The sequence below is a fragment of the Malaya genurostris genome, chromosome 3 (genome assembly GCF_030247185.1).
Source record: "Malaya genurostris strain Urasoe2022 chromosome 3, Malgen_1.1, whole genome shotgun sequence".
Lineage (NCBI taxonomy): Eukaryota > Metazoa > Arthropoda > Insecta > Diptera > Culicidae > Malaya > Malaya genurostris.
Window position 1 is genome coordinate 36,480,394 of NC_080572.1, and position 72,089 is coordinate 36,552,482.

The 72,089-nt window shown below is 39.0% G+C and overlaps 3 protein-coding genes across 8 annotated transcripts; 1 reads left to right on the forward strand and 2 right to left on the reverse strand.

Annotated features, from left to right (window-relative positions):
• Positions 1-11,924: 11,924 nt before the first annotated feature.
• On the reverse strand, positions 11,925-15,458 carry LOC131435666 (uncharacterized). Of its 2 annotated transcripts, none has more exons than XM_058603790.1 (3): positions 15,225-15,458; positions 13,840-15,164; positions 11,925-13,784 (listed from the first exon to the last, which is right to left on the reverse strand). In XM_058603790.1, exons 2-3 carry the CDS (start codon positions 15,160-15,162, stop codon positions 13,326-13,328), a joined length of 1,782 nt encoding a protein of 593 aa, XP_058459773.1. In that variant the 5' UTR covers positions 15,163-15,164; positions 15,225-15,458; the 3' UTR covers positions 11,925-13,325. The 2 variants fall into 2 exon arrangements, with proteins under 2 accessions (XP_058459773.1, XP_058459772.1); XM_058603789.1 differs by having other exon boundaries at positions 13,840-15,167.
• Positions 15,459-16,397: 939 nt separating this feature from the next.
• On the forward strand, positions 16,398-16,978 carry LOC131435927 (DNA-directed RNA polymerases I, II, and III subunit RPABC5). 5 transcript variants are annotated; one of them, XM_058604225.1, is made up of 3 exons: positions 16,398-16,543; positions 16,605-16,708; positions 16,764-16,978. In XM_058604225.1, exons 2-3 carry the CDS (start codon positions 16,614-16,616, stop codon positions 16,870-16,872), a joined length of 204 nt encoding a protein of 67 aa, XP_058460208.1. In that variant the 5' UTR covers positions 16,398-16,543; positions 16,605-16,613; the 3' UTR covers positions 16,873-16,978. The 5 variants fall into 5 exon arrangements, with proteins under 5 accessions (XP_058460208.1, XP_058460210.1, XP_058460211.1 ...); XM_058604227.1 differs by having other exon boundaries at positions 16,413-16,528; XM_058604228.1 differs by having other exon boundaries at positions 16,417-16,532; positions 16,601-16,708.
• A 3,411-nt stretch (positions 16,979-20,389) lies between these two features.
• LOC131435267 (uncharacterized) lies at positions 20,390-44,481 on the reverse strand. Its single transcript, XM_058602958.1, has 4 exons — positions 44,118-44,481; positions 43,875-44,052; positions 20,577-22,576; positions 20,390-20,508 (listed from the first exon to the last, which is right to left on the reverse strand). The coding sequence occupies exons 1-3, from the start codon at positions 44,244-44,246 to the stop codon at positions 20,583-20,585; spliced, it is 2,301 nt and encodes a 766-aa protein (XP_058458941.1). The 5' UTR covers positions 44,247-44,481; the 3' UTR covers positions 20,390-20,508; positions 20,577-20,582.
• Positions 44,482-72,089: the final 27,608 nt, after the last annotated feature.

Below are 72,089 nucleotides of genomic sequence, written 5' to 3' on the forward strand. Positions count from 1 at the left end.
TTCTTTTTTCTTTTTTTTATTCGACTCATTTGATATTCGTCAATCCCGCATGTACGTACAAAAAACGAATCTTGAGACGAGGTAGATGAGATTGAAATATGTGTATGTTTGGTAGTGAGAAAGCAATGTTATTGGCAATAACATGTTCCATGATTAGTATATATGAAGGGTAATAACTTAGAAGACATAGCCAGCCGTCTGGGAGGAAATCTGCTCGCCGCGTACAAGTGGGTAGGAGCAAGGTCTGGAAATCTCTGCCATTTCGTGGCATCATCGGCAACGTTTAACTTTGATGATACCCAATGCCATTCGTGTGCCTCCGATAACTCTAGCATCTGGCTTACTCGTACTGCAACAAACTGACTATATTTCCTGTGATCAGAGTTTAACCAACTGAGAACATCTCGTGCACCTGTCCAGAAAAGTCGTTGCATTGGTTTCAACTTGTTAGACTGTCACAAGCGTTGCTAAACGAGCTCCTATTACTGCCGCCTGAAGTTCCAGTCGGGGTATCGATATGAACGCTATAAAAGTTTGTTTAGAAACTGACAATCATAAATAAACATGAACTCGTCTGATGAAAAATTTTTCGTTTCTCCAACCGTTCACAATCACTTTTTCGGAAAAAAAACAGTTATTGGAATACATCCAATAAATCTGCAAAGACGTAAAAATGGCGAGTTTCATCATCTTTATTATGATCCACCTTAATTCTGTTGCGATTACTTTTATCTAGTTGATTCCACAAGGGCGGACGTGAAAAAACTTCATTTATTAATAGCTCTGCATCTATTTCCATTATTTTCGGTTTGTAATAAAGTGAAACCAACAAAAAATCAAGCAGGAAAGATGATCGAAGATAACAATCTCGCTCTACCTGTTTTTAAACGCTTTCAGCTCAGCTCCGCTCAGCACTCACTCTGACAACCCCACTTTGTTATATCGTAAACATGTTTCTCGCTTCTCACATGCTTATGTCAAATACCAGCTCAGCTCAGCTTCCAGCTTCCACTCTGACATCAGCCTTCTTCTGGTATGCGACCGCTGCCATGCCGTTTTCAGATGCATCGACAAACACATGAAATTGAATCGAATTTTGATCACCAATGCTTGTTCTCATCCGATAACACCTCGGCACTCAAACTTTTTCCACTTCCGAAAGAACTTGTAACCAGACTCGCCATTTTGTCGTGAATACGACTTACTTCACTATGGGGTGCCTTTTCAAAATTAGTCATAAGGAAGAATAGGCAGAACGTAATCGTGAATTTCTCGACTTGTATTAACGGCAGCAACATAATTCTTTCACCATTTCATCAAAAATATGATCAGGAATTTAGGATAATATAAAAGGGGAACCGTGGTCGAAAATCGATCATTTCTTCTTGTGTGTTGGATGGAAGCAGACGTCGTGAGAAAGATTTATCATTTGCTTTCCGGTCATCAAAGGAGTGATATCATCAACCAACAACGACGGAGAGTGCACCTTCTCAGTGTTTAAAACCTCAAACGCTCAGGTAGCAACTTTCATTCGCTTTCCGGTCTTCAAGCCGAGAGGACGCATTCAACCAGAAGTGACGGAGAGTGCATCTTCTGCGTGGTTAAAACCTCACACGCTCAGGTCGCAACTCTCATTCGCTTTCCGGTCGTCGAGGGAGTGATGTCATCAACCAGCAGCGACGGAGAGTACAACTCTCTTTCGCATTCTGAAACTGGATTCTGGAACTATATTCCGGAACTGATTTCAGTTTCGTAATGATACTTCTAGAATTGCAACTGAACTCTTAGTCTGCTCTTACCCACTTAAACGCGACAGGCAGATTTCCCCCCAAACGGCTGGTTATGTCTGCCAGACATTTTTGCCGGAATTCTGCCAGAATTTCGGCAAAAGTCTGGCAACAATGCAACAACCGTTTCTGGTAGAGAATTTCGCCTAGCGGTTATTAACGGTTCTGTTTCTGTTGGATTTTTGCCATACAAGATTGGCAGAACCGGTTTGAATCGGTTTTACATTTTTAGCGTCTTGGTTTTATTTTTTTCAATAAAAAGTACATATGAAAGGCAATAAGTTATTGCTTTTAATATATACTAATTATGGAATATGTTAACATTACTTTCTCACTACCAAACATACATATTTTAATCTCATTTACCTCGTCTCAAGATTTGTTTTTTGTATGTACATGCGGGATTGTCGAATATCAAATGAAGTCAAATAAAAAAAAGAAAAAGAAGGAAGAGAGAAATAAAGAAGACACATACGGCGAGATAATGACGCAATTTCGCCTGGACAATTTTGACAGCAGCCGGAATGCAGCCAGCCTTCTGATGGTTGCCAGAATTCTTAACAAGCGGGTAGTTCTAAATTTAGTTCTTGAACTCAGGTCCAGTTCCTTATTCCAAAATTCTTCTTTTCGGCTCTTTTTAGAATCATAATAATACTCCCAAAGAATTATGCGACGTTTTACTGCACTCAATGCAACCCATTTTGGTAGTCGTGGCGAGAAATCGTCTTCAAGTTTCAGAGCTGCGTGCTGAACTGGATTCTGGAAAAAGATTCCGAAATTGATTTAAGTTTCGTGCCGGGATGCGAAATGCGATGCCGGCGCCTTTTCAAAATTTACTCTGAGGTAGAATGGGCAGAACCTTACCACAAATATCTTTTGTGTACTTAACCCAACAACATTTTTTGATGTGGAACACATTTTTAGGTGTGCAAATCAGAAACTCAAGAAAAAGTACACGTAGAAATGTGGTCAGGTTTTAAACACTTACAGCTCAGTCTGTTTTGTATCAATTATTAATATTACTTCATCATTTGATAGGAAATATTTCTACGTATTGATTTGAATGTTCATAGCCATGAATTTTGAATTGTATATCATTGAAATGTTGATTAATAGCTAGCAGTGTCCTATTTTGTCTGCAAAAAATCTCCAGCATACCGGATTTCCCTGCCATATTCGACGGTTTGAAGGAGTAAGCGATGTATCAAAGAGAGAGCATCGCTCTGATTGGTCAATCGATGCAAAAGCGAAGCTGTTGGAAGCACGCGAATCTATAAATAGAAGCGAAATTAAAGCTAACGTTTCAGTCCTATTCCTAGCATGCTAGAGGTAGGTTGTTGCTAGACAGCAAGACAAAAACGTGCCATAAAACGATTTGAAGCTTCAAGGGCAGATGCCAGTTGTTAGCGTAAAACCATGTCGCTCGCTGTGCAAATTACATTTCTCTTCATGCTCTCTCGTAAATGTGTAAAATGACTCTCGATGTGGCCGGGTGGCCAAGAAAGCTTTGATATTTTCGATTACAAGTTTGACTACATCACATAAAATCCAATAAATCTACCGCTTGTTTGGCAGCCTTGATGAGCCGATATTATTTCTCTCTCATGTTTCGTTACGTTACCAGGCAGAAATGGTGCCGCCATAGAAACGTTTTTACTATTACAAAAATAACATGCACTTAATTATAATCGCGACAACGTATATGTTTTTATGCACTAATCGCATCTAAACTAAATTATCTAGACATTGTCAGGATAGATTTTTTATCCTTGCTCTTGAAGGCGAGATATTCAATGAACAAGTTGAAAGTTGCCGTTTTCAGGTATGCAACTCTTCCTTCAGAAAAAAGACTTTCCCGACCGCTAAAGTCAAACAATCATTCTGAAATTTTCACAGCATAATCTAAGACATTGTCTGTTGGGTTTTTTGATATTCGCCACCTTTTCTGAGAAAAGCAGATTTGAAGCGTGAAAATAGCCCTTTAAAACACCCTAAAACACACTGGCCTCAGCCCTTAATTGGTATGCTCTGATCTTGTGTCATGCAAGCTCGGAATTCCATGTTATGTCGTTTCCCCATGAGAAATTGACAACAACCTCTGGATAAATTTTGAGTGCTTAAGATTAATTTCTAATATATATTAGATGAACTCGATTGATAATGAGAAATAGTTTATCGCTTCAACCGAAATCGCAGAATGGTAGAGAACTTAACACTAAAAAACTGCTTGCATAAAAAACTTGAACACAAGCTTGGCGAAGAGAAGTTTAACTATCGAAATCGCAAGTATGTACAAAGATATAATTGCATATATTTGGAATAATGGTGTAATTTCGTCGGTCATAAAAAAAATGCAAATCAAGACAAATTATGTTCGGTGTTGGTTCGGATTGATTGAACTTTTTGATTGTAGATCATTAGAAATTTTGGTTGCCTTGTTCCACATCAACGGCTCGAACAACCCCACGGGGCCTTGTAGTTTTTTACAAGTTATCGGAAATATGAACAGGAATTCGTGATTAAATAATTTTCAACAGCGTGAAAACACCCTAAAAATAATTGAAAAACAAAGTTTTCTAACCCTTTTGCAGCAAATGAGGAAAATTCATCACGCTTGCTTGCCTTTTTCGCATCCGGACGACGGTTTTGAGGTAGTCAGGCACATATCAGAATCTCTTGAACAAATAGAAAATGTAATCTTTGAATAAAAACTTTTCATTTCTCTTATTGCTACAGACGGAACTGGATGTCGAGGTGAGGTTCTCCCACCAACATCAGTAAGAACAAACCAAGTATAAAGCATGAAACGCTCAGGTCGTCCTCTCATTTGGACTTCGGTCGTCATGAGGAGCAGTCGGCAATGAAAGTAGACTTTTTGCGTGGTGTAAAGCCTCAAACGCTCAGGTCACAGAGCCAGTTTTCAGGATAATTTGATTAGCTTTGTGCAATTTTCGCAGTGCCAAATTCGCAACAGTTTTTAATATCTTAGAGAATTACACAATTTGGCCCTTCTGAATACCAGAAATTTATCTCGTACGGCAATTAGATCACTTTTTTCACTGAAATATTCAAATTCGAAACGAAATAATTGACCCTGTAACTCATCAACCAAAGCCTAGGACTCAATGAATTGTGATAAAATCGAATACAAAATCTTTGCCTCGTCTTTAAGGTGACCATGGAAGCGAGCCACAAATGGCAACCAAGAAACAACCTACCCTCCCACTCCACCTTCCGCTATTTTGCCCGGCTCTTGATGTAAACAAACCATGAAACACATTTTTTCTACGAGTAGCGGTTTATATGTTGCGTAGAATTGCTATTGCAATTTGGTGACATAATCACTCATCGTATTGATATATGTTTACGATAAACTATCAACTCTGAAGAATGATTTGTGCAAAACTTTTTCGGACCTTCATTAGAAGGTTTCTTCTTGGAATGTTATTATTTTCCACTCACTTCAAGATTTCAACGGCTGTTTATAGCTCTGTGACATAAGTAAGCTTTATGAAACACTTTTGAGTTGTTCTTCACCGGTAAACTTGTCCTCTGATCTAAATATTTTATTATAAAACCTTTGAATAACTCACAGTTCTGGTTTTGGAAATTTCCCAAAAATCCACGAAAAAAGTTTACCGGCCTGCTTTAGTATTGGTAATACCACCCTTTTATATTGGCAGTGATGTCATACATAATTAGAGAAAAAAAACCTTGCAATGCACTAAAAATGGCATTATTTTCAATTATTCGCACATTGATATAGTTAAAATTACGGATCAAAACTACTTTCGTACGTCACCATCTAAAATTTCGATATATTTAAAAAAAACTATAACATTTCCCTTATTTCCATTTCAAACATTGCTTCCCCTCCAAGTTATCCGCAACCCTGTTGTTTTATTTTCCGTCGCTATGGAATGCAAAAAATAAACAAACAGTTCAAGTATTGCAATCTTTTCAAAATGCCTCGTCCATCTAGGAAGAGGAAAGCAGCGCTCATTCGCGAAAATTAATAGAAACATAGATGGAATACGTTGGTAGGGTATGTTTTGGGTAGTGAGTATGTGCGGGACTCATCAGTTCAAACAGTGAAAGAACTGTTCTCAGGGTGAGGTTGCTTTCCTGTCCGAAAACGATGATGTTGTCGACAAAATGGAAAATGTAGAATTTGTTCGTTTGTATTTTTTGAATATGGGAGCTTCATATTCAAAAATTAAAATTAATATAAAAAGTCATTGCAACAGAGTTTGTTCTGATTTCGTGTTACTACACTTAACCCATCAATGCAACAGCTTCCTTTTTACTTTGTAATATAAGAAAAATGCCAAGAACCAACCAGGGTAAACAGTACACTATCTTCTTTGGCACAATCATTATATTCTTTGGGTCGCATGATTGCAATTTGTTAACTCCAGAATGAGCATGAAGATGAGATAAGTCAACTCTGTTCTGCTAGGTGATTTGAATAGTTTCAATGTTTACATTTTGTTCGTGCACCTGTATTCCTTTCAGCACACAAATCTTATTATTTCATTCCTCTCTACTCACAAATACTATTACTATATGAAAAAGTATTGTTTCACTACTTTTACATTTATTTTCCTTGGCTTCTGTCCACGGTCACCTTAAGAAGCAATAGCGCATAACAATAGTTCGGAAAGTATTAAATACTGCTGTTTTAGCAACGCAAAATGCTCCAAATTTCATGTTACTCTTGAAGTTAATCTATCGAACAAAGATAACAGTTCTCACTCTAACTAACGGTTTCCGTATATGACATGACTAATGTATTTGAGATGAATGGGGGTACCGTTACCTAATTTCTCGCCCTTATATTCTGAATAACGTCGTATTGGTTTTTCGATCGAATATGGTTCGGTCGAATCCTAGCTACCTTTGATTTTGCTAGTGTTATTATGAATACGAATGAAATAACCGCCCTTATTCTGAATAACGTCGTATCGTTTTTTCTCTCGTATTTCATTTGTATTCCCCATAACGCTAGCAAAATCAAAGGTAGCTATGATTCGATCGAACCACATTCGATCGAAAAATCAATACGTCGTTATTCAGAATAAGGGCGAACGATACGTCGTTATTCAGAATAAGGGCGTCTATCTCTTCTATTGGTCGATTGATTGGTAGCCTTTATTACCGTTCTTGCATACACTTAATCTTACATTTCACTTACCCAACAGGTAACAAACGACACATCCTCACAATATAAACTGGAGGAACATCGTTTGGCAGCTATCAGTGGTTTGCTCATTGGTTCATTCAATCACCCCTATTCTGTACGTCGATCGATTCGAAATATTCCGATCGAATGTGCAATTTCCATTCTGAATTCCGTTCGAGTTGAGCATGAACTCGAATATTATTCGTTCAAGTTGTTAAATTTTCGAACATTACTCGATCGACTTGCCAAAGATAAACTCAAGATTACAATGTCCCATACGATTCAATGAAAAATGTTAAGTCAGTAATCGTGAACCAGTTAGTTCAGTAATAATGTAATTTTATTGACCCTCCGTTAATAAGCGTCGACTAGTTCCGACAAAGTGCCATGGAAACGATTCAAGGGAGGAATCAAACATATGTTTACTTTCAGCACATAATGATTTCGTGCCACCACTGTCTTTAATGCTTCATGGTATGAGGCAATCACAAACTAAATAAATTCTAGGCAATGGTTCTAAGTAGTTTTTATTACAAGAATCACTGGATTGTTCAATATTATTCATACTGTAATTTGATATTTTTTCAAACATAAACAATCATTGTCATAGCTACGACGCATCCAGCGATCATACGCTTGTTGTTTTACTTCAAAATACTGAAACTGACAGTGAACCGAGCTCATCGAGTGGTCCTATTCAAATGATACATAAGAAATCGCAGACCACCTCATCTTGAGTTTATCTTTGGACTTGCGTACGTATTGAACAATCCAATCAGCGTGGTCACCACGAGATAGCGTTATGGTGATTGTTTTGACATATCCCATGTATTTAGAAAAAAAATTTGACGATTTTTTCAATTTACTTGAGTTTGAAAGAATGCAGATGGCAAAACTTTACAAATATGGGTAAGAAAAACGATTATTCACGTGTTGTCATCAAACATATGATTTCAAATTGTCCTATACTCTTGACAATCTAGGATGAAATTTGAAATTTTCAGTTCACATACAGATATGATTTAGATGATAAAACATGAGTAAATAGACTAGTCATAAAACTTTTGATCATAATTTATCAATTAATCTCAAAATTCAACCCAAAAAGCAAAGAATATCCCAGATATGAAAACAGTACCCAACCTCACTTCTTCGAATTTGGTATTTCATGTTACGATTTCTCCATAAATATCAATCAAACATACCACGGAAAGTTACTGAATCATTAATGATCGAATTTTTTACCAAATTTTCACACGTTTTTGTATGTTAGTATTCGATTCATAAGAAAAAATAATAAAAACCCTGCATTTTGTTCGAATCTTCAAGCAAAATCTGAAAATTGTCACCATCGCTTAGTTCAAAGCTCGCCACTCGGACAGCGCTGCGATCGCAAAAGAGTTGTTTGGATTCTTCAATTACTTATGTTCGGTTTAGAATCGTTTAATTTGTTTATACAAGTGTGACGGTTTCGTTTACTAAGAAATGAATATAGTGGTTTTCAGCAGAGATGCCAGGTCATTTTTTCAAAAATCTGTGATCAAACCCAAAAACTGTCTGTGAAAATCTGTGACCGTTTTCCGTACTTCAACAGCAGTTCAAAATCAAATTGGTGAGCAAAAAAAAAAAAAAGGGGTGGTCTCACCACCCATTTTCCGTACCATTTCAGCTGATCGAATTCAATTTAGTGAGCAAAAAAAAAAAGGTCTCACTACCAACACGCTCTGTACCTTTTTCCTCAACCGCTCTGTACTTTTTGGTGCAAACTGTATTCGATTTCCAAAATTTGTGATTTATTCAAGAAACTGTGATCATTTTCAGAAATCTGTGAAAATCTGTGTCAGTTTTAAAATCTGTGCAGAAAATTCAAAATCTGTGAAACACAGATTAATCTTTAATCTGTGAACCTGACATCCCTGGTTTTCAGCTGGACATAGAATGCGACGGAATCGTCGCAGAATTGAAGAATCCAACCAACTCTTTTGCGATCGCTGCGCTGCCCGAGTGGCCAGCTTTGAACTAAGCGATGGTGATAATTTTCAGATTTTGCTTGAAGATTCGAACAAAATGCAGGGTTTTTATTTATTTTTCCTCTGAATCGAATACTAACATACAAAAGCGTGTGAAAATTTGGTAAAAAAATCTATCATTAATGATTCAGTAACTTTCCGTGGTATGTTTGATTGATATTTATGGAGAAATCGTAACATGAAATACCAAATTCGAAGAAATGAGGTTGGGTACTGTTTTCATATCTGGGATATTCTTTGTTTTTTGGGTTGGATTTTGAGATTAATTGATAAATTATGATCAAAAGTTTTATGACTAGTCTATTTACTAATGTTCTATCATCTAAATCAAATCTGTATGTGAACTGAAAATTTCAAATTTCATCCGAGATTGTCAAGAGTATAGGACAATTTGAAATCATATGTTTGATGACAAGACGTGAATAATCGTTTTTCTTACCCATATTTGTAAGGTTTTGCCATCTGCATTCTTTCAAACTCAAGTAAATTGAAAAATTCGTCAAAAAAATTTCTAAATACATGGAATATGTCAAAACAATCACCATAACGCTATCTCGTGGTGACCACGCTGATTGGATTGTTCAATTGAAGAATCCAACCAACTCTTTTGCGATCGCTGCGCTGCCCGAGTGGCCAGCTTTGAACTAAGCGATGGTGATAATTTTCAGATTTTGCTTGAAGATTCGAACAAAATGCAGGGTTTTTATTTATTTTTCCTCTGAATCGAATACTAACATACAAAAGCGTGTGAAAATTTGGTAAAAAAATCTATCATTAATGATTCAGTAACTTTCCGTGGTATGTTTGATTGATATTTATGGAGAAATCGTAACATGAAATACCAAATTCGAAGAAATGAGGTTGGGTACTGTTTTCATATCTGGGATATTCTTTGTTTTTTGGGTTGGATTTTGAGATTAATTGATAAATTATGATCAAAAGTTTTATGACTAGTCTATTTACTAATGTTCTATCATCTAAATCAAATCTGTATGTGAACTGAAAATTTCAAATTTCATCCGAGATTGTCAAGAGTATAGGACAATTTGAAATCATATGTTTGATGACAAGACGTGAATAATCGTTTTTCTTACCCATATTTGTAAGGTTTTGCCATCTGCATTCTTTCAAACTCAAGTAAATTGAAAAATTCGTCAAAAAAATTTCTAAATACATGGAATATGTCAAAACAATCACCATAACGCTATCTCGTGGTGACCACGCTGATTGGATTGTTCAATAGCGAAATAATGAGCGTCAGAACCATGGATGCCAGGTTTGCAGATTGGTATGTAAGTTTGCAATTTCGTTCGTTAGCAGAGTTTGCAATCAAGCAGACTTTTTGTAGATTTTCCAAGTTTTCATAAACATACGTCCAATTTATTGACTTTTGCTATTACTGTACGGTATTTGTTTGGTTTTTCTCGTCATAATTTTAAATTTTGAGCTCGAATAGGAGCATTTTTAGTACGCGGACGTACCTGGCATCTCTGCCAGAATATTGAACTGTTGTTTTAACTTCTTCGCTGTCTGTTGTATTGAAATTAACTAGCATTAGAGCCACAAGAAAAATTAATCGACTGGTGAATTGATGTTAATTGCAGTTTCAACTGGTAATAATCCTTAGCGACCAGTATTATTTCATTGTTCATTGAAAGCATCAACAAATATATCACCCTCATTCTTGTTTACGTCCGTATCCGCAATACGACGAACGGGTACTTTCGAACGAATACGAATAAGCCATTCTTGTTTTCACTCGAATGAATTCGAACGCGACTCGTTTGCCACAAAATATTCAAATATCAGTAAACTTTTTAAAATAAATGCTAAGCCTTGATGTAATCAGTCCAATTCATGTGATTAACCATATACGAAACGCTAGAATATATGCCATTTTAGTTTCAAACGAAACGTGTATTCGAACATCATTCGTACGAACGAAATATCCCATTCCCATTTACGGACGAATAGACGAAATGCCGTGGTTTCGATTCGTCAGTTTAATGTTGCGAATCAATCGTTCGAACACATTGAAAAAAGTTTAACCGATCTCTAACAAAATTATTTTCGAATCTAAAGGTGATTTGTAATCAAATCATAAATTTGTGTTATGCATAAATCATTTAGAAAGCATAGCAGTATAGTAAAATGCTGTTTTTTCTGGGGAGCCTTTGAATATATGCGAGGTTCAAAGTTTTTACGCATCAATTTTGCATCTATTAAGTACTTTATGGAAAATACGCCATGGGTAAACATGCTTTATTTTATATTAAATGCATGATTTTACCAATGAAATAAATATGTAGGCTATCGAAAACATGACAAAATTGCAAGAAAAATGCAACATATTTTTCGCAGATACTACTGATCGGACTGCTATTTCAAATGCTTTTTTTTTACTTTGCACGAAGTTTAATTTGAAAATTTCATTTACCGACTTGAATAAAATTGATCCTGAGTACGATATTTATTTATTATGTAGCATTCGTCACTTCCTTGATGCTTGCAATCTTCCTTAAAAAAAACTACCTGCGCTACCGATCCTTCTTTTGCACAGGAATCGCGTACGTATACGTTCGAGTGAAAACAAGAATGGCTTGTTCGCATTCGTTCGAAAGCATGCGTTCGTCGTATGGTCGATACGGACGTAAGCAAACATTATGATACAAAATCAGTGAAAAAACAAGTCAAATAACAAATGATATCAAAGATTTTTATTTACAACTCAAATCTGTACCAGAACTGATAGTTTAAAGTTGGATGGGCGTTGTTTTTATGCATGTACGATGTTTAAAAGTGTGATTGATTCGAACGTAAACGGGAATACGAATTTGCTATACTTTCGAACGTATCGCATACGGCCGTAAACAAGCATGAGGGTGATATATCTATCAAAGACGACCAACTTTTTGGAGTGGACGATTTAAAATTTTTTGTGATAGTTTATTTTTATTGTTAAAATCGACAATGTTTCGAATAAAGCACGAATAATAAATAACATACGCTTAAAAATCCGTGCCTGTTCCAGTCGATGGCAGATCACATACGCATTATCAAAATGAATTCATTATGATTGAAGTTTACTTAATAATTATTCTGCTAATAGAAATTTGTCATTGTAACGGTCTATTTGATGCTTTTTTTCAGGATCGTGGTCTCGAAGGGGTTCAATCGATGCGAATGACAGTTTCGCTATCTTTGCGGCATTTTGTCGCTATCTTATTGCATCGCAATCTTTTCTAACCGACAGTGAAAATTACAATAATATAAATAATATAGAACGTGTAAGTAGTGTTGACAGCTTTGATGGTTTGTGTTCGAAATTTCAAGTGTTCTCGAACGAGAGTCGATCGAATCATACAAGTCGAACGGAATAAAGAATGCAAAATTCGAACACGAACGAAAGTGTAGATTCGTTCGTATCACAAATCCATCGGATTGCAGAATCGGGGTGAATATTATTTTATTCTATTCTACAATATTCTATCATTCCACAGTATTTCATGGCACACAAACTACCAATAAACGTCAAAGATGGACTCGATTTACCATTCATTTGTTGTCATCGAGTGAATCGCAATTGAGATACGTTCACTCCACTTAATTTCCACTTCACACTGGTAATAGGGGCCGGTAGTATAAAAATAAAACAAAAGAAAAGCTCAGTTAAGCTCTACCGGCCTCTCCAACCTCGGATGTTGGAGCGTAATGCAATCAATATCTTATTCAAGCCGTTCCATATCTTATTCATTTAATTCAACTATGAAGCTAAAAGCTGTAACGCATATCTTTATCAAATTGTCACGCTAATTGATTGCATGCGATGATGTTTGCATGACCGTCAAGCCCACCAACCAATGGGAGGGAATATTTGTTTACGTGAATATATTTTATATATTTCGTCTTCTACTACATAATACCTATTTAATTAAAAAATCACATAACGTTACAATGATATAAATCTAGCATTCAAAACATAATGAATAATCACTTCGGTACAAACATGTCAAAAGGACATATCGTAAGATATGCCCTTTCAATAGTTACAAACACATTGCACATTACTCAGGTTTTGAGCATGTTGTACACAAAATCTTATCGATTATTGTGTACATGAAAGTTATAATGCAATGAGCATTAAATTTTGTAACATTTGCAAGGGCCTATCGCACGATATTCCCTACTCAGATGTTTGTACCGATTTACTCTAAAATTGAAAATATGACGGTAAGGCACCTGTCCTGATCGACCACACAATATCCGTTATCAAACAATGTTCGTTTGTTATTTGTTTGAAAATGTCAAAGATCACCATTTGCAAATTCAGTCCACTATTTCCCGAGATGGAGCTGACGCCCGCAGGAATCCTTGCTGTGAGGTATTAGCTGAGTCAGTAGACTGAGAAGTAATATTTAAATCGGCTCCGTTCTGTCCCATCAGTTCTTGTTGTTGAAGTCGTGCCATGAGTAACTGTTGACGCTGTTTTTCGTTTACCATTTTAAAATAAACTTTGACTGCTATGAAGGTGACGATGAAAACACCACAAACAATTCCTACTACTGCCCACGGCGAAAATGTTGACTGCTCGTAGTGTATTCCAGCCACATGAGTTCGCTCGAGAACGACACTTTCAGAATTTTTACCAGCAAGTATTACCTTATTATTGTCACTAGCGGAAATTATGCGTGGCTGGTCACGCGTTATTACTGCTGGTAGTTGAAAACCAAAGCTATGCGTCTCAACAACACCACCTAATTGCGGTACATATTGGAGTATTACGTCCTAAAAACCAAAGAGGTAAACGAGCGATCTTCAAGAAAAAGAATCATACAATTACCTGAGATCTCACGTGACACATTCGAATTAATTTTAGCATTCCAACGCCTCCTATTTCTACAAATCTTTTGTAAGTTAGACCATAGTTTACTTCTATCGAAGTCGTGTTAGGTATTGCATAGACCCACCGATTGGGATCAGCCAGTTGAATCCAAATCTGATGTCTTAATTGAAGACGACTAACACGGCAGTCAGAATCAGAGTTCGTCCTATTGAAAAATGTTACAACGATGCAATCCTCCGCCGATGACAGATTCCTCATTAAATGGTGCGTGTTGCACAACGCAAAATCGTTTAGATGATTACAACTTTTATACTCGACGTAGTTCATTACCATTCCTAAATGGTGGTCGTTGTTATACACCAAAACGTCATTTTCAAGAGGGAACATCTTCAGAATACCATCTTGCATTGTTGGAACACTAGTTCCTTTCAATGTAGTGTATTGAATTGTTTCACAAAGAGGTAGTAAAATGTGGACTTTCATTTTACATTGGTCAACCTGTGCAACAACTCTTGACAACGTGTAAATTTTAATTACTTCCCGAAGATTCAACGCTACAGGAAAAGTGAAACCAACCGGAAGAATCTTGTGCAGTTTTTCAAGCTCTTTTAGTAAACGACTAGGACTTACAATGTTATCGTCAAGAGACATTGTACTGGATGATTGAAGAAGTTTCATAAATAATTCTTTCTTTCGAATAATCTTGTTCAATAGAATATCCATAACCAGTAACTGACCTTCACGAGTATAATCGATTGAATCAGGTTTCTTAGGATCCAGTTTGAACATGTTACCACTTAACATTGCAATCGCTTCGTTTGTAGTATTGAAGAAATGATTAACCGTAGAAGTCTGTGTTTCAATTTGCTCATCAATTTTCTTGAAGTTTCCGTCGATTTCATCTCTGTCATCATCATCCATTAGTCCAAACCAACTTCGCAAAATTCCCCTCTTCCTACGGGAGTTACTTTCACAAAAACTTTGCAGGAGGTTCTTAAAATCATTGAGTTCGCGCGTCAGATCAACAATGTTACCGATACTTTCACAGCTACCAGGAAACTTACTTTTAAGGTCTCTGCAAGCCTGTATAAGTTTATCCACACTAGAGTTAGCCACGATAATTTCCTCTACAAACTCCTTCAGCTCGTAGTCTGCCTGAAGCGTCCATGTACTGATTTGTATTTTAACCGGCTTTAACTTTTCAAAATAGATTCCATCGCTGTAGATTGGAATATTACTGACCGGCAGCTCTCCTATGGCGTCTACCAGGAAAATTTTCGTTCCCACCAGAACTAAAATCAGTACTTGAAGACGCGACATTACTTCTATAACGAATGGAATTTTTTATTACGTAATTTCACTTATTTGAACATATTGCTTACCCAGAACCTACGAAATCTGTAACACAATAAAAATGATATGACAATCCTTGTTTGGTCATATAAAATTTGTTTTGAAAATCATTGGTACAGCTTCACTTTGTTCATCATTGGCTACCTCTCGTCGGACTTTGAAACATTGAAAAAAAAGAAATTCAATGAAATATAAATTAAACTAATTCTAATTTGTTCAACTAAAATAAGCAAATTTGTAAGTTGGTCTTTTTTTATTTGCTGTCACTACCCGCATAGCGTTTTGGCTTCCTAGGCAGCCATGGCCACCAGACGGCTACCAAAATTGATTCAGTGACGGTTGTCAAATCCAATTTGACAAAACAAAGTCGCCTGCATCTAAGTTAGCCGAGCGTTTTCATCTTCTCACCTTCGCTGAAAATTTCAAAGATTTCAATGTGGAAAAGTACGGCCCCCCGCATACGCATTGCTGCCAGATGGCTGACTAAACGCTGCCAGCTGGAAAAATATGGCTGGCAGACATTCTGGTGACCGACTGCCTCACCACTGCCAGATATACAACTCAAACGATACAACCGTATCCACCAGGATTTTTCCACATTGAAATCGTTGACATTTTCAGCGAAGGTGAGAAGATGAAAACGCTCGGCTAACTTAGATACAGGCGACTTTGTTTTGTCAAATTGGATTTGACAACCGTCACTGAATCAATTTTGGTAGCCGTCTGGTGGCCATGGCTGCCTAGGAAGCAAAAACGCTATGCGGGAAGTAGTGTTTACATATGAATCGATTGTGAAAGTTTTTATCAGTGTAACACTGCGAAAACCACCCTATCTCGTCACTGCTGTCCAAGGATGCCAAGTGCTAAGAAATTAAATCTGGCCGTTCCGAAAGAAAAAGTCTGTCAAAATCTGGCATCGTCTATGTTAACGAAAACAAGTTCCATTCACTTTTTAACAAAGTATTCGACTCGTTGGTAAATTAAGATCTCGAACATAGCAATGTGAAAATGTGGTGAAGTCTATAGAATCCGGCAAAAGATTTGGTTTGTTATGTCGTTCTGGATTGTTACGGACGTTAAAACTAGGTTCGAAACTGACTTCGAACAAACGGTTTGACAGCAGTTAGGGTGGAAATTGGGTTAGGTTTGGCATCAAGCGAAAACTACATTAGAGTGTCTGTCGAAATGAGAAAAATCTGGCAAATGCCTGATAAATCTGGAACATTGGCAACTCTGCTTCTGTCAACAGATACAATCTGGTAATGATTTCATAAAATTGCTGCAAGGTTTGCTTCAAATTTCGAAGTTTCCTGCATATTGGTCGAATAATTTGGTTAGTAAGTTGAAGGTGTGGTTATCGATTTACATTACTTAGATATATTTTATTTACTTTTACCTTTTTAAGATAGCCATTCAAGATGATCATTCCTGTACGCTGTTTTACATGCGGCAAAGTGATAGGAAACAAATGGGAAGCTTATTTGGGTTTACTACAGGCAGAATATACTGAAGGGTATGTATATACGATTACTCTCGCTATTTCTGTTTTACATGTGCATTTTCCACAGTGATGCCCTGGATGCACTTGGTTTGAAACGATACTGCTGCCGTAGAATGTTGCTAGGACATGTCGATTTGATTGAAAAGTTGCTCAATTATGCGCCACTTGAGAAGTAAATTATCGAATATGTTATTGATTTTTAGGGTAATATTTACGATAAGTTAAATTCAATGATTAATAAAATAACAAAACATTGAAGGCTGCGTCAATGACAAATTGCAATCATGGCTATGGTATAAATAAAATGAACCTAGATTCCCCAGTGTAATAGTACTGTAGTTGACCAACCCGTGACACCAAAAGCACCGTCTGGTGTAGAATGGGTGTTCAAATGCTCCTAAAATGCATGTACAAAGTTGCCTGCGCATTTAATAAAACCACAGTAGCATAAATTAAGTAAACCTAGATTTCTCACTGTACACTGACAGTGTTTGAAGTAAGAAACGGGTGTACTTTTTTCCGTTTGCTACTGTGGTTGTGTTAAATGCGCAGGCAACTTTATGCATGCATTTTAGGAGCATTTATGCACCCATTCTTCACCGGACGGAACTTTTGGTGTCACGGGTTGCTCAACTGAAGTACTATTACACTGGGAAATCTATGTTTATTTGATTTATGGTGAAATCTAATGGAAAACGTAGATAAGACACAAACCATTTTCGAAAAAAGTTTAATAAATCCACAGAGATGCCACTATGTAAATTTTGATAATGCTATTGAGGTATCTATGTCCGGTGAAAAATAAACGGCGACACTAGTGAATAATGGGTGGCCAATATATTTCCTGATGAAAACAAAATATCACAGAGAACAGACATCCAAATAGAGATTTCAATGTGTGTAAGAAATTAAACGTTTGTTTTAAAAAGCAATTCTCCAGCAGTCGCTTATGAGCTCTTGCGTTCGAGATTCCATACAATGGTTATTGATCCGTGCAAAGTAGTACGCAACAGTGATTTGGACCGGATATTAATAATATGTCGGCACTAACATGTGATTAGGGCATATCGTGCGATATGCCCTTTTGAAAAATAATGCTCATTACTCAAGTTTTAAACATGAAATTCAAGCATATTTCGTAGATTGGGCTTCTATCTACGAGATTATATCGATTATTGTGTTAATGAAGGTTGTAGAGCCGAGCAATGAGCATTCTATTTTGTAAAATTCGCAAGGGCCTATCGTGGGATATGCCCTAATCACATGTTACTACCGATGTAAAAGCGATTCACACGTGGTATCAGGCGACTATCACCGGAATGGAACGGTTACGGAATAGCAACATTTATTGTTAGCAATTCATATGAAGAGACACTACGTCAAGTTCACGGAACATTATAACGTTGGGTACGTGAGCAATTTTCGGCTAAAAAAAATTTGAATTAATTTTGACGTTGACCGAAAAAAAAAATTTTGGAGATCGCCTGAATCATGTTTAATGCTGGCGTTACCTGATGAAAACAAACCAATCTTATTTGCATTTGTGGTTGTGAGCTGTCAGAAAGCCTAATTGAACGTGTGTTTCGAGCAAAACCATAACCTCTATTGGAATTTATAACTTGAAAGACATTTTCCTTGCGCTACTTTGAGGATAGATTCGTCTAGCATCATTGCAACCAACCACTTCAATTTAGACATTTGTCAGTAGTTGCTGGCATCCAAGCGACTTTACTGTTTTAAGATAGTGAGAGCACTTAAGCCAATACCTGCTGTGGTTATGTAAAATGGGTCAGCAGTCTTATACTATCATTTGTGGGCGCATTACCACACTAATTTCATCAGTTACGTGCTTTTGGTGTCACTTTAAGAACCTATTACAGTCGGATCTCTAGATTCACGCAGTGACACTTTGTTTTCTAACATGTTTTCAAGCCTCTCAGTACTGTTGACCCGCTCAAAAAAGATATTCCGAGTTACTTTTGGGAATGAATGATCAAGTTGAATTTTCGCATTAAGACCTGCTACCTATTTTACGCTCATAATTTTGGGATGGAGGTGCCCATGTCAGTCGATTAATATAAAATTTTGCAAACTATGATCTATGAAACCTTTTTTATGACGTTCAGCAAAATGATGTCGTAATAATGAAATCGAGTGAATGTAGCCGGGTGTGTGTTACACTAGTGTAATATAATGTAAATAACAAAAAACGAATGAAGTTACTGAAGAAAAAAAACAAAGGCATGCTAGATAGCTTACAACTTGTCAAAAGAATTGGTGTTTAGAAATCACTCAACCGACTGTTTTTACTAAACTAAAACTTCCGGAGAAGCTCTCACCGAGTGAGCACGTTGTCTCGCGTTGAAGAATTTTCACCCGTACTATGGCACGATTTTCTGACACAATAAGGATATCACTGGTAGTCCAGTGAAAAAAGTCTATTGGACTATAAACAAATATCAAGGAGCAATAACTCGTTAACTTTTGAGAAGATGGTGGAAACATTGAATTGGAATCCGAAGGTTAGCGTGTCGGACTCGTGATAAATGTGTTGAAAACAAAATACATAAAACGAACAGTTTCTTTAAAGTTGCGCCTTCCACCACGAATATTGATAGACGGCGATCGCGGTGGTTGACGAGTTTGTGTATTTGGGCTAACTTGTGACCACCGACAATGATACACGCAAAGAAAAACAGAGACGTATATTAGCAGGAAATGTCGTGTACTTTGTACACAGAAAACTCTTTCGATCGAGGTAAATACACAACCGTATAAAATTCACCACTCATAAAAGGCTCATTACACCGGTTGTTCTCTACAGCTACGAGACCTGGACTGTAGAGGACCAACACGTCTTCAGTGTACTCGAAGTAAAGGTGCTGCGTATCATCTACAAAGGCGGAGTGCAGATAGCAGACGGAACGTGGAGACGGCGTATAAACCACTAGATGCAACAGCTACTTGGAGATCCACCTATCGCACGTACAGAAAAAGTCGGACGACTGCGATGAGCTGGGCATGTCTTTAGGATACCGAATGCATCTTTAGAAAAATGATTCTTGAATCCGGTAGGCACAAGCAAACAGGAACACAGCGAACAAGGTGAATCGATCATTTGGAGGGTGAATTGCCTTGAGTGGACATAAATCGAGCTACATAGTCACATTTGCTAGACACAGTAAACAACACCACAGGACCAGGGTGATAGATAAGGTAAGTTATTACTCTAAACTTTAGAGAAGTTTAGGAAAAATTGCGTGAAATTAGGGAATTTCAAAATGTTTAGCAGGTATAGCGCGCGATTAAAAAAGTTTAGGAGGGGCATTAGGTGAGATTATTTTAGATTAAATAAGTCTGAGTAATACGAAGTTAAGAGTTATTGAGTATGTATTGAAGAATATTAGTATCCGCGTACGGAACTGAACCCGTCCAGAAACCAGCTAACAAGGAGACGGATACACGTTCGGATGATACAGGAAAAATAACGACTGCATATTGAACACTCAGGAGACTGGCATTAATATCACTATGTTCTGAGGCGGTTCATAGATTTGGCTATTATGATGTCACCGTTCATCCACGAGGTTGCATGAGCTATAGAAAAAACAAATCATAACTTCTTTATACTATTTTAATAATCTTCACATAATTAACTTAATATGGTTGCATAACAACACGGAATATGTGATAATGTTAAATCACAACAAAACCTGTATATTCTAATACTTTATTAGAAAGCAAATATTTCTCGTTCGATGCATCTTAAACATTAATCCAATAATATGCCGCAGAATGTTACGCTTACGTACCTAACGATTAAATACCTGTTTAGTACAATTCTGTTCTTTTGCAGAAACATATGAATAGCTATACTCACGGAAGATTAATTCAGCCGTGTAATAGTCGTGCTGTTTAGCTGGAACTGCCTACCAGAAGGACTGACAGACATTACTTTTCCGCCGGTGGCCACAATCTTCGGCTGAGCAACCGATACACCATCACTGTGCGGCGCTGGTCCAGCTGATCCCGGATAAATCCTAGGTGGTCTTTGTAATAACTGTGAGCGTAGCAGTGAGTTGGCAGGTCCATTGTTACTATCAGTTACGCTTTGGATACTACTGACTGCTCCAGTAGATGTGCGACTAACCGAAGATTGAATAATTGTTTGAACCTGCTTTCTCTGCACAATGAACCGTTGCTGGGATGTTGTGGAATTCGAAAGATTATTTGATGTTACTATTGATTTAGTCGCGTTCGGTGTCGATGGTTTTGATGTGTTTAGTAACTTTAGGGAGTTACTTCCGACAACGATTCTTCGAGAATCACCGCCGCTGGTGGATTGTTGATTATTGGATCCGGATCTAACCGGCATCGGCGTCCTTTTAGGAATTGTCACTATCTTAGGATTGCCACCGGTAGGTGTTTGGCGGTTTATCGGTTGTGTTACGGTCATCACTTGTTTTCCATTGGGTAGTCTATGAACTTGCTGGGTACCTTGCGACGCTTGTGGCTGTTCTACCAACGATTGTACATGTGCTATCTTGAGTTGAGGAATTGAAGCAGCTCTCGGGGCCTGAATTGAGTTCTGCACTCCATTGATGTCGGAAACGTTTTTCACTGAAAGTGATGGCTTTGCAGCCGTTGAAGATATTTGTGGTACGGTAGAATTCACCGCCTTAGACTGAGGTCTTGGTGCTACCACCATCGGCCTCTGTTCGGGCCTCCGACTAATAGATTGCAGCGCCGAATTATTGTTCACAACTGTAGCCGTGTTGGGAGTTTGTGTACCACTTCCTTCGCCTTTACGTTTGCTAATGCAGATCAGTTTTTGAGCGCCATTTATTTTTGCCTTAATGAGATATGACTCGTTTTCGTCAATTCCTCGAAAATGTTTTACAATATTCAAAATATCTGACTCGCTCAATGCTGGCTGGTCTGGTCTATTTAACAGTGGAGCACTGACAGTAGGAACAATTGCTTGTCCAACGGCTACGTCGTCGTCATCATCAATTTCTATGACTTCCATGGATGGATCCGAAGAGGATTGCGTACTAGCGGTAGTTTTCTCAGTTGACGAATCAATCAGTTGGCTTATTGGTTTTACTGAAATAGCTGGTCTTTGAATGGTAGTAGTATTTCTATAGGTCGTATCAATGACACGACCGTAGAATTCTGAATTAGTAATAACACCATTTTCATTAGAGATCTGGATTGCTCCCAAGTTAGTATGATTGAGCTCTTCAATATCCTCGTTCTGGCCATACCAACGTTCCAGTAAATTCGATAATTCTGCGTCGAGATTGGCTTCTCCTTCAATGTGAGGAACAACAACGGGTGCAGGCAGTAAATCTGGCAAGGTTAAAACTTGTATACCATTCTTTTCTGGACTTTTTGAAGGAGTAGTTGAATGCAAAGGCTCATTATTGGATACATTAGGTTCTTCCGTTACTTTTGCTCGTTTTGCAGGAGGTTCCATAGTCACGTCAACGTATTTCCTCTTCTTAGCTTTTGTCAAACGATCTCTCTTCGGGCAAACATGATTGGTGTGACTTTCCAAAAATGTATAGGTTCTTTTGCAATACAGACATTTATATCTACACTTCCCATGGTGAGCGTCGATTGTTGCAGAATCATCGAACATCAGACAACATTTGGTACAGAAGAATTGTATAGGATGCCACATGTTCAAAAAGCTGTCAGTGTCTTCCTGGTAAATAGGACCGGACACCAGCATAAGGGACTTCACCTCAAAAGGATCTTGCAATGCGTCTCGGAAACGCTTGCTACGCATGCAATCTTCCACCAACAGCAGCATATCCACCGGTGTGGATGCGGGGGGCCGATATCCGTCCGTTGTTTCAAAACGTGTTTCATTATCTGAAACGGAAAGTAAAAGTGTCAAAACTACAAAATATTACAGCTATTTTATTCGGTCTCAGCTATAACATTCAATAACGGAACGCTGTAAAGTAACAGAAAAGCCTACGATTGATTCGACAGGTAAACTATTGTACTGCCAATACTCCCATATCAGTCCCATATGAGTTTTGGCCACTTTTGAGTTATCCAGACGCAAAATGTCTATTTTTGCCCTACTTTCATAAAACAAATTTTTCAACGATCTAGTATTCTTTCCTTCGACGGCCAAGCACTAATTGAAGTCGTTGTGCGTCAAACATCAATGGTAGATCTAGCAATCATGGGCGACTTTTTCAGTGGAAAATTCCATTGTCCATACAAAAAAACTTTATAGATTTTTCCCACTTTTCCGGCAAGTTTTCCTAATTTTTTTGATGTACGAACCCGATGGGGGTAGAAACTGATCAAACAAAAAAAGAAACATGTAAATCCGTCCATCCGTTCTTGCGCATCCGTTCTTATATACACTGAAGTCTTTTTTTATGCGAGTTTATGCACCGCATAAAAAACCGCATAACTCTGAAAGTTCGCATAAAAAAAACACATAACTCTGAAAATTCGCATTGAAAAAACCGCATAACTCTGAAACTTCGCATCAAAAAATTCGCAAAAAAACGCATAAAAAAGACCTTAGTGTATATAGATAAATTATGTTCATTTTATTTATGTTTAGGAAAATATTTAAATATGAAAAGTCCATAAATATCAAAATATCAGATATACAGTCGCTCATAGAATCTCAGGATACTATTGGATAGAAACCATTTCTTCAAAGTTTTGATTTAAATAAAAAGTACTTTTAAACTAGAGTAGTTTGATCTGCAACTTTTTGCAACCTTCTGAAATAATTAAGTACGAAATATGACCATTTTTTTATATAAAACTATCCACAACTATTTCAAAAATTGTCATAGAGCTTTGAAATTTTCTACAATTTTACGTATTTTTACAACATCTTTCAGTAATATTTTCGAATGAGTTAACGGTTACAGTTAGCGAAATGTTTTATTCAGCAAAGTTATAAGAAATTGCAATGACTACAATATTGTCGAAGACGAAAACTCTTTATCTGCCTCCAGTAAAAAGTTAATTTTTCTATTTGTCTTTACACGCGTGCTGGAACATGGTCGTCCATTCACGTCAGACCGCGTCAATAACCCCTACAACTTTGCAGAAGACACCACCAAAGAAAAGTAAGACCGCCAAATAATTAAAGGCATGAAATTTCAGTTTTGAACCACAGTGCACTGTACCAATGTTCAGAGCTGGTTGTGCATGCAAAAATTGGGATAATGTAAGAAAAACTATCTTTGAATCGATAACTGGATATCTTACGTTTCGATCTCAGTTCCTCGCCAAAACAGCTTCTTTCGGAATCAAATGTATTATTCCCATTTATACTCACAATATCTTAATATGGTTGCATAACAACACGGAATATGTGATAATGTTAAATCACAACAAAACCTGTATATTCTAATACTTTATTAGAAAGCAAATATTTCTCGTTCCATGCGTCTTAAACATTAATCCAATAATATGCCGCAGAATGTTACGTTTACGTACCTAACGATTAAATACCTGTTTAGTACAATTCTGTTCTTTTGCAGAAACATATGAATAGCTATACTCACGGAACATTAATTCAGCCGTGTAATAGTCGTGCTGTTTAGCTGGAACTGCCTACCAGAAGGACTGACAGACATTACTTTTCCGCCGGTGGCCACAATCTTCGGCTGAGCAACCGATACACCATCACTGTGCGGTGCTGGTCCAGCTGATCCCGGATAAATCCTAGGTGGTCTTTGTAGTAACTGTGAGCGTAGCAGTGAGTTGGCAGGTCCATTGTTACTATCAGTTACGCTTCGGATACTACTGAATGCTCCAGTAGATGTGCGACTAACCGAAGATTGAATAATTGTTTGAACCTGCTTTCTCTGCACAATGAACCGTGGCTGGGATGTTGTGGAATTCGAAAGATTACTTGATGTTACCATTGATTTAGTCGCGTTCGGTGTCGATGGTTTTGATGTTTTTAGTAACTTTAGGGAGTTACTTCCGACAACGATTCTTCGAGAATCACCGCCGCTGGTGGATTATTGATTATTGGATCCGGATCTAACCGGCATCGGCGTCCTTTTAGGAATTGTCACTATCTTAGGATTGCCACCGGTAGGTGTTTGGCGGTTTATCGATTGTGTTACGGTCATCACTTGTTTTCCATTGAGTAGTCTATGAACTTGCTGGGTACCTTGCGACGCTTGTGGCTGTTCTACCAACGATTGTACATGTGCTATCTTGAGTTGAGGAATTGAAGCAGCTCTCGGGGCCTGAATTGAGTTCTGCACTCCATTGATGTCGGAAACGTTTTTCACTGAAAGTGATGGCTTTGCAGCCGTTGAAGATATTTGTGGTACGGTAGAATTCACCGCCTTAGACTCAGGTATTGGTGCTACCACCATCGGCCTCTGTTCGGGCCTCCGACGACTAACTCTCGGGTGGAAAATATTTAAATACGAAAAGTCCATAAATATCAAATACAGCAGATATACAGTCGCTCATAGAATCTCAGGATACTATTGGATACAAACCATTTCTTCAAAGTTTTGATTTAAATAAAAAGTACTTTTAAACTAGAGTAGTTTGATCTGCAACTTTTTGCAACCTTCTGAAATAATTAAGTACGAAATATGACCATTTTTTATATAAAACTATCCATAACTATTTCAAAAATTGTCATAGAGCTTTGAAGTTTTCTACAATTTTACGTATTTTTACAACACCTTTCAGTAATATTTTCGAATGAGTTAACGGTTACAGTGAGCGAAATGTTTTATTCAGCAAAGTTATAAAAAATTGCAATGACTACAATATTGTCGAAGACGAAAACTCTCCAGTAAAAAGTTAATTTTTCTATTTGTCTTTACACGCGTGCTGGAACATAGTCGTCCATTCACGTCAGACCGCGTCAATAACCCCTACAACTTTGCAGAAGACACCACCAAAGAAAAGTAAGACCGCCAAATAATTAAAGGCATGAAATTTCAGTTTTGAACCACAGTGCACTGTACCAATGTTCAGAGCTGGTTGTGCATGCAAAAATTGGGATAATGTAAGAAAAACTATCTTTGAATCGATAACTGGATAACGTTTCGATCTCAGTTCCTCGCCAAAACAGCTTCTTTCGGAATCAAATGTATTATTTTCATTTATACTCACAATATCTTCGTCTGAAGCAACAGCTTTATGAGAAAAAAAAATATTATTTTTTTTTACCAAAATCAGATGTAGGCGCATGCGAATATTTCAAATTGAAACTACCTCGAACGTACTGTGTTGAACAAGAGATTTCAGAATATATCTCTCGGGTGTTGGTGGCATTGAAACCAAAGAAATTAACTGTTTAAGCTGTCTTCCGTGGAAGAATCTCCACCATACCGTTTAATTGCATCAAGACCTGACTTAATGATATCGAACGATTAAAAGTTTCACACGAATGGAAAACCGAACATGAAATTTTGTCACGTGCGAGAGAAGCATAGCATGCTAAGATGGGACCGGTATGCGAGTATCTTTCCGTTCGTCAACAAAAATACTCGCATATGGGTCCCATCTTGTTGCGTAACGGATTTTAAATAAATGAATGACAAAAAATGCCATATTTCATTCCAGATAAAAAGTTCATAATGTAATCCATGTATGTGATTCAATGCCCACACTCGCACATCAGTCCCATATCGATTTTCGCCTAAGATATCATCAACAGACACAATATAGTCCTAATGATAATTTCTAATATTGTACAAAACTTTTAAGGACACGAAACGAATACAAATTGTGCAGCAGGATATTGTTCCACCTTGCAGCAAGGGTCTGTAGCCGCTCGTTGATCTCCTGTCGCCGAAGTTTGAATCGGAATACCCGACCAGTTTAGTTTTTAGTTGGCGTTCGTGAAATAGCATAGATTCATCATTGATGTTTATCTCAGGTAACGCTTATCTGTCTCCCAGTGTTTCGGTCCAGGATTGTTGTTGAACCTACTCAAAAATTTCACTGCGAACAGGATATCTGGTCTGGTCGCAGTGCGATAGAAACATCAGACATCCAAAGGTTGCTTGATACGGGATATTCTTCATATTCATATTCTTCATACTCCCCGTCTTTTCAGCCGTCTTTGGTGACATTTCTTTCGTCAACTTCTCTGCAGCGTTCATCGAATTAGTAATCGCTTTCGCATCCTGCAAGTTTAAGTGACGCAAGATAGAAATGATGTAAGCTTCTTGGTCCAGCATGACAGCATGACGATCAGGATAACCAAACAGCTTGCGACAGGTTCCAAAGTACAGACATGAACAGGGTGGCAAGTAAATTTCCGATTACAATTTCCCGGTTTTCCTGGTTTTTGAGATAAAAATTCCCGTTTTTTTTACACCCTCGAATTGTATGTATTCGCTTCCCTATTTTCTTTCCTTTGGCCAACGTCGCATATAGAATATTAAGAACTTCAACTTTACCGAGTCATAACATTGTTGTTAGTCAACCGACTTTCGAAATTTGTTTACTATTGGAAAGGCACTACTTCCAGAAACAAGATTCACTGAAACAAACGAAAAATTGTCTACCCAAAATTATAATGAAAACTGTAGATAAATAATCTCAGAAAAGGTGAGACTTTTTACAATGATCGTAAATATATTGAAATTCAAAGCGATGCTCTATATATTTTTACAAATCATTTGATTGCTAGTGATACCAGCTACAATTTTTGCCCAACTACCATTTTCACACTATCAAAAGAAAACCTTAAAATATCGGTGAATTTATAAGTATATGTCAATATTTCAAATTTTTCACATGTTTCTATATAAAACGAAAACAACGATAACATTTACATTTTTATGCTTCAAAATATTGGAATCTTGACCAGAAACAATGTATTGACGAACAAAATTATATATCCGTTCAAAGAATCTCAAGAAATTTGGTACAAATTCAGAGAATTTCTATTATTACAAAAATTTTACCATACAAAATCACGTCAAACTTTTAAATTTTATGGCACTCCATTTTTTTTTGAAAAAATCAACTCTCTGGGACATTAAATTTTAAGATTTCCGAAATCGAACGTCAAGATCTAGTGTTATCTCGACGTTTCAGGTAATTCTAGGATATTTGACATAAAAATTCTATTCTATTCCGATCCCATAGACGATTTTTTTCAATTTTTTTTTCGAGATGACACTAAATCGCGACGTTTCAGGCAATTCTAAGATATTTGGTATTGGAATAAACGTTCGATTTCGGAAATTTCAAGTTAACCCACACTTCAAATGCAGCATGTTTACAATTTGATGAGTTTACACATGAGCAAATAAGTCAAATGATAGCTGCAATATCGGACTAGATATCGATCTATTTTTTCCCAATAGGATTCTAAATGCTAAGCATCTCTCGTGAAGTAATCAGAGAAATAATCCGAAAGTGCTGTTTTTTAGCCAGTTTTATTTTCAAATAGACCAACTATTTTATCTTCTATGAAAAATCCTTCTACAATTGATCTAGTTCTAGAAAATCAATGTCACATTTCATTACTCAAACTGGCTTCAGTATTGCAAATTAAGCAATGATTAATTCAACTAGTTACATATTCCACTACCTTAGATTAGGCTATGATATAGATATCATATCGGCAGCAATGTGAAACATGAAATTGCTTTGGGAAATATCGATACAGCCAAATATTATTTAAATCAATACATTATTAAAGTTAGGAGTATTTCAATACCAAAATCTCAAACAAAATTCAATTCTCCTTCATCTACATCTATATCAACGTTCTTGTGATCCTACTATGGAATAGTTGAGGACCTTTAAAAGAAAATTAAACATAAATTCACTGAAAAAATCAAACCATATTCTAAGGTTCTATAGTGATCCTCAGAAACATGTTTCAGCTCTCAAAGAAGGAAATCAAACGGTGGATAGGATCAAAGTCAACAACTTTTGGTCTTGATGAATCCAACAGAAGTATCTAAATTATGCTTATTTTTCAAAATGAGCTTCCATTGTGCTGTTCTTGATAACGGCTAAGAGAGTTTTGATGCTTTCTGATTAATTAAAAACTGCTGTTAAACCCTTACAAAATCGTTGGACGAGACATGGGGATGTTGGCCCAATTTCCAATGGATTGTTCAATATAGAACCTGTATGGGACAATAAGTTGTTTCAACACTTTGACTGAAGATTTCGCTCAAACGCAAAATTTGGTACTTTCTCCTACTTTTCACTTGTTGAATAAAATCTCCTACGCATCTCCTTGTAAAAAAGTCGTGATGACATGAATCTTGCTATTGTACAAACAGATAGCTGTGAAGAATTGATATACGGCAGACATTAGCTCGATAGTCAAAATCCATCATACTCACCACTAGATTTAATCAAAATTATTTGCACTTATTAAAAACAGACTAAAAAGACGAAAGCTTCGCTTCCAAATTTTGAGAACGAGATTCATGTCCCATTAACGACAAAAGCGGAATAAAGGACTATTCCGTTCCGGTTCAATTCCGTTACGGTTCAATGAAAATCGGAAGGTGTCAATTATTTTTGATAGTTTCAATATTGTGTTCTTTCTATCGGTTTTCATTGAAAATCCAGCAACCGTGCAGTATCGATATTCAACCGAAGCTTTGAGAATCAATAATGACAAAAAGCGTTATACAATGATTGTTACTATAGTAGTTTTGGCTTATCAGTCATTCAGACACTCTTTAATGCCTAACTTGACAGATTTTCATTATATTGAATTATTTCGTCCTTGCAGACGTTATTTTCCTCTCTCTTCTTTTGCTTTGAATGCGATTATGCAATTAATTATTAATTAAATGAAGATGAGGCAGTTGGATTGTATTCATTCATTGAAAATACGCGACAATTTTAAGCTCTGATATCTTCGTTCGTGTCAGTAGTTTCATTCTCGGTGAAGAATTAATCTTCGTCTTCATCTAACCGGCTTCTTTTTCATATTATGGCTGCATTGGGGCTTCTTCTGGTGACACAACTTTCTTGAAATTCTGCTGAATCAGTGTACGTTGCAGATTAGTTCTTCACCTGCATCTTTTGTTGAACCATTTCGTCATAAAAAGTCACTTCTTGATTTTTGATGATACGTCTGCATTTTTCAGCATACATCCCGTATCCCTTTGTAACTTCGTCGAAACCAATCAAAATGCACTTATGATATTTTGAATCCAACTTTTGGCATTTTTGCTTCAGTAAAACAATGGCGTACCGAGAAAATTTGGCGCCTGGGGCAAAATAAGTCTTGCCGCCCCATCGTTGGTTGAGTAAAAAAAATAGAAAAGTTTAACTCCATATCAGGAAAGATGACTTGGACGAGCTCCTTAAAAAGGTTGTGCAAAAACCCGGATCGCCTGGTTAGGCCCCGAGTCCTTAAAAGCCGACCAAATTTTCTAGAGCGGTTTTCGCTTATCCGTTGTGAACGTATTTAACCGGATCGAAAAGCAGACTTAGGCTGTTAACCATTTCGCGATTAATTTTAAATTTTGGGTTAAAATCTGACAAATAACCGCTCAATTTTGCGTCGAGTAGTTAAATTTAACTAAAACTGCGGCCCATTTCAAAGTTTGACGGAGGGAAAATTATTTGGGTTTATTTTCCACTGGAAATAATTTGAACTAAAGAATTGATAGAATTTTCTTTGTAATACTTTTTTCAGTGTCGAAAATAACCATCGATCTGTCAAAAATAATCATGCTTTCGAATAGGGTTATTTTTGACAACATCGAAATAACCGCTCGAGTGTCAGATTTCAACCAAAAGTTAAAATTAATCACGAAGTGGTTCACAGCCTTAGAAACAATATAGTTTATGTGTTGGATGCAGAACGATTCGCAATATTCATGAACAGAAGTAAATAAGGGATGCCAAACAATCTGCTAAAACATTTTAAAATGAAATGAGGAAGAATAATGAGCCCGTCTGATTAGGGTAACGGAGGTTTTTTAGCCAGTCAGTCCAGTCTACTTATTTCTAAGTGTAATCAAAATGAACTACATCGTGTCTCAGAATTCTAAAGATTATTACATTCTTCAACATATTAGATATGAATGTGTACTTAATTTTAATTACAACCAAAAACGTGATCGCCGGGCAAAAATATATTAGTGACCCGAATATCTCCATTACCCTATAGTACATCTTAGTTAATTATACAGAGATTCAACTATGAACGGAGAATCGAAAGTCCGGATACACACGAATAATAGTCGCAGTGTGATAGTTGAATTTGCAATGTCTACTTAGAGCTCTGACCCGAATAATGCAATGATGCTTAGAAAAATGCAACAGACTTTTTGATATTTCCAGACTCAGATCTGGTATATATGTTGTTGTCTGAACACTGACTTTCGAACGGAGCCTCGGTGACCCACAGTGTTATATACTCACTCAGTTCGACGAGATGGGAAAATGTCTGTATGTGTGCACTTTTCGAAGATATTTTTACCGCTCAATTTTCTAAGAGATGGCTGAACCGTTACCGACAGAACGTGTTGTTTTTTTACCGTGCAAGTTTCTCGGAGATGGCTAAACCGATTTTAACAAGCCTAGGCTCGTTTGAAAGCTATTGTTAGGGCATTGATCAAGTTCGAAGATCAAATGGCTGTGATTTTTAGTTCCGGAAATATGATGGTATAAGTGACGTGGGTGCCAATATTTTGGAATCACTTCTGATTTCGTAAAGCGCTAGTGTTCAGAAGTTTAAGCAGATTAAAGTCCTCATGAAAATTTTAGCTAAATCGGATATTGGTAAGAGGTGCTGCCCGGCGGTTAAGGTTTGAAAATTTTCGATCTTGAAAAATACCATAGGGGATATGCATGAAATTTCCGAAATCGAAAATTTTTTTTATGCCAAAAATTATAAAATTGCATGAAACGTCGATATTTTTTTTGGAAAAAAATCGACTTTTTGAGATATTTGATATTTTTTTCTGAGTCCCTATGGCGATTTTTCAAGATCTGTGAAAATTCCACTAAGTGGACTAAGAAGAGTTTTGCCCTTCTCGTATAGAAAGGTTATGCAATCACTGTGAAAACCGACTTTAGAACCAATACCCGGAGGGCCGAGTGTCATATACCATTCGACTCAGTTCGTCGAGTACGCAATATGTCTCTCTTCTCTCTCTCTCTCTCTCTCTCTCTCTCTCTCTCTCTCTCTCTCTCTCTCTCTCTCTTGTAATCGGCAGTGACATAAATGCTCACCATATCATTTGGGGCAGCACAGATATAAATTCGAGAGGCTCTGATATGATGGAATTTGTGAGCAGTACAAACCTGCACATAGTCAATGCAGGAAACCGTCCAACTTTTGCGAGATCTGGAAGAGAGGAGGTTTTGGACGTAACTCTCTGCTCTGATAGAATTGCGCATGAGTTGGTGAATTGGCTCGTCTCCGATGAGCTCGAACCTTCGTTGTCTGATCATAAGTACATATTCTTTGATCATTCAAACGTTAAATTTGATATTATCACATATCGTAATCCCAAATCTACAAACTGGGACCTCTATGAAGAAGGCTTGGCAACTAGATTTTACGGGTACCAACCAACAATTGAAACCCCAATTGATTTGGAAAATGTTGTCGACGAGACAAACTCACTCATAGTTGCAGCATATGAAGAGGCTTGTCCACTTCGGATTGTGCGAGCTACTAGAGGAACTCCTTGGTGGAATGCTGAACTTGCTAGACTAAGGAAACTATGCAGAAGAGCTTGGAACCACCGACGCAGAAATGGGTCGGAGGCATTCGTGTCGGCTCGAAGGGCTTACAAAAATGCTCTTCGATCGTCTGAGCGAAGTGGTTGGAAAAGCCTCTGCACAAATGTCTCTAGTCTCAATCAGGCTAGCAGATTAAATAAGTTACTTTCGAAGTCTAAGGACTTTAATGTAAGTTTCTTAAGAACTTCAGATGGTGAACACTTGTCTGATGAAGGTGATGTACTTCACTATCTTTTTAACACTCACTTTCCAGGATGTATGGATCCATCACCGACAGCTCTTCCCGAGACTTTTTCAGGTAGTTACGATTCTTGGGCCCTTGCTCGAAGCGTTGTGACGATTGAATCGGTCAAATGGGCAGTTGAGAGTTTTGCTCCGTACAAGTCTCCTGGAAAGGATGGAGTTTTCCCAGTGTTACTGCAGAAAGGGTATGAACATTTCAAACATGTTTTGAAGAAAATACTTACTTTTAGTCTTGCGACAGGATATATTCCAAGAGCCTGGCAGGAAATAATTGTCAAATTTATTCCCAAAGGCGGTCGCGACACTTATGAGGAAGCGAAGAGTTTCAGGCCTATCAGTCTAAGCTCATTTCTTCTTAAAACAGTGGAACGCATAGTCGATCACTATATCAGGAATGTTAGTTTGGGCGTGCATCCGCTACATGGAATGCAACATGCTTACCAGCGTGGAAAGTCCACTACAACCCTGTTACATGATGTTGTGTACAACATTGAAAAAGCTTTCTCACAAAAGCAATCTTGTTTGGGAGTTTTCCTAGATATTGAAGGTGCCTTTGATAACGTGTCTTTCAATTCAATTCTGGAAGCAGCCCGTGGTCATGGCATACCTTCAAGTATCACAAATTGGATACACGCAATGCTTAGCAATCGACTTCTTTGTTCATCGCTTCGGCAAGCAGAGATTAGAAAGCTGAGTGTCTGTGGGTGTCCTCAAGGTGGTGTACTATCCCCACTTTTATGGAACCTAGTCGCTGATGGTTTGTTAAGGAAACTTAATAACCTTGGATTTCCGACTTATGGTTTTGCCGACGATTATCATATATTGATGACCGGTATAAGCATTAACACTCTCTTTGATTTAATGCAGCAAGCCCTGCGATCTGTTGAACAATGGTGTTGTCAGGTTGGATTATCTGTAAATCCGGGCAAAACATCAATGGTGCTTTTCACTCATCGTAGGATAATTACAGGAGCTCGTCCGTTACAGTTCTTTGGTTCAGAGGTCACTGTGGTCGATCAAGTTAAATACGTCGGGGTTATTCTTGATTCAAAACTGAATTGGTCTGCTCACATTGACTTCAGGATTGAAAGAGCTTGCATGGCTTTCGGCCAATGCAGACGAGCTTTTGGAAAATCATGGGGACTCAAACCCAGATACATTGATTGGATCTACACAACTATTGTTAGACCAATTTTAGCATATGGATGTCTTGTATGGTGGCAGAAAGTAGAAGTCGCGACAGTTCAGTCAAAGCTAAATCATCTCCTAAGGATGGTCCTAATGGCGATGACAGGAGCATTCACGACAACTCCTAATGCTGCTCTAGAGGCGCTACTGTGTATTAAACCACTACATGTGTTCCTAAAACAAGAAGCATTATCTTGTGCATACCGTCTTAAGGTTACAGGGCTTTGGAACAGTAACCCATTAGATTATGCTACCAGCCGCACTCGCTTGTGGTCTCAAATGGTTACGTGGGATGAGTATTTACTCGCTCCTAGTGACCTAACTCTCACATGCAGTTTTCCTTTCAAAACATTCAATGTGAGCTATCCTCTTCGTGAGGAATGGTTGTCTGGTTGTCAGGAACGACAACTTGATGAACACATAGTTTGTTATACGGACGGTTCTCTGTTGAATGGTCGTGCTGGTGCTGGTGTCTACTGTCGTGAAATGAGGCTAGAGCAGTCTCATTCACTTGGTAGATACTGTACTGTGTTTCAAGCAGAAATCTACGCGATTCTGTGTGGAGTACAACCGGCGCTTCAGCAGAGGATCTGTGGTAAGCGAATTTATTTTTGTTCCGACAGTCAGGCAGCCCTAAAAGCACTCAGTTCGAATGACTCACGGTCGAATCTAGTGATCGCATGTCGAACTCAAATTGAAGACCTCAGCATTTCAAATGCTGTTTACTTCTTATGGGTACCCGGCCATTCTGGTATTACTGGAAATGAATGGGCTGATGAGTTGGCTAGAGCTGGTGCAACGAATGATTTCGTTGGTCCTGAACCAGCTTTACCACTTTCAACTAGTTGGATAAAGCACAAGATTCGTTCTTGGGCTGTATCCAAACATGCCAGCTACTGGCGCAGCTTGCAAACTTGCGCTCAGACAAAAGCATTTCTACCAGGTTTAAATCTGAAAATGTCAAAGTGTCTACTGCATTTCTCCAAGCATCATTGCAGTATTCTGGTCAGAGCTCTGACTGGACATTGCAAACTCAATTATCACATGGCTACTATTCAACGTGCTGAGTATTATTCGTGTGATTTGTGTGAATGCGATTATGGTACTTCATATCATCTGATATGTAACTGTCCCGCATTGACGCAGCTACGTATCCGGGTTTTTGGTTCTCCATACATGGTTGAGTCTGTGTATGCGGAGCTAAAATTGAAGGATATTCTCTCGTTTCTTACCCAATGTGGTAAGGAGCTATAGTCAGAAGGGTTCATCGTTCTTCCTGGAGTGAATGAATCCCTTCTGTATTCACCTTAAATAGGGTTTAGCAGATTGTTTGGCATCCTTTAGGGGGTGCACAATTTACTTCTGCTTGTACATACTGCGAATCGTTCTGCATTCTTCCGGGAGTGCAGAATGGTGTCGCTTTTGTAAGATTTTCAAATCCTCTCGGGGGTTGGAGGTTTTATTAAGAGCAGACTGTTCGGGACCTCGTAGAGGTTCAGAATTTACTTCTGCTTCCACTAAATGTGATCCTCAGCAGATTGTTCAGCATCCTTTAGGGGTGCAGAATTTACTTCTGCTTTTATGTGTTTTTGTGTCGTCAATTTTTCCCATCCTCCTAGTCCAACCCTTACCATTTCCTTTCAATCCTTCCCTCTTATATATCGGGAAAATGATGCTAAAAACAAATTGATGGCAAGGCACAAATCTCCAAATATCAAGGGGAACGTGCCATTTGAGCCAATTTGTTCTGATTCCTGATTCCTCTCTCTCTCCTTCTGTGTGTGTGTAACGTTTTTTTGCACTCACTTTTCTCGAAGATGGCTGAACCGATTATTACAAACTAAGATTCAAATGAAAGGTCTTGTGGTCATACAAAATTCCTGAATATTATTCAAACAAACCGATTTCGGTTTAAGAATTGAAGAAAATTATTTTGAAGAATATCACAGCATTATATATGATAGTATGATTGAAATGAGAAAGACATCAGTACACCACTAGGTTTATTGAAACAATTTTTTAGATTAGCATCACTCTTCTCATACAAATAGGCAACGTAAATTTCAATCACTTGGTTGGAAAAATGATGTCTACTATGTGACATAAACACTGAAGCATGTGAACTACTCGATTCAATCTGAATCAATTGGTGTTAGAAATGAGCCCAAATTAGTGTCACAAATTATTTAATGTAGATGAAAAGTATTTTTTGAGACTGTTTTGAAGAAAAAAGAAAGGCATTATCACACCAATAGGTGGATTAGGAAGGGTGCTGTAGGTACTTGTTAGTATTATCACTTGTAATTACTTAAGCCTAATTCTTTATGTTTTCTAATCTTTATTCTGATAAGACGAAAATATGATGGCCTAGGACATAATGTAAGATAATAAAAAGAAATGATTGCCAATTACATTACAATAAACGTTACCTCTAAACGAAAAGTAGCTGTCATTTTCATAATCGATTTAAAGACTTTTTTATTTGGTTGCGCTTTAATTTCTTATCATTTTCATAAATAGATTTTCAATACAGAATTGTGATCTTCCGATACAGATGTACAGATTTTTTTCTTGAAAAATATAGATTTAAATGTCGCAACTCTACACACTATATGAATTGAACAAAGCACGTTGTGTGCTTTGTACGAAATGCGGTGGTATTTTCTTCTTTCGTACCAGCATGTAACGATCTTCCATCGTTAGGTTTATATATCCTCTAACCAGTGTTGGTGATTGCTGAAAATTTGACAGAAGCTGCTCGATTTTTTTCTATATTGTATACAACATTTTCAATTCGGTAGAAGATGCTACAAGAATTCGAGTCTCTCAATGCATGAACCTCGAGAGAATTTTTCTACATTTCTTCGCTCCACTTCATACTCTGAGTATTTCATGGCCCTTAAAGAAAATTTCAGTCTGATAATGATCGCCGCTGTGTGGAATTTACCAAGAGAATCGCAAGTTGACAATTATCGCAGAAAATCGAATCGATGATTCGATTTGATGATTCCCATACTAGGTTGCAATATTTAAAAATCCTTGTGTGGAGCATTCACATACATTTTCATAGACACAAATTATACAAAGGTTATAAGCACATAATTAGAATAAGCGGCAATAGTAAAATGATTCTATCGCAATTATCCACTGCCCATACAGAATCGGATCGCGAAACGAAAATAAGCGACCGTTTGTTGCTTCAGAGAGAATCCCCACAGCAGCGTGCTAGCCGTTGATTCTCAGACGGTTCACCGAGAGAAATTCGCTCTCGCACTAGTGTCTATTCTATGTTAAATGTACTTCACATATGACTACACATATGTGAACAAGGAAAGACCTACACAGACCACTTGTTCTCAGATATCCGCACAATACTCTTACTCATTCATTTCCCTTGCAGTGACCTCCACGCTGCCTGCAATATGTCAGGAAAAAGCCACTAAAATGTCGTAATCGAAGAGATAAACGCAACCTTTGAAAAAGTGCTGAAAAATCATGTAATAAAGCTGTGCCCTAATAACTACACACCAGGGCTTGCAAATTGAAGCAACGAATATGAACAAAAGGGTTTCACCATCTGTGCTATTCACACACATTCGTATGTCAGGTAGAATTCACAGCGCAACCCAAGCAAGGAGAGCTGCTTCGTTCGTTCGTTAGTTCATGAATATGCCCGCTTGCTGACACCTATGCTTCATGAGGTTAGCATTTGATGAATGGTTCTCCTATTAAAGATGCCTATGAGGAAACTAGATTCATTACATTAAGTTCCGATGAATATTAATTTGAAGAACATTAATTTTAGTGTTTCTAGGATATATGCACAGTGTAAGTTGATTGGGTTGAAAATGGGCTCAAATGTAAAAATTCTGCTATAAAATGTTTAAAGTATGTTTGAAATGTGATCAAATTTGATCTTGAAATGCGAACATTATGTTCAAAAATGATTTCTGTAAACCTACACCGTTAAAACACCGTAAACATTGCCTATATCACTTTACTTCGCGTCTTGTAGCACGCCGTGAAGCAAGGCCTTCTTTTTCGTACAATACTAACGAGAGCGAACCCTTCATTTCATTACACTGCCATGGATTGCTTAGTTCATGGGTTAACTAAGCTCTCAGCACAGGCAATTTACTAGGCAAGGGAATTGGTCTGCTCCGTAGCATATACTCACGCATTCAGTTTCTCTCTAATATAGGTCTCTCATTCAGCTATGTCAAGTAAAGTGTTCACAGCAGATGTTTTTTTGTTGCTTCGTTCGTTTGAGGATTCACAATACAAGCCCTGCTACACACTTAAAAAAATTTACATCTTCATAGATGCACATAAAAGGAGCGTCGCGATTAACTTACCTACATTCACAATTGAAAGCATGTAAAGATAAGTCGTATCATTAACTTCACAGCTTATCTAGCTGAAGCTTGAATCGATACAGACGCAAAATTTATTTTTGCATATTAATAGATGTAATATTGTGTTATCACCGAAGAAACTACAGGATGCTTGAATTTACGTCAAGCGTAAATTTCGTTTTTTCTAAGAGTGTATTTCGCACGTAGCCGATTGTTCAACTGGTAGTCTTACATATTCTCCGGTTCAGGATTTCAACATAACAACGGTATTCCTTCTGAATCAACCCATCGAACAAGGCCACACAATGCAATCCATTCACTATTTCGCCATGGAGGGTGCCTTGGGCAAAATGTCAATAATTTTTATGTAGAAAATTCAGGCCTATGACCTCCTGCCCCAGATCCTCACAAACAGCTATGGCAGATCATGCCCGAAAACGAAATTAATATATGCTACCCTGGACGTGCGTGTTTCAAAAGACCTTTGGTTCGCGACGAGAGTTACGCCAAGACAATGGCACGTCCGGAGCAGTGTTAAACATCGGCAACATGAGGTGAAGAACAACCGACTAAAGGTGGAAGCAAGGCTGCCTGGACTGGCAATGAATACGACGAAACGGTATATGAGGAATATAACTTGAAGAACGATGAATGATGACAATGACATGACAATGACAATGGGTTGTTTCATCGCAGGGCGAGGAAGATAAATGGGCTCTCGAAGTTTTTTTACGGAATGCCCTACGAACTCTCTACGGTGGATCTCGGACAACTGACGGAGTATAGAGAAGGTGCATAAGCTACAAAATGTACATTTTGTTTGAGAAACCAATCATCGCTACCCATTCGAAATCCGGGAAGCTCAGAGAAGCGCGCCGAACCTCATAGAAGCACAGAAAGAAAAGCAGGAGCAAAGCGCGCACTCTTCGGAGATCAAGTCAGGGCGGACCTAAGAAAAAAATCCTAAAAGACTGGCAAGTTGCAGGTCACAAACGCTACACTATGCTGGCTGATGATCAATGCTCCCTTCGTGATTTCGAGAGGAAGGTGAACAACTAAAATTGAATGGCTACAATGGGCTGAACATGTCATCCGACAGTCTAGTGAAAATGACAATTCCTCCATTCGATCTGGATGGAACTGTCGTAGTAGTCGGTAATACCGTGTCGCAAAGAACTTTGTTATTTTCAATAAACAATCATTCCTCTGTTATATTTCAAACCAACCAGGCGGTTTTACTTTTAGCTCTGCAATTGGTTATGGACCCAGAAGGTCTAACCTGAAGAAAAGATAAAAATGTCCGTAGCAATAAGTCCTGTTCGGCAAGGAGATGGAAATTCAACCGGCGTTATGGGTGAAGCAGGAAATGATCGAGTCACCAGAAGTTCCGTCGCGCTGGCAGCCATTGAAAAGCTGAAAGGACGGGAAAATTATGCTATATGGGCATTTGCGATACGGATGATTCTAATCCGCGAATTAAGCTGGTCTGCGGTTGATGGCGACGACACCGGTGTTCCAGAGGACGTGAAGCTCTAAGCTTTAGCCACGATCTGCCTGAGTATGGAGAGCTATAACTACAGCTTAGCGCAAGATGCGATAACGGCAACAGAAACATGGAAAAAGCTGAAATCCGCATTTCAGGATAGCGGATTGACCCGTAAAATTGGCTTGCTGAGGCAGTTTACTTCGGTGCGGCTGATGAGCACGAGTCACAAGCTTGCATCCGTTGGCTTCAAGGTGGACGATTCGTGGCTCCCAGCGACTTTATTAATGGGTTTACCGGAGCAGTACGAGCCCATGATCATGGGACTAGAAGCTTCCGGGCGGCATTGACAGCTGATGCGTTGAAAGCAAAGATTTTGCAAGATGTGAAACTGGATCGTGGTCCTGTCAACAGTAGCACAGAAGGTGCGCTGTGCAGCAGAACTAACCGTAACAAATCTCATGAATCAAAAATAGTTAGCAAAACTAAGAAGCTTTGCTACATTTGCGAAAAACTGGGACATTTTGCAGGCAAATGTCCTAGGGCTAAGAAGACATCGAAGGTATCGAAGCCGAAAGGATTGTGCAGCATATTCGCGATCGGAGATGTGAAAACCGATGGATAGTATTTCGATTCCGGTGCCACCAGTCACTTGGCACGCTCTGACCAACCCTTCTCTGGTGCGATTGCCTTGAACCACGATGTCGGAACAGCAAATAACAGCAACATGAAGGCGATTTCTAAAGGTACGATAACGTTGGAGACACAACACGGACGAGTGGAGGTATCTAACGTATTGAAAATTCCGGACCTGGCCACAAATTTGCTTTCGGTAAGCACAATTTGCGATCGAGACAATAAAGTGATGTTCACGGCGAATAAATGCGAAGTTTGGGACAGTAGTGGCAAGTTGATTGTTACTGGTGTTCAAGAAGAAGGCTTATACCGTGTCACGCGGCCGGAGAAGTTGTTTCTGGCGAATGACATTAATTTGTGGCACAGGCGGCTCGGTCATCTGAACGAAGGTAGCTTTAAGAAGCTCAAACAAATGGCACATAAAATAGATTTTAAGAACTGTAAAACATGTCCTGTAGGCAAGCAAACACGTTTTCCGTTTCCGACCAGCGACTCAAGAGCAACGGAATTGCTAGAGCTGGTGCATTCGGATTTGTGTGGTCCTGTAGATGTCCCATCGTTTGGGGGAAGCCTATCTATTTCCTCACCTTTGTGGATGATACTAGCAAAAAGGTAGCGGTATTCTTTCTCGAGAAGAAAAGCCAAACATTGGAAGCATTCCAGAGATTCAAGGCCAGCGCTGAACGACAAACCGGTAAGAAGCTGAAGATCTTGCGGACGGATAATGGGATGGAGTACATCAATGATGGCTTTCGTCGAATTAGGAACGTGATGGCATACGGCACAAAACCACATGTCCTTATACGCCGCAGCAGAATGGTATTGCAGAGCGGATGAATCGGACATTGGTGGAAAAAGGACGATGCATGCTGAATGATGCGAAGCTCGAGAAGAAATTTTGGGCGGAGGCTATTTCGACTGCTTCTTACCTAGTGAATCGATGTCCAAAAAGATCACTAGAGAGCAAGACGCCCGAAGAGGTGTGGACTGGAAAGAAGCTAAACTTGAAACATTTGAAGGTGTTTGGATCCAGTGTGATGGTGTACGTTCCGAAGTTGAAACGGAAGAAACTCGATCCGAAGGCAAGAAACTACATTTTCGTCAGTTACTGTGAGAACATTAAAGGGTACAGAATCTTTGATGCTGAGAAAGGTGAATTCCAGATCAGCCGAGATATTGTAGTTCTTGCGAAGGGTGCGTCAAATAAAAGCGTTGTGTGCGACCAAGCTGTTGAACCGGTCGATTTCAATGAGTTACACTTCGAAGAGATTGTGATGTCAGCTAACCCAGGTGCTGATGGTGAGGAAGGATTGCAAGACGAAGCTGCTGCTCTTCCATAAATGAGGGCTGAGGGCGATAATTGCGGCCTTTGATGAGATTCTACACCGGCCGAACAGAGACCGTTGGATAGAAGCTATGAACAGTGAGTTGCAGTTATTGAGCCAACACGGTACGTGGGAATTTGTAGATCTACCCGAGGGACGTAAAACTAGTGGTGTAATGATGCCTTTCTCATATTGCTCATAACATCAAAAATATTACTGTGAAATTCGCAAAAACAACTGTTAATTGAATAGAAATAGGAAAGTTGGTTCAGACCTAATCTAATAAACTCTACAAATCCTGTTTACTCTGTAGTTTCGGAACCGGAAATAGTATCCACAACAAATTTAGGAATTCTGTAAGGAACCGTAAGACTTTTCCTTTGAACCTATAAGTTTGTGAAAATCGATTTGGCCATCTTGAAGGAAAGTGAGTGAGTGAGTAGTGCCGAATTATTCTTTTATGCCCACAAACTAAAAAGCTCTGCAAAGTAGAAGAATTTGTCAGACAGTTTTATGGGATTTGTACCTGTTTTCGACCATCGTTCGTGAAAAAATACTAATGAAATTGGTAATTATCCACTTATTACGCTTTAGTTCCGGAACCGGAAGTCGGATTTGGATGTTCCAGACGTTTTTAGGAAACTATAAGACCTTTTATTTAAATCTTAGTTTGTGAAAATCGGTTGAGCTGTTTCAGAGAAAATTGAATGCACACTTTTTCTCTAATTTTCACATATTACGCTGTAACTCCGGAACCGGAAGTCAGATCCAAATGAAATTCAATAACAGGCTATGGAACCATAAGACCTTTTATTTGCATCTTAGTATGTGAAAATCGGTTCAGCCATCTCTGGAAAAAGGGAGTGCATATTATTTCCATTTTTTTAGTGCATATCATCCTATATCTCCGGAACCGGAAGTCGGATCGGGAAGAAATTTAATAGCAGGCTATGGGACCATGGGACCTTTCATTTGAATCTTAGTTTGTTAACAAGAAAACGAGCGGAAAGAAAGATTTGGCTCGATCAACAAGCCTATATTGAGAGTATCACACGACGTTACTACAGAATGATGGATTCGAGTCCAGTTGCGACTCCCGCTGACCATAGCATGAGACTGGAAAAATGTATGGGACCAAGAAATCATGAGAAAATCGATGAAATGAAGAATATTCCGATCAATGAAGCTGTTGGGTGTCTTTCTTTCGCAGCTCAAGCTACTCGTCCGGATAATGCTTATGCGGTAAATGCTGTCAGTCTATTCAGTGCTAATCCCGGACGACAGCACTGGGAAGCGGTCAAGAAGATAATTCGTTACCTGAAAGGAACTACTACGAAGAAACTGGAATACTGGAACCAAGGACCAACAGAACTAATTGTATTTAGCGATGCCGATTGGGGATTGGGGAGGAGATCCAGACAACCGCAAGTCAACAACTGGGTATATTTTTACGCTGCAAGGTGGAGCCATTTCGAGGAATGTAAAGAAGCAACCGACCGTACCTTTGTCATCGTGTGAGGCGGAGTACATGACTTTGTCTCGGACAATTGCTATGTGGTGGAACAGTATACGATCGCAGTTGTTCGAAGAGCATTCGGTGGTGATAAACTGCGACTACCAATCTGTAATCAGCATCGCAAATAACGGATCGTACAATCCAAGAACCAAACATATTAGCATAAAGTATCACTTAGTCCATGACGTTTCCTAGATACAGCAAAGAACACTACATGAGTAGTCTGATAAGTAAGATCATTAAGAAACAAGAGATAGTTAGATATTCGAAGTTCTGTTCGAGCCCAAACCTGGAAAGATTCTCAGTAGGGGCATTGAAAAACTCATGCGATTTTCTTGTACACAAAGAATTGGTTGCAAATCAGAAACGTTGCCTCTAAGTGAGGTTTCGGGGCTTTTCTTTTTCCGTACAAGGAACTGCACCGTGTACGTATATCGATGTTTATTTATATGCTAATGCAAGCTTCTCGGGTATCGTTTCATGCCATGGGGCATATACATGGAGCTTGCGGAACTTCGAGCGTGAGCAACATCAACAAAATTTTGACCAATTAAATTTACCCACTGTGCAATACTTTCTACAATATTTCACAGATGTCATCTAACCATGTTCGAGTCGATACTACTGAGTTATCATGAGAGTGTCTAGACTAACCACCATTTTGATCATCCCCTCAATAGTTACAATATCGCGACAACTAAATAAAACCTACCTTCCAACTCATGTTCATCTTCCTCAGGGAATGCTTCAAGCTGTGAGTTGAGTATCGCTTGATTCAACGATACTAGCTTAGATTTAGCACGATGTACATCAATATGTTTCTTCAAATTGGTGACATCTTTATAGCACGTCACACAAATAAAGTTGGATCCTCGTTCGGAGCGTTTGATCTGTAAAATTCAGCATAAATAAGAAACTGAAACGTTCAATAATTGAGCGTTAGCGCTTCACGTACATCGACACCAAATAAATCCACAATAAGCTCGCCCACTTCTTGACGCTGCCGTAAATCGATGTGGGTCGCCGTATCATTTGCGGCATCTTTCTGACACAATCGACAACAAACTTTCACATTAAATCCCATCAGGATGTCAAGCACCAAGTGCTTCACGGAACGCCGCAAAAACCACTAAACCGAAAATAATAATTCGCGGAGCGGGATTCGGTTCTCACTGCACATTAAACACTATTAACAAGCTTTTAATCAAAGATTCAATTTTTCGCATGTAAAATATGCCTATTAAACATACATCAAATAAAACCGAAACCTTAGAGGCCGAAACAGGCACTGAAGAACATTTAGCTCGATCAATTCACGACTCACAGCTACAGTTATTGGATTGACAGCTAGGTGAGAGCAAGGGGCGTGCAAAAAGTAAAAAAAAATAATTATAAACGTCAAAAAAGCGACAACGGTGGAAAAGCTCTGCACATAGACATCACGATGTAGAAGTAACACTGGTGGTGAGATAGGGCGCTTTTGGCAGTTTGTAATTTTCTCACGAAATCAAGTATGGCACTCTATCCAGTAAATCGTAAACATCGGAACCAAACATGATTCAAAATTCTATTTGAGAGCTAATATGTGCTAATAGTTTTCGGGTATGTAGTTTAATTTCTCCAGGTTATCAAGTATTTGCGTCTTGGTAAATATAAAATATGGTAAAACAGGTGTTTTGGTCCACTTTAGGAAGCAGTTGTATAATATTGTGATATTGGTGTTTTAATTCTATACAATATGGTAAAATTTCAAACACAGATGACTAATAAACATCTTTTCTACGATATGTTGTGATATAATACTATCGAGATTGTGTTTGTAAATGGCGATTCCAAATATTACGTTTTTAGTTTGTTTTCGGCAACCCAATTGTATTTTGGCCCATGACGAACATATATTTTGACCAGAACAAATATGGATCAACTATATCTTCGCCCACTTTTTAAAATTCTCTTCTCACTTCACAAAGGTTAAATAACTCACTCAATGATTCGAGGATTGGATCAAGCGCTGGCATAAGTGTGTTGCAGTCGATGAGGAGTATTTTGAAGGGGACAATATCGATTTTAATGAATAATCTTGTATTTTAAATTTTCCTGATGAATTCCGGGAACTTTTTAATCAATGTGGTATACATTTTTTTATACTCCACGTCTAGAAATCACTTTACCGACAGTTGGATCAAGATAGAAGGAAGCCTCATCACCACTCACCTCATAAAGACTTCAGAGAGCCCTTCGCCTTCCAAAATCGCTAACTCTTCCTTGAACCAATTTCGAATATCGAGCTCTGTAATATCATTGTTGGCAATCAGTCTCCTTATACAATATCTTATGGCGAAAACGCAATTGTTCCTAAAATGTGAAGGTATTTTGGACATGGCGTAATTGTTAATTTTCATTGCCGTTTCAACCTTCCGAGCGAACGGACGTGCTTTGTGTTTACTGCGAAAAAAACCAGTGCCGTGTGTGATAACGTGACCGGACGATCAAAACTAGATTATATCGCTATTGTGTAATAGACAATAGTGCTTTTTTCTGTGAGAGGTTTTTTGTACATTATACACTGAAGCAGTGCATTGTTGTGAGCGGACGATCGAAACAGTACCGTTAGCCGGTGATTGTTTGATCGATCAAGGCCAGATTTCAGTGGCCATTGTGATTATACTGTGCGGATTATAAGTGAGTGTGCTTTTTCCTCTCGGAGGTTTTTTGCACACCCTCGAAGCGGCGATACGCCGATCGACGAGGGCTTGGCCTTGGTGGCCCCCGTTGGATTAAAAGTTAAGTACTATTATTTTGTATATTTTTTTTTCTTCTTCATTCGACCGTTCATTACCCCCCCCTTCGAATCATTTATTTCTGCGCGGAGGTAGCTCCGCGACATGTCAAATTTGACTCCCGACCCCTCCGTTCTCGATGATCAGATGGAGACTTCTGTTGGCAGCAATAAGTCTCGCATAAAGAGTTATCCCGATGGGCTTGCACTCTCGGCCGGGCCTTACTCGGTTTATTTCCGGACCAAGGCTAAAGAAAAAAAATTGAATGTTTTGAAAATATCGCGGGATCTGTCCTCGCGATACAATACTATAAAAAGTATTGATAAAATACGACCAGATAAGCTCAGGGTTCTGTTCACCAGCTCAAAGCAGGCAAATGAGCTCGTTCAAAATGACCATTTTACGCGGGAGTACCGCGTCTACGTGCCAGCTCGCGAAGTAGAAATCGACGGTGTGGTCACCGATTCGAGTTTGACTTGCGAGGACGTTCTTAAGTACGGAGAGGGCTGTTTTAAGGACCCCTCACTTAAGAACGTCAAGATACTGGACTGCAAGCGATTGCATTCAGTATCGATCGCCGGGGATGGAACAAAGTCTTATCCCCAATCTGACTCTTATCGTGTGACCTTCGCCGGCTCTGCTTTGCCCAACTACATCCTCTTGGACCGGGTTCGTCTGCCTGTTCGTCTTTTTGTACCTCGAGTAATGAATTGTACCAATTGCAAACAATTGGGGCATACAGCTTCTCATTGCTGCAATAAGCCCCGGTGTGCTAACTGTGGGGAGGCTCATGCGGATGGCTCTTGCGGTAAGGATGCTGAAAAGTGTCTCTACTGCAAGGAGGGTCCGCATGACCTAATGGCATGTCCTGCGTATAAGCTGCGAGGAGATCGGATGAAGCGTTCCCTGAAGGAACACTCCAAGCGTTCCTTTGCCGAGATGCTTAAGAGTGCCACCCCTCCTAAACAGACAACGAACCCATATGCCTGCTTGTCAACTGACGAGAGCGATTCTGACGACCCTTTGGAAGGTCCATCATCGGCGGTCCCTCATAGCTGTAGGAAAAGAATGAATAAATCCTCTCATAAGCTACCTAGTAAGGGCTCGAAGGTGTCTTCCGAAGGGCTTCGAAAAGTTACAGCTAACGGGAATCGGGACAAACCACCGAAGCAAAAGGCTCCTGGTCTCGGAAAACTCAGTTCCGAGATGGAATTCCCACCACTTCCCGGGACAACAAAATCCCCAAACGTCCCTGAAAATCTATCAGAGAACCAACTAGGTGCTGGACTTATCAAGTTCTCTGATGTTGTGGACTGGATTTTTACAACTTTTAATATTTCTGACCCTCTTAAAAGCATTTTAATTGCTTTCATGCCAACAGTAAAAACATATTTAAAGCAGTTGACTGCAAATTGGCCCCTTCTCTCAGCGATTGTATCCTTCGATGGCTAAATCATCCATCGAGGTCACGGATCTAATCACTGTTTTACAGTGGAATTGCAGAAGTATTATCCCAAAAATAGATTCCCTTAAATTTCTAGTAAATAATCTGAAATGTGACGCATTTGCATTGTGCGAAACTTGGCTAACTTCTGAAATATCTTTAAACTTCCACGATTTTAACATTATTCGCCTGGATCGAGATGATCCCTACGGAGGAGTACTTTTGGGGATCAAAAAGGCGGGTGGGTAATGTCAGAGACATAACTGGATGTCGTGAATACGAAAACAAATGACATGTTCCTTAACACTTCCGAATATCAAATAGTTGATCAATTGTATGAATTATGCAAGCATTCCCCTTTTCCACATTTTTCGCAAAAACAAAGAAGGCTTCACTTGATCTCGATTACTGTGAATTTCACACAGCGAAAAGTGCAAGAATCTAACCAAACTGTTCTACATTTGCACTAAACTGAGGATATTTTCTTTCGATTTGCGAACAACACATCCTAATAGTTCTTCAGAAAACTTTTAGAGCCATTAGAACGGCTGATTTTTTATAATGCTTTCCAACGATGCTTATTCATCCATCGAAATGACTGGCAGCTGTGACGTAATCACTCTTATCGGAAGCGAAACTAGCTTTGCAAACGGCACAAAATACATCTGCTCGCATTGGCGATAGAATCCAAACTGATTAGATTTTTGTTAGGAGCTTTCTTTTACGTGATTTCGTTTGTAGCATTTTCACTAATGGGCGGTCCTAACGGCTATAAAAATAGTCGCATACAGAATATTAATGTCGATTATTTTATTTCGCATTTGCAAATTTATTGAAAAAAAACTATCAATATGCTGTAGCGATTCATTTCCAGCATTCAGAAGGGACAAATTGCGTAATTCTCTACGATATTAAACTCGGAACATTTTTCGCAAAAAAAAGCTTCACTTGATCTCGATTACTGTGAATTTCACACAGCGAAAAGTGCACAAATCTAACCAAATTGTTCTTGATTTGCACTAAACTGAGGATAATTACCTGCGGTTTGCGAAAAACAAATCCTAATAGTTCTTTAGAAAATTTTTAGAGCCATTAGAACGGCTGATTTTTTATAATGCTCTCCAACGTTGCTTTTTCATCCATCGAAATGACTGGCAGCTGTGACGTAATCGCTCTTGTCGAAAGCGAAACTAGCTGTGCAGACGACACAAAACACATCTGCTCGCAGTGGCGATAGAATCCAAACTGATTCAATTTTTGTTAAGAGTTTCCTTTATGTGATTTCGTTTGTAGCTTTTTCACTAATGGGCGGTCCTAACGGCTATAAAAATAGCCGCATACAGAATTTTTATGTCGATTATTTCATTTCGGATTTGCATAATTTATTGAAAAAAAAAACGCGGGTGGGTAATGTCAGAGACATAACTGGATGTCGTGAATACGAAAACAAATGACATGTTCCTTAACACTTCCGAATATCAAATAGTTGATCAATTGTATGAATTATGCAAGCATTCCCCTTTTCCACATTTTTCGCAAAAACAAAGAAGGCTTCACTTGATCTCGATTACTGTGAATTTCACACAGCGAAAAGTGCAAGAATCTAACCAAACTGTTCTACATTTGCACTAAACTGAGGATATTTTCTTTCGATTTGCGAACAACACATCCTAATAGTTCTTCAGAAAACTTTTAGAGCCATTAGAACGGCTGATTTTTTATAATGCTTTCCAACGATGCTTATTCATCCATCGAAATGACTGGCAGCTGTGACGTAATCACTCTTATCGGAAGCGAAACTAGCTTTGCAAACGGCACAAAATACATCTGCTCGCATTGGCGATAGAATCCAAACTGATTAGATTTTTGTTAGGAGCTTTCTTTTACGTGATTTCGTTTGTAGCATTTTCACTAATGGGCGGTCCTAACGGCTATAAAAATAGTCGCATACAGAATATTAATGTCGATTATTTTATTTCGCATTTGCAAATTTATTGAAAAAAAACTATCAATATGCTGTAGCGATTCATTTCCAGCATTCAGAAGGGACAAATTGCGTAATTCTCTACGATATTAAACTCGGAACATTTTTCGCAAAAAAAAGCTTCACTTGATCTCGATTACTGTGAATTTCACACAGCGAAAAGTGCACAAATCTAACCAAATTGTTCTTGATTTGCACTAAACTGAGGATAATTACCTGCGGTTTGCGAAAAACAAATCCTAATAGTTCTTTAGAAAATTTTTAGAGCCATTAGAACGGCTGATTTTTTATAATGCTCTCCAACGTTGCTTTTTCATCCATCGAAATGACTGGCAGCTGTGACGTAATCGCTCTTGTCGAAAGCGAAACTAGCTGTGCAGACGACACAAAACACATCTGCTCGCAGTGGCGATAGAATCCAAACTGATTCAATTTTTGTTAAGAGTTTCCTTTATGTGATTTCGTTTGTAGCTTTTTCACTAATGGGCGGTCCTAACGGCTATAAAAATAGCCGCATACAGAATTTTTATGTCGATTATTTCATTTCGGATTTGCATAATTTATTGAAAAAAAACTATCAATATGCTGTAGGGATTCATTTCCAGCATTCAGAAGGGTCAAATTGCGTAATTCTCTACGATATTAAACTCGGAACATTTTTCGCAAAAAAAGGCTTCACTTGATCTCGATTACTGTGAATTTCACACAGCGAAAAGTGCACAAATCTAACCAAATTGTTCTTGATTTGCACTAAACTGAGGATAATTACCTGCGATTTGCGAAAAACAAATCCTAATAGTTCTTTAGAAAAATTTTAGAGCCATTAGAACGGCTGATTTTTTATAATGCTCTCCAACGTTGCTTTTTCATCCATCGAAATGACTGGCAGCTGTGACGTAATCGCTCTTGTCGAAAGCGAAACTAGCTGTGCAGACGACACAAAACACATCTGCTCGCAGTGGCGATAGAATCCAAACTGATTCAATTTTTGTTAAGAGATTTCCTTTTATTTGATTTCGTTTGTAGCTTTTCCACTAATGGGCGGTCCTAACGGCTATAAAAATAGCCGCATACAGAATTTTTATGTCGATTATTTCATTTCGGATTTGCAAAATTTTTTGAAAAAAACTATCAATATGCTGTAGGGATTAATTTCCAGCATTCAGAAGGGTCAAATTGCGGAATTCTCTACGATATTAAACTCGGAACATTTTTCTCAAAAAAAGGCTTCACTTGATCTCGATTACTGTGAATTTCACACAGCGAAAAGTGCACAAATCTAACCAAATTGTTCTTGATTTGCACTAAACTGAGGATAATTACCTGCGATTTGCGAAAAACAAATCCTAATAGTTCTTTAGAAAAATTTTAGAGCCATTAGAACGGCTGATTTTTTATAATGCTCTCCAACGTTGCTTTTTCATCCATCGAAATGACTGGCAGCTGTGACGTAATCGCTCTTGTCGAAAGCGAAACTAGCTGTGCAGACGACACAAAACACATCTGCTCGCAGTGGCGATAGAATCCAAACTGATTTAATTTTTGTTAAGAGATTTCCTTTTGTGTGATTTCGTTTGTAGCTTTTTCACTAATGGGCGGTCCTAACGGCTATAAAAATAGCCGCATATAGAATTTCAATGTCGATTATTTCATTTCGGATTTGCATAATTTATTGAAAAAAAACTATCAATATGCTGTAGGGATTCATTTCCAACATTCAGAAGGGTCAAATTGCGTAATTCTCTACGATATTAAACTCGGAACATTTTTCGCAAAAAAAGGCTTCACTTGATCTCGATTACTGTGAATTTCACACAGCGAAAAGTGCACAAATCTAACCAAATTGTTCTTGATTTGCACTAAACTGAGGATAATTACCTGCGATTTGCGAAAAACAAATCCTAATAGTTCTTTAGAAAAATTTTAGAGCCATTAGAACGGCTGATTTTTTATAATGCTCTCCAACGTTGCTTTTTCATCCATCGAAATGACTGGCAGCTGTGACGTAATCGCTCTTGTCGAAAGCGAAACTAGCTGTGCAGACGACACAAAACACATCTGCTCGCAGTGGCGATAGAATCCAAACTGATTCAATTTTTGTTAAGAGATTTCCTTTTATGTGATTTCGTTTGTAGCTTTTTCACTAATGGGCGGTCCTAACGGCTATAAAAATAGCCGCATATAGAATTTCAATGTCGATTATTTCATTTCGGATTTGCATAATTTATTGAAAGAGACTATCAATATGCTGTAGGGATTCGTTTCTAGCATTCAGAAGGACCAAATTGAGGAACTCACTACGATATTCACCACTTTTGGAAACATTTTTCTTGAACGATTTGTTGTACAGCAGCAGCTATTTTCTTCTCTTCCTCAGAACGCGTTCTGATTGGCTGGTGTTGACATGGGTCAAATGAGATAGGGTTTTCAATAGTGTACTATTGAAATACTTCAATGCTCTTGCTATACACGTTTAAGTTGAAAAATTTCGATTCTATTGGTAGTTAGATTATATAAATCCTTCCACAGATCACTGAGCTATGAGCTTTCAAAATACGAGAAAGGCAAACGCGCCATATGAATTATCCTCTTTGATACTCGTTTATACCAAACATTTCAGAAAAGTTTAATTTTGAACTATTTGAGATTATGTCACACAACTGAAAATTTTATCATAAAATTGTGATCATATTTCCGATGGCATGTAGCAAAAATTATGTTGATTCGTTAGATACAACAAGAGATATTCACGATCAAAAACTTATCACTCTCTCAGAGGGTAAATTTTGAAAAGGCACCCCATAGTAAAGTAAGTCGTATTCACGACAAAAGTGCTATTCTTTTTATCGAATTAACCTCCCCTCGATATCAGGTATTGAAACTGTCGCATGTCATGTTACAATCAAAGGCAAGGATCTTTGCATTGCTTCAATCTATATTCCCCCAAGAGCCTCGGTTGGGCATCGGTGGCTCAGTGATATCATTGAGCTCCTTCCCGCACCGACGTTGGTTTTAGGAGACTTTAACTCACACGGTACGGGATGGGGCTGTCTTCACGACGATAACAGATCAGCTATGATCCATGATATCTGCGACAACTTCAATATGACAATCTTGAATACGGGAGAAATGACACGGATTCCTGCACCACCAGCAAGACCAAGTGCGCTGGATTTATCACTTTGCTCGACATCGCTACGATTGGATTGCACGTGGGAGGTAATTCCTGATCCCCACGGTAGCGATCATCTACCGATCGTAATATCAATCACCAGCGACTCAAAACCATCGAAGACAATCAATGTTTCCTATGACCTCACACGAAATATTGATTGGAATAGCTATGCGACCGCGATATCTGAGAAACTTGAAAGAACACAACAACTTCCTCCGGAAAAAGAGTACACGTTTTTGTCCTCCCAACCCGTGGTGGGACAAAGAGTGCACAAATTTAAACGCGGAGAGAGCCTCCGCGTATAAAATATTCAGAAAAAATGGAACACCTGATAATTACCGGAATTACGCGGCGTTAGACGTTAAAATTAAGAACTTGATTAGAGCTAAGAAACGCGGTTACTGGCGTCGGTTCGTAGACGGCCTAACAAAAGAAACATCTATGAGCACTCTTTGGAACACAGCCCGACGAATGCGCAATCATAACACAACGAATGAAAGCGAGGAATATTCTAACCGCTGGATATTCGATTTCGCTAAAAAGGTATGTCCAGACTCTGTTCCGGAACAGAAGATCACCCGCGCCGCGACACCAAATACAAACGAAACACCGTTTTCGATGGTAGAGCTCTCACTTGCGCTCTTGTCATGTAACAATAAAGCCCCGGGATTAGACAGAATAAAATTCAATTTGTTGAAAAATCTGCCTGACCCCGCCAAAAGGCGCTTGCTGAGTTTATTCAATAAGTTCCTTGAGGACAACATTGTTCCACATGACTGGAGACAAGTGAAAGTGATATCCATTCAAAAACCAGGAAAACCAGCCTCCGATCACAATTCGTATCGGCCGATTGCTATGCTTTCCTGTATCCGGAAATTGTTCGAAAAAATGATTCTGTTTCGTCTAGACAATTGGGTCGAGACTAATGGCTTACTTTCAGATACACAATTTGGTTTCCGCAGGGGCAAAGGAACGAACGATTGTCTTGCGTTGCTCTCAACCGAAATTCAAATGGCATTTGCTCGTAAGGAACAAATGGCGTCAGTTTTCCTAGACATCAAGGGGGCTTTTGACTCAGTTTCTATAAATATCCTATCTGAGAAGTTGCATCAGCATGGTCTTTCACCAATTTTGAATAACTTTTTGTACAATCTATTGTCCGAAAAATACATGTATTTCGCGCATGGTGATTTGTCGACAATACGATTCAGTTACATGGGTCTTCCTCAGGGCTCATGCTTAAGCCCCCTTTTATACAATTTTTACGTAAACGACATCGATAAATGTATCAACACATCTTGCACGCTGAGACAACTTGCCGACGACAGCGTTGTGTCCATTATAGGACCCAAAGCTGGCGATCTGCAAGGGCCGTTACAAGATACTCTTGCCAACTTATCCACATGGGCTCTTCAAATGGGTATCGAGTTCTCTACGGAGAAAACTGAGCTGGTTGTATTTTCAAGGAAGCGAGAACCAGCACAACTACAGCTTCAACTAGGGGGTGAAAACATAGCTCAGGTCTTCACATTCAAATATCTCGGGGTCTGGTTCGACTCCAAAGGCACCTGGGGATGTCACATTAGGTATCTGAAACAAAAATGCCAGCAGAGAATCAATTTTCTTCGTACAATAACCGGAACTTGGTGGGGTGCCCACCCAGGAGACCTGATCAGATTGTACCAAACAACGATATTGTCCGTTATGGAATATGGATGCTTCTGCTTCCGATCCGCCGCGAACACCCATTTCATTAAGCTGGAAAGAATTCAGTATCGTTGTTTGCGTATTGCCTTGGGTTGCATGCAATCAACTCATACGATGAGTCTTGAAGTGTTGACGGGCGTCTTACCGTTGAAAAACCGGTTCTGGGATCTCTCATATCGTTTGCTCATTCGATGCGACATTTTGAATCCTCTGGTGATTGAAAACTTCGAAAGGTTAGTTGAGCTTAATTCTCAAACCCGTTTTATGTCCTTGTATTTTGATTACATGGCTCAGAATATTAATCCTTCTTCGTTTGCTCCCAACCGTGCTCATTTCTTGGATACTTCTGATTCTACTGTGTTTTTCGACACATCCATGAGAGAAGAGATTCGTGGAATTCCGGAACACGTACGCCCTCGAGTGGCCCCTAATATATTTTATAATAAATTTAGAACAGTCAACTGTGAAAAGGTGTTTTACACTGATGGATCAAACATCGACAGGTCCACAGGCTTCGGCATCTTCAATCAAAACATCACCGCTTCTTACAAACTCAGTGATCCGGCTTCAGTTTACGTCGCAGAATTAGCTGCTATTCAGTACACCCTCGAGATCATTGAAACATTGCCCAAAGACCATTACGTCATTGTCACGGACAGTCTAAGTTCAATAGAAGCTCTCCGGGCAATGAAGCCAGGAAAGTATCCCCCATATTTCCTGGGGAAAATACGGGAACACTTGCGAACTTTATCTGAACGGTCTTATTCAATATCGTTAGTCTGGGTCCCTTCGCATTGTTCCATTCCGGGCAATGAAAAGGCAGACTCATTGGCTAAGGTGGGCGCATTACAAGGTGACATTTATGAAAGACCAATCTGCTTCAATGAATTTTTCAGTATTTCTCGTCAGAAAACTCTCGAAAGTTGGCAAACTTCATGGACGAATGACGAACTGGGACGATGGCTACACTCCATTATCCCTAAGGTATCGACGAAACCTTGGTTCAAGGGGATGAACGTGAGTCGTGATTTCATTCGCGTTATGTCACGACTCATGTCAAATCACTATACATTCAACGCACATCTCCGGCGTATCGGGATCGTGGAGAACGGGCTCTGCACCTGTGGCGACGGTTATCAGGACATCGAGCATGTCGTGTGGTCGTGCGTAGAGTATCGCGACGCCAGATCGGAGCTATTGGAATCCCTCAGGGCCCGAGGTAGACCGACTGAGGTTCCGGTTCGGGATGTGTTGGCGAGTCGGGATAGTTCATATATGCTTCTGATATACCAGTTCCTCAAACACATTAATATACAAGTGTAATCTGTTACATCTTGCTTAGAAAGTTCCTCCTATTTATCGACGTTATTTCAACTGTGGCTAAGAATTATTTTCACCTGCAGGCTCGACACTAACTTCCGCCGATTATCCCGATTCCTCATCTGTCCACCATCTTCATCGGAACTAACAAGATCTTTTTGCTGTCACTAACCTTTTCGCTTCCCCCCTCCCCGTCTCTTCTCCATCTCGATGTCAACTAATTAGATCTCTGTCGTTCTTAGTCATTTCGTTCCCATATCCCCATTTTACTTCGTTTTCCGCAATATTTACTTCTCTATATTTTTTCGTTATATTTACATCACCATCATCGCCCACGGAAGGTCGCTCTAGTCATGCGGGCCACCCGCCGGGTATTCGTAGCCTGGGGGTGTTTCCCGCGGACCCACACAGACCGAGGGATGCGGCCAACGTCATCTGGAAGACTCATGATATATTCCACCCACCGGCCGGTGCCAATCGCCAGCTGAAGGTTGGATCTGCCAAAGTCGACCACTGCGACCCCAATACAACATTATCCAATCATACTATCCTAGTTTTAAGTTAGTCGTTAATAAAATTAGAAAAAGTCCTTGGCACCTTAGAGCTAAAGCAGTGTGCCTTAAAAATAATTATATTATTGAATAAAAAAAAAAAAAAAATTGTTAATTAAACAAGGATATTTTGCTTTTATTTTCACAGTCCTTGCTTCAAATAGGTCGTAATTAATGGCCTACCTCTTAATATTTTGTCATCCGTAGGTATCAACTGACTGCCATATTTTTTTTTTTTTTTTTTATAATAAAATTTTTATTGGGCTCATTTGCGTTAGCTTAACGTGGCCGATTGTCTTGTTGTTAGGTGGAAAAGAGTGGAAGCCATATTATGGGGCGACCTGCTCCCCTAGAGTTAGTAAAGGAGTGTCAGGAGGGTGGGACCTATACTGTATTGATTTTGAACATATTTTGATATTACAAATCATTCATTAATAGCTTGCATCTTTTAAACACACTTTGCATTTCCGGGTTCTCGACGTTCTCCAGATTGTAACGAGGAAGAGACTATACTAAACTCGGATGCTTTGTTGGTGTACTTTGATGTTGGTGTGTCATTTATGGATGGTTTCCAGCAATTCAGCTTGACCAGTGTTTAGTTCGTTTGGGGTAGGACCACTGTAGAAGAAAGAAAGAGAAAGAGAGAGAACTAGATTTGCACGTTTATAGCTTTGAGGAAGTTATAGAGGTAGGTCATGTAAAGGAGATCTCTGGTTGCCAAAACGTCACGGACTGGAACATAAGGTGGTCTACCTTGGGCCCGAATGGGAATGGGAATCAATTAGCTGGAGTCTGACGTCGCAATACTCGGAGCACACCCAAACAACATGCTCGATGTCATGATAACCGTCTCCGCAAACGCAAAGATTACTCTCACTAAGGCCAACACGATGAAGATGCGCTTTGAGCAAAGAGTGGTTGGACATAAGTCTTGACATTGTGCGAATAAAGTCCCGGTTCACATCCAACCCTCGGAACCAAGCTTTCGTCGATACCTGCGGTATAATGGAATGTAACCACCGTCCTAGATATCCATCATTCCAGGAGGTTTGCCAGCTGACGAGTGCCTCTTGACGAGAACGACTGAAAAATTCATTGAAGCAGATTGGTCTTTCATAGGTTTCACCTTGTAATGCGCCCACCTTGGCCAGTGAGTCCGCCATCTCATTACCCCTTACGGAACAATGTGATGGGACCCAAACCAAGGTAATCCGGTATGATTTTTCAGATAAAGCACTCAGTTGTTCCCGTATTTTCCCCAGGAAATACGGCGAGTACTTTCCAGGCTTCACTGAGCGAAGAGCCTCGATAGAGCTGAGACTGTCCGATACAATGAAGTAGTGGTCTGTGGGCAAAGTTTCAATGATCTCAAGGGTATACTGAATTGCAGCTAGTTCTGCGACGTAAACTGAAGCCGGATCACTGAGTTTATAGGAGGCGGTGAAATTTTCATTAAAAATACCGAAGCCAGTGGACCCGTCGAGATGTGATCCGTCAGTGTAAAACATTTTATTACAGTCGACTTCTCTAAATTTGTCATTAAAAATATTTGGGATCACTTGAGGGCATACGTGATCCGGGATTCCATAAATATCTTCTTTCATGGATGTGTCGAAAAACACCGTAGAATTAGAAGTATCATAGAAACGAACACTGTGAGGATTGTAGAAAGAAGAATTATTGTTACGTGACATGAAATCAAAGTACAATGTCATAAATCGGGTCTGAGAATTAAGCTCGACTAGCCGTTCAAAGTTATCGATAACCAACGGGTTTAAGACGCTACATCGAATGAGTTGTCGATATGAGAGATCCCATAAACGGTTTTTCAACGGGAGAATTCCCGCCAGTACCTCGAGACTCCCCGTATGAGTCGACTGCATACAACCCAAGGCTATACGCAAGCAACGATACTGGACTCTCTCCAGCTTGATAAAGTGTATTTTCGCGGCTGAACGGAAACAGAAACATCCATACTCCATCACTGACAATATCGTTGTTTGGTACAGCCTTATAAGATCTGTTGGGTGAGCTCCCCACCAAGTCCCGGTCACTGTACGTAGAAAGTTGATTCTTTTTTGGCATTTTCGTTTCAGATACCTAATGTGACATCCCCAGGTACCTTTGGAATCGAACCAGACTCCGAGGTATTTGAATGTGAAGGCCTGAGCTATGGTTTGACCCATTAGTTGAAGCTGTAGTTGTGCAGGTTCACGCTTCCTGGAAAATACTACCAACTCAGTTTTCTCCGTGGAGAATTCGATACCCAGCTTTAGAGCCCATGTAGACAAAGTGTCTAAGGTAGTTTGTAATGGTCCTTGCAGGTCGGTAGACTTGGATCCTATAATAGACACCACGCCATCATCTGCAAGTTGCCTTAACGTGCAAGAATTTTCAAGACATTCATCGATGTCATTGACGTAAAAGTTATAAAGAAGGGGGCTGAGGCATGAGCCCTGGGGAAGGCCCATGTAACTAATTCGTGAGGTCGTCAAGTCTTCATGTGTAAAAAACATGTGCTTTTCCGATAATAAGTTGTGCAAAAAATTGTTGAAAAGTGGGGAAAGACCATGCTTGTGCAGCTTCTCCGAGAGAATTTTTATGGAAACTGAATCAAAAGCCCCCTTTATGTCCAAGAATACTGATGCCATTTGCTTCTTGTGAGCGAATGCCATTTGAATTTCTGTAGAAAGCAGCGCAAGGCAATCGTTCGTTCCTTTGCCTTTACGGAAGCCAAATTGTGTATCTGAAAGCAAGCCACTTGTTTCCATCCATTCATCGAGACGAAACAGAATCATTTTTCCAGCAGTTTCCGAATACAGGAAAGCATTGCAATCGGCCGATACGAGTTGTGGTTGGAGGCTGGTTTGTCCGGTTTCTGAATAGCGATAACCCTCACTTGTCTCCAGTCTTGAGGAACAAAGTTCTGTTCGACGAACTTGTTGAACAAGTTCAATAGACGTTTTTTCGCGATATCGGGAAGATTTTTAAGCAAATTGAATTTAATTTTATCACGCCCTGGGGCATTGTTGTTGCACGATAAGAGGGCAAGAGAAAACTCCGTCATCGTAAAGGGGGTATCGTTTTCAGTGTATCGAGAGGACGCGACGCGATAGGTATTCGATTCCCGAACAAAATCCGGGCAAACTTTCTTGGCGAAGTCAAATATCCAGCGGTTTGAATATTCTACGGATTCGTTATTAGTGGTTGCATTTCTCATACGACGGGCTGTATTCCACAGAGTGGTCATCGATGTTTCCCTAGATAGGCCATTGACGAACCGACGCCAGTAACCTTTTTTTTTTGCTTTAATCAGATTTTTCATGGTCTTTTCTAATGATGCATATTTTTCGTAGTCTTCGCGCTTGCCACTGTTCCCGAATTTTTTATACGCGGATGATTTTGTTTTATATATTTCCGAGCACTCTTTATCCCACCATGGGGTTGAAGGTCGCGTAGTGATTGTAGTTTTGGGTACTCGTTTGGTCTGGGCTTGAATCGCGGCGTTGAGGATCAAGTCAGCTAGGGATTTGTATTCTTCTTCAAGCGAATCTGGTTGTTTCGTTTCAAGAGCTTGGGATACCGCGATCGAGTAGGAATTCCAGTCGATGTTTTTCGTGAGATCATATGTCATATCGACTGATGTCGGTGTTTGTGCACCAGTGGATATTGAAACCAAAATCGGCAAGTGATCACTACCGTGGGGATCAGGGATTACCTTCCACTTGCAATCTAGCTGTAGTGATGTCGAGCAAAGGGATAAGTCCAGCGCACTAGAGCGGGCTGGCGGTCTTGGATTGCGTGTCATTTCACCCGTATTTAAAATTGTCATATTGAAGTTGTCGCACAGATCATAAATTAACGAAGAACGGTTATCATCATATAGGCAGCCCCACCCCGTACCATGCGAGTTAAAGTCTCCTAAAACTAACCGCGGAGTGGGAAGAAGCTCCATGATGTCTGCAAGTCGTCGATGCCCTATCGAGACTCTGGGAGGTATGTAGCTAGAAGCTATACAAAGATCTTTGCCTCTAATTCTGATTTGGCAAGCAACAACTTCAATGCCCGGGATCAAGGGGAGGTTAATTCGATAAAATGAATAGCACTTTTTGATCCCTAAAAGAACCCCTCCATAGGAGTCTCCTCGATCCAGGCGTATAATGTTGAAATTGTGGAAGTCAAAGTTTATATTTGAAGTGAGCCATGTTTCACACAATGAAAATACGTCGCAGTTACGCGAATTTATCAAAAATTTGAAAGAATCTAATTTTGGGATGATACTTCTGCAATTCCACTGGAGTATAGTGATCATATTCTCGATTTCTGTAGGTATTTCAGCCATCGATAGATACGATCGCTGTAAGGAGGGGCCATTGTTCAGTCAACTGTTTTAAAAATGTTCTTACTGTTGGTAATAAAGCCGTTAGAATACTTTTAAGAGGATCAGTTATATTGAAGGCTGTTAATATCCAGTCCACGATATCAGAGAGTTTCAGTAATCCAACGTTTGTCGGGTTTTCTGGTTGTGTTTTGGGATCACTTGGGTTTTTCAGTGTCCCTGGAAGTGCTGGAAATTCCTGGTTGTAATTCGATTTTCGAAATCCAGGAGGTATTGGCTTCGGCTCTGTGACATTGTTGTTTTGGTTCCGTTTTAATATTTTAGTTTCTAGTATTTTAAGACCTTTGCGAGGAAGCTTAGGAGAGGACATAATTGGTCGTTTCCTGTTTGTTCCTAGCTGAACAGAAGAAGGTCCTTCGTCGGGGTCATTTGAAACATCAGCGTCAGTCGACAAAAAAGCGAATGGGTTGTCAGAGATATGTGGAGTAGCTCGTTTGAGGATTTCCGCGTAAGATCGTTTGGAGTGCTCCTTCACGGTTCGCTTGAGCTTTTCCTCGCGTTGCTTATATTTAGAGCACTCAAAAAGAGCATGCGGATTCTCACCACAGTAAATACACTTTTCGATTGACTCCCTGCAGGAGTCATCTCTGTGTCCCTCACCACATTTACCACATCGTGGTTTGTTACAACAGACTTGAGCCGTATGTCCCATCTGTTTGCAGTTTGAGCAGTGCATTACTTTCGGTACATACAACCGAACAGGTAGACGAACCCCTCCCACTACAACGAAATTCGGAAGTGCAGAACCGGCGAAGGTCACACGAAAAGAGTTTGATGGATGATACTTTCCATCTTGTGTCGATTTAGAGTGCAATTGCTTGCACTCCAATATCTTCACTGGTTGAAGGTCGGGATTTTTGAAGCGGCCAATCCCATCCTTCATCAGATCTTCGACAGTTAAACTTTCTTCGTGGACCACACCGTCGATCTCCACCATCCGAGAAGGTACGTAGACGCGATATTCCCTCGTGAAAATCTCATTGGTAGCAATGTCGTTTGCTTGTTTTAGATCAGTCACGACAACGCGCAGTTTGTTCGGAGATACTTTGTCCATGTGTTTTACTGCCGAGTAGTGTTTAGTCAGATCTCGAGAAATATTGAGGACTCTGAGGGATTTAGCTATGGGCCGGAAGTAAACCACCCACGGGCCATCCGATCCGTCATCCTGATAGACCTTCTGACGGATTGGTGGTTTTCCCAGAGGGGGAGCGGGGATATCCATTTCAGATGTATCACTATCAGGATATTCATCCAAACGTTCCTCATCTCTAGGTTTATCATCATCTTCCCCGAGGTTCCCCTCATCGGAAGACATATTTTCTGTGCAGGAGAAACAAAGTCTCCCACACTATCAAGGAAAATAGAAAAAATAGATAGGATAGTGAGAAGTAGGAAAAAAGTTGAAATATAAAATGAAAAAAACTACTTCACCGGTATGGTTTGTTGAGCTGATGGGTGAGTTGGTCCTTTGCTTGGATTATTTCTCTCGCGTGACCTTGATGATCCAGTCACTCACTGCTGGTGCCGATGCTATTGAAGCGACAGGTAGAAATGGTCGCAAGCAAGTGTGTATACCACTGTCTGCTGCCGGTGTTTATCACTCGATCAACCACTGGATCTAAGAGAACAAAAAAATGTTTCCTCCAGCCCTTGCTAGGGAAACACCTTCGCACTCGAGGTTTGTAATCGATACCGTCCCGATACGGAGCGAAAAAACAACAAGTGTATCGCGGACGACTGCTCGGATACGAATGAACTGCCATATTTGAAAAACCTGTTTTAATCCACCTAGCGGTGTAATGATGCCTTTCTCAAATACAATATTGTGGTATTCTATTCAAAATTCTGAAATATATTACCTCTATTTTCAGTGCTTCCGGAGCCGCAGACCGGAAAACAGTTTAGAAATATTTTTACGGTTTTTGTTTTACTCGATTATTTATTCGATTATTACTATGGGATTTTTTTTATTTATTTGATTAGCTCAATAATCGAATATTAAGTTTAAGCTAATCGATTATCTGGGTTATTAATCGATTACTCGATTAATCGATCGATATTACGACATCCCTAATCAGTACGCTGATTAAGAATTAGCTTCGTTCTCCAAACGAAGTGAATATTTTTAATTTTCAACAGAACTGTACAACTTTCATCTAAGATGGATATTCGATATGCAATACAAAAACCTTCTAGTGCATCATTTAGATAAAGAGGAAATCGAACATGAACTCACGATTCGAGGGATTGAGTTTTCGGAAGTAGAAACACGCGCGGTTCTTTCTAGACGGTTAAGAGAACAAATCAAAACCGAAAAGGAACAGGGTAATGCGGATTTAGATTTCAACCAATTAAATACAGATACAAATACGGAAATTTTGAAAATAGATGCGAAGGTGAAGGAAATTAAGGATTTCTTGAAAAAAAGAAAACTTTTGAGGGAACAAAAGAGAGTTTGAAGACGCGATTACACTGAGCCAAAATCTCCCATTGGATTTACGTGAAAATCACATACTTATTGAAAAAAGCCCACCACATTATATTCATATGCATCGTTATTAACATTTATATGTTAATTTATAATACTTAATTGAAATCTCGATAACTTTTAAGTGTACAGCACTTACGCGTTATGTGTGAAGCACGTAGGCAGACTTCATGTGTAAAGCAAATATAAATTACGTGATTGTAAGCTGAGAAATTGTTTGAAATAAAAATGGCAGTAAGTAACGAAGAATGGAGTGCTCGCAGATTTATGAAATTGTTTTCGTTGAACGTTTTTTTCCTAAGAGGGCAGTACCCTGACACCAGCATGCTGGCAGCCAGCAGAAGTGTAAACGGGGCATAAAGTTTGGCAAAAGCGATTACGCAGGTAGTAATGTTGAGGATCCTGGTTTGTTGAAAAAAAAAAAAGATAGAAGCAAGAAACAAATTCGTCGTTCGTCACTGAAACAGAAAAAACAATCTCGAAATTACGATTCGAGTTCAAGTAGTTCTGCCGGAACAGAAACGGGTTGGTCGTCGGACAAGTCGTACCAAAAATCGCGGAAAAAAGTTATAGTCGGTTCGGGAAACGAAGGCCAGTCTGTGACTGGAAATTGAAATACGATGGTACCGATAACGGTCAAACATTGATGAAATTCATAAAAGAGGTTGAATTTGTGGCAAAGTCGGAAAATATGTCGAATAGGGAACTATTTAAGTCGGCTATTCATTTATTTAGTGGGTCCGCGAAATCGTGGTTCATGACAGGTTTTGAGAACGATGACTTCACTTCCTGGAATGAACTAAAAGAAGAACTGATAAGGGAATTTTTAAGTCCAGATCATGACCATACGAGTGAGATACGCGCGATATCAAGAAAACAGGGCCCCGTGAAAAATTCCAAGATTTCTTCTTGGAAATGCAAAATCTCTTCAACTCGCTTACAAAACAAACGAAAAAAAAGTTTGAAATAGTTTTCCGAAACATGCGCGCGGATTACAAGGGTCACGCGGTTTTTTTCCGAAATCGATAATTTAGTAGATTTGAAAAAGTTCGGCAGACGTTTAGACGCGACATACTGGTACAAGTATCAAACTACTACCGGTGACAATATACGGGGAAAAACAGCACAAATAAACGAAATCAATACAGGGACTAGACCCAAGAATAAGCAAACCCCGGGAAACGAAAATTATAGATCGCGAAACTTTTACAACTCGTAACGCGGTAACGCCTCGGACCAGGATACCAAAAAGATATGTAAAACCGGTAGTGAGGAACGAATACAGGATTCTCAGAAAGGTCTTAATATTTTGCTAGAAAATTACCAGCCACCCAAAGATGGCATTTGTTTTAATTGCCGTCTGAAAGGGCATCACGCGCGTGAGTGTGAGCGGCCAAGGCACAAGTACTGTCAAAGGTGTGGTTTCCACAACGTGGATACGAAATCGTGTCCGTTTTGCGAAAGAAACGCATCAAAGACTGTCCCCGAGGGCCGACAAGTCTAGCGTTCGTAAAGCCCTTCTCACATGAAATCCAATTTAAAACTTTTCAATCTCTGGGTTTTGAAAAAGTACTCCCCACAGATACACATACACACCTCAAAATTTGAAATTTACGAAAATATTCATCTAGAGCATGATGATAGACCGTTCGCAGAGATAACCGTTTTCGGAAGTCTTGGTGGGCTTACTTGATAGTGAAGCTCACCTTAGTGTTCTTGGGTTTGGTGCTCTTAAACTGATCGAGAATTACAAATTACAAGTATTCCCCTCCGAGGTGTGTCTTAGAACAGCCAGCGGAGAAGAATTAAATGTTAAGGGAACAGTTTACCTCCCAGTCACTTTCAATGGAGAAACACAAGTTGTAGAAACCCTAATAGTACCTTCCCTCAAAAGGCGACTCGTACTAGGAATGAACTTTTGGAAATCGTTTAAAATCCGTCCAACGATTGAACAGGTGACTGTAGAGAACTTAGAACACAATGATAAAGTAAGTACCAACGGGGCAACTGATTGCGCTTTAGATGACTTAGAAAACAGATTGGATGAAGAGCAGATCGCCCAACTAGAAAGAGTAAAAACAAAATTTAAAGTGACAGATGAAGATTTCCTTGACACTACTACCTGGATTAGTCATCGAATAGAGCTAACCGAGGAAGCAAAAAAACTTTATCCGGCGCATTAACCCATTTCCAACGTCACCTAAAAGACAAGAGCAGATTAATGTTGAATTGGACAAAATGCTAAAAGCGAAAATAATTGAGAGGTCTTACAGTTATTGGGCCTTGCGTCTGGTTCCCGTAGACAAACCAGATGGCAATGTCCGCCTTTGTTTAGATGCAAGAAAACTTAACGATCGCACTGCTAGAGACTCATATCCTCTCCCCCATGCTGATCGAATTTTAAGCCGGCTAGGAACAGCAGAGTTCATTTCGACGATAGACTTATTAAAAGCATTTCTGCAAGTCCCTTTACATCCGCGTTCGCGAAAACTTACCGCCTTCTCCGTACTGGAACGAGGTCTGTTTCAATTCACCCGTATGCCCTTTGGCCTGGTCAACAGTCCGGCAACGTTATCGAGATTGATGGACCGAGTGTTAGGGGCAGGTGAACTGGAACCTAACGATATAATTGTCGTTAGCAATACGTTTCAGGAGCATTTAAATTTACTCACGGAGGTAGCTGATAGATTAAGGTCAGCCAACTTATCGATAAATTTACAAAAATCGCGTTTTTGTGTACCAGAGGTACCGTATTTGGGATATATTTTAGGGCGAGGAGGTTTTAGACCGAACCCAGATCGCGTCTCGGCTATAGTCAATTATGAGCGACCCACATCTCTTCGGGCACTTCGGAGATTCCTAGGGATGTGTAATTATTATAGAAGATTTTTAATTAACTATAATAATGTTACCCAGCCCTTGACGGATCTTCTAAGAAATAAGCCCAAAACTGTCCATGGAATGATCAAGCAGAAACAGATTTCATCCAAATTAAAAATCTTTTAATAAGTTCCCCTATTTTAACAAATCCCGATTTTTGTGCCCTTTCACGATTCACTGCGATGCAAGTGACTCGGCGATAGCAGGCATTCTCACACAAATTCACGAAGGTATGGAGAGACCAATAGCGTATTTTTCCCAAAAACTTACTACCACACAACAAAGATATTTTGCGACTGAGAAAGAAGGCTCAGCCGTTCTCAAGTCCATAGAAAAATTCCGTTATGTGGAAGGCACAAAATTCACAGTGTTTACCGATGCATCCGCACTTATGTACATACATAATGCGAAGCAGTTGGCGAATTATGGATCTACAGCGCCATAATATGACAATCGTTCACAGGAAAGGTTCCGACAAATCAGTAGCTGATGCTCTGTCTAGGTCGGTTGAAGAGCTAAACGTTAAAAATGGATGGTATGCTGACATGATCCAAAGAATTGAAAAAACGCCTGAAAAATACAAAGATTTCAAAATAGAAAAGGGTACGTTAATGAAACTAATTTCTACACCATATGATCACAGACTAACAGACAGGACACTCAAATTAGATTCTTCAATCATTTTAACGGTCATTTTGAATATTCCTTTATTTGGGACAGTACTCACATATGTCATGATGGCGCCACGTTACCCTATCAAAAACATCCTGTCTGTCATCTAGACTGTGTTTATTTTTTTCATTTACCAACAGAGTTGCCATTCATACAGAATTACCTGTAATGTATTGAGTTGTATACCTCCATGCGAATTTCATGCAGGGTACAGATTTAATACATATTGCCAAAACTATATACATAATTGTGCCTACTTCTCATCCTCCAACGCAATACAAAATCGAACCAATATTTACTTGCTTCTGGTCTGCCGCCACTTAATTTCGGGTGAAACTTCCAACACAATAAAAAATAGTCTAGATGAACAACGTTGAGTCAAATAAATGGTTACCTTCCAACATCGCGAAAAAGTTAAATATTTTATCAACGTAATCCAATAATTTATTGTGACGATTCATTTTCAAATATTTTTAAGAAATCAGGCATCCCTGCAAGCAGCTGATCGGTGTTGACTAACGAGGGGAAACCAACTAGTAAAAAAACTTGTACATATCACAAGGGGTGTACAGATAGTAAATAGTTCGCGCAGTACAATATAGGTGGAACTAGTGCATCACGAAAAATTATTTTTATAAGAATTTACACATACTGTCATGTCTGTTAGTCTGTGATATGATCTCCTGGATTATCGATTCGCGTGGAAAACTTGCGTACCGGAAACGTTTCGAGAAAAAATTTTGGTAGAAGAGCATGACGACAGTCTCCACCTCGGAAATGAAAAAACTTTAGCTAGAATAAAGAAAAAATACTTCTGGCCACACATGGCAGAGGACGTTAGAAATCACATTAAAAGATGTATCTCATGTAAACAGAATAAACCGTCTAACCGTTCACAGATTCCAGAGCCAGGCAAACAACGTCTGACAACAAAACCGTTTCAGATAATCGCCCTGGATTTCATTCAATTGCTTCCTCGTAGTAAAACATGAAACGCTCATCTTTTAGTTATCATAGATCTTTTTTCGAAATGGTGCCTACTGGCTCCGGTAAAACGAATTTCCGCAACGAATGTTGGGAAAATCTTAGAAGCAACGTGGTTTAGGCGTTACTCGGTCCCCGAATATTTAATCTCCGATAATGCCAGTACATTCCTTTCTAAGGAGTTCAAAGCCCTGTTAAGTAAATACGACATACAACACTGGACTAACTCTCGTTACCACAGCCAGTCTAATCCGGTCGAGCGTCTAAACCGCACCATCAACTCGTGTATTCGTTCCTACGTGAAACTAGACCAAAAACTTTGGGACACACGGGTGTCAAAAATCGAATTCTGTCTGAATAGCACGCCGCACTCAGCCACCGGTTACTTACCATATCGGTTACTTTTCGGACATGAAATAATAGGAAAAGGAGGAGAACACAGGATGGATAGGGACGAAAAGGACATGTCTGAGGGTGAGAGAGAAGAAAGGAAAAGGGACATAGATAAAAAGGTTTATTCCATCGTTGAAAACAATTTAAGAAAGGCTCACAATAAAAGCCTAACACAGTACAATCTCCGTTCCCAATATCATGCGCCGGTGTATTCTGTCGGTCAACGAGTGTTTAGGAGAAACTTTCGCCAATCATCTATGATGAACTCCTATAATGCGAAATTGGATGCATTATATGTGCCTTGCACAATTTTGGCCCGAGTTGGTACGAGCTCTTACGAGCTGGCCGATGAAAATGGAAAGCCCATTGGAGTTTTCTCGGTAGTAGATTTAAAACCCGAATCCTAGTACAGGAATCCTGTAACAGGATATCTTCAAAACTTAGTTTTGGAATTGTTCCTATGTTCAGTGATGTCGTGAATACGAAAACAACTGACATGTTCCTTAACACTTCCGAATATCAATTGTATGAATTATGCACGCATTCCCCTTTTTCACATTTTTCGCAAAAACAAAGAAAGCTTCACTTGATCTCGATTACTGTGAATTTCACACAGCGAAAAGTGCACAAATCTAAGCAAACTGTTCTTGATTTGCAGTAAACTGAGGATATTTCCCTACGATTTGCAAACAACAAATCCTAATAGTTCTTTAGAAAACTTTTAGAGCCATTAGAACAGCTGATATTGTGCAATGCTCTCCACCGTTGTTTTTTTCCCAATGCTAATGACTGGCTGCTGTGACGTAATCGCTATGTCGAAAGCGAAACTAGCTGTGCAGACGACACAAAACACATCTGCTCGCAATGGCGATAGAATCCAAACTGATTGAATTTTTGTTAAGAGATTTCCTTCTATGTGATTTCGTTTGTAGCTTTCTCACTAATGGGCGGTCCTAACGGCTATAAAAATATCCGCATTCAGAATTTTAATGTTGATTATTTCATTTCGGATTTGCATAATTTATTGAAAGAAACTATCAATATGCTGAAGGGACTCGTTTCTAGCATTCAGAAAGGTCAAATTGCGTAATTCTCTACACACTTAGAAAATTTCGCAGAATTCGGTAATTTTTTACCGAATTTTCAACAGCTGATCGTTCGGTAATCAGATCGGTAATTAAATTGATTACCGATCGTTCAGTAACTGCTGAACTGTCAAACAACTACCGTAAACTGTAAACCAAATGGATTTAACTGATTGTTCGGTATTTTTTTGTTTATTTGTTTTCCTTTGGTTAATATTCTGGATTTTCGGATTAAAAAAAACAACACAAATTCACAAAAACGAATGCAGAAAATTCCAACCTGTTGTGGCTATGGTTTTATTCCACGAAAAAATAGGGTCAAATGTACCGGCTGACCGGAATTATGAGCGCCTTCCAAAACACTGCACAATCCGTCGAGTCCACCAGAAATTACCCTCGAACGATTTGTGTAGGGAGCAAGTGGACAAGTGATACAAAATTATTTTCTGCCAAAATTTAGTGGTTCTAATGTTTTAAAAACTTTAGCACCTGTACCTCAATCCATTCGATGAACTCTTCAAGATTTTTTTCGTTTGACAAGACTGAAAATTTTAATAACTGTTTGACATCTGCTTTCACAGAAGTTCGGTTATTGGAAGATAATTTTACCACACGGACAGTATGCTTTTTACCGTACTCGGCGACTATTCAAATTTACCGTATGAATTGTATATCTATTTACAAAATTCTGTAATGAGAATCTACGTAAAACTGATCGTCCGGTAAAAATTTGCATAATTATTGTAAAATAAAACTCATGTACCGAAATATCGGTAATTTCTATAGATTACCGAAATTTCTCGTCAAAAATATTACCGAACGAAGGAATAAAATCTTAGTGTGTACGACATTAAACTCTGGAACATTTTTCGCAAAAACAAAGAAGGCTTCACTTGATCTCGATTACTGTGAGTTTCACATAGCGAAAAGTGCACAAATCTAAGCAAACTGTTCTTGATTTGCCGTAAACTGAGGATATTTCCCTACGATTTGCGAACAACAAATCCTAATAGTTCTTTAGAAAACTTTCAGAGCCATTAGAACGGCTGATATCGTGCAATGCTCTCCACCGTTGTTTTTTCCCAATGCTGTTCGCTCTTTTCGAAAGCGAAACTAGCTGTGCAGACGACACAAAACACATCTGCTCGCAGGGGTGATAGAATCCAAACTGATTGAATTTTTGCATGCATTTTTTTGCATAAATATCTGTTTATTAATCTTATTTTTGTGTATTACATCAACATTTTACAGTACAAGTGTTTTGACCCTTTGGCCTTTCATCACAGACTAACAGACATGACAGTATGAGTAAATTCTTATAAAAATAATTTTTCGTGATGCACTAGTTCCACCTATTTTGTACTGCGCGAACTATTTACTATCGGCACATACCTTGTGTTACGTAAGAGTTTTTTACAGTTGGTTCCCCCTCGTTTGTCAACACCGATCAGCTGCTTGGAGGGATGCCTGATTTCATCATAATATTTGAAAATGTATCGTCACAATAAATTATTGAATTACGTTGATAATATATTTAACATTTTTAGCGATGTTGGAAGGTAACCATTTATTTCTCTCAACGTTGTTCATCTAGACTATTTTTGATTGTGTTGGTAATTTTCACCCGAAATTAAGTGGCGGCAGACCAGAAGTAAGTAAATATTGTAACAAAACGGGTTCGTATTGTATTGCGTTGAAGGATGAGAAGTAGGCACAATTCTGTATATAGTTTTGGCAATATGTATTAAATCTGTATCCTGCATGAAATTCGCATGGACGTATACAAATCAATATACTACAGGTAATGAATGGCAACTCTGTTGGTAAATGAAAAAATAAACACAGTCTAGATGACAGACAGGATGTTTTTGATAGGGTAACATGGCGCCATCATGCCATATGCGAGTACTGTCCCAACTAAAGGAATATTCAAAATGGCCGTTAAAATGATTGAAGAATCTAATTTGAGTGTCCTGTCTGTTAGTCTGTGCTTTCATCTTTGTTGTTCATACGATTCGTTATTAATATTAGGTGTTTTAGTTACTCTTGTTTTACATACTAATGTTTAATCATAATATTTATTTTAATTATTTATAAAATATCTACCTACTTATAACTATCCCTAACCTAATACGTACAAATTTTGAATTATTTGTATTTCAGAGATTGAGCACCTCTCTTCAAATTTCGTGCAGTATTGTTCGAATTTTTGTTCTAGTATATCCAATGAGGCCATCTCATGTACTTCACTAGTCCTTGTCCAAGGGGGTAGATTTAGAATCATCTTTAAGATCTTACTTTGAACGCGCTGAAGCCTAAGAGCAAATTCAGCAGCTGCAAGATTCATATGAGTGGTCTATAATGTAAATGAAACTGAAACAAACGTATCCCCAGCAATCCGTTCTAGTTTTATTTATTCGACCAGTTCTACTGTCAAATGTCATTGCCGTTCTATTTTTTCTATATTTGAAACACAGATAAAACGCTGCTGGGGCTGCCAGTTTATTTTGTTATAATTTCTAGATTTAAATTTTAAAACTGACATAAATTATGCATCTAGAACTAGAACACTCCTGAATATGCCCTAAGTTTGTGTGTTCGTGCACAGCCCCGCCAAACAGGGACTGCGTATTCAATTGCGGGGTAGATGATTTGCTTATAGACAGCCATCTGATTCTTCAGGCATAGTTTAGATGTTCTACAAATCAACGGATACAGAGACCTAATGAGTATGCTGCATTTTTGAACGATTTTGTCAACATGTGACCTGAATATCAGATGTCTGTCAAAGGTGAGTCCTAGATAGATACCTTCATCGGACCATTTAATGACCTCATCACCGAATCGTATTCTGCATTCGTCTGATGGAACAAGTTTTGGAGATCTTGAATGTGGAAACAAGATGACCTGAGTTTTTGCTGCATTGATCACAATTTTCCAGCTTGTAAAATATTCCGTTAAAGCGTCCAGACCTGTCTGTAGTTTATTCTTCAGAGCATTAATGACACGACCTTTGTAAAGAATGGCAGTATCATCAGCAAATTGTGACAGAACACCACCACCTG

What these genes read in the sequence shown, in the direction of transcription:
- LOC131435666 (XM_058603790.1), bottom strand. Translation starts at nt 15,162, where the DNA reads ATGTCGCGTCTTCAAGTACTGATTTTAGTTCTGGTGGGAACGAAAATT. An exon ending in TGTGTCACGTGAGATCTCAG is followed by an intron (nt 13,785 to 13,839) that starts GTAATTGTATGA and finishes TTTGGTTTTTAG; the next exon opens with GACGTAATACTCCAATATGT.
- LOC131435927 (XM_058604225.1), top strand. Translation starts at nt 16,614, where the DNA reads ATGATCATTCCTGTACGCTGTTTTACATGCGGCAAAGTGATAGGAAAC. An exon ending in CAGGCAGAATATACTGAAGG is followed by an intron (nt 16,709 to 16,763) that starts GTATGTATATAC and finishes CATTTTCCACAG; the next exon opens with TGATGCCCTGGATGCACTTG.
- LOC131435267 (XM_058602958.1), bottom strand. Translation starts at nt 44,246, where the DNA reads ATGGGATTTAATGTGAAAGTTTGTTGTCGATTGTGTCAGAAAGATGCC. An exon ending in TGGATTTATTTGGTGTCGAT is followed by an intron (nt 44,053 to 44,117) that starts GTACGTGAAGCG and finishes TGAATTTTACAG; the next exon opens with ATCAAACGCTCCGAACGAGG. An exon ending in AGATGAACATGAGTTGGAAG is followed by an intron (nt 22,577 to 43,874) that starts GTAGGTTTTATT and finishes TTTCCGTTTCAG; the next exon opens with ATAATGAAACACGTTTTGAA.